Raw genomic sequence first — 72089 nt, 5'->3', positions numbered from 1 at the left:
GGGCGAAGCTCCTGTGCACTGTGGTGAACTACGTATACCCGTCTGGACACGCCCCCCCCCCCCCCCCACCGCTGACTGCTCCTGTGGCTCCTCCCGCAGACCCCTGTATAAAGGCGATTGGAGGCACTGCTCCTCCCTCAGTCTCCAGGATGTTGTGTGGTGGTCTCTTGCTGCTAATCGTAGTCTCTTGCAGCTAATATAAGCCTATCGTTCGCCTCCCGTCTCCGAGAGTTATTGATGGTGCATCACGCACACAACAAGATATTACAAACTGCCTAGAGATGAGTGAATAGTTTACCTGAGTTTTAGTGCCTTCTGTTCGGAATATTTATCCCAGAAAACACATGGATGTCATTTCTACTTCATTTTGAAAGAACTGAATTCACTCAACTGAAAGCAGCCACCTTCCGTCAGGATCAATATCTGTGGCTGTGATTTCAACTTGGTTACACTTGGAGACTTAAGTTATTTTTTAAGTAACTGAAGCTGAACGAGTTTGCCAAGTGAAAACAGAACCTGAAAAATCCAAAGACAAAAGCCAATAATCTCTAAAGTCCACGAATAATTAGTTTGGGTTGATGCCCTGAATGAGTGGACTGCACCCAGGCAACACATACAAAATGCCGGAGGAACTCAGCAGGCAAGGCAGCATCTATGGAAAAGAGTAAACAGTCGACGTTTCGGGCCAAGACCCTTCAGCAGAACAGGCCCTGTATTGGAGACAGATGAAATGACAGTGGAGTTATGTAACAACATTATGGCCACGAGCACCATTACCCTGTGCAGAGTCACAGTGCGAGTCTGACCTTTTATCGTGAGTTGTTTGACTTATCCACAATTCAGGGGCTCATTAAATTATCTCCAATGAAAGCTCTCTTTATGACTGTTCTCAGCCCTTTCAGATATTTCTCCTTCCACCAGGAACCCCAACCCTTCCATTCTTCCCCCTTACAGCTTAAACATCACCTATCATCATCCAATTCAAAAAACAGGCAACATATACCATCTATGCATGGCTTGTAATAAGACCATGAGACATAGGAGCAGAATTAGGCCATTCAGCCCATTGAGTCTGCTCCACCATTCCATCATGGCTGATTTATTATCCCTCTCAACCACATTCGCTAGCCTTGTCCCATAACCTTTGTCGCTCTTACTAATCAAGAACCTACCAACCTCTGCTTTAACTAGAGGTAATCTCTTCCTAAGTAGCTGAGACATGCAGTGGGTCTCTATAACTGACATAAAATCCTGTTCTCCATTTTAGATCAGAACTAGAGGTGGAGTCGACTCAAGCCCATTGCTTCTGACTGGGTGGCCTGGAGGGAGCCTGTCCTAGGCCTGGAGGCCCAGCTGGGTTGGCAGGGGTGGGAATGGGGCTTGTTTTGCTGCTGTCGTTTTGTTTTGTTGTTGCTTGCTGAGCGTCAGCTGCATGTTGTTCCGCTGAATATTGTGGGCGTGCCCTGTTGGCGCCACAATGTGTGGCAACAATTGCAGGCTGCCCCCGGCACATTCTTACGTTGTTTTGTCCGTTAACACAAATGGCACATTTCACCGTGCACCTGACAAGTAAATGAATCTGAATCAGATTTTACCGATCCTCTTGTCTAACGCAGGAAGCTGTTGCTTTTCTGTAGACTCGTCACATAACGCAAAGACTTGCCTTGTTCATGTTGTGGTGTGTGGCACACCCCGGCCACAGTGCTCAAAGACAGACTCTCAAAGTGGTACAACACAAATTCCATCTCCCCTCCTACCCTTTTGACCATCTCTCATAATCTTCTCTACCTCGATCAGGTCACCCCTCAACCTCTCCTGCCCCAGGGAAAACAGTCACCGTCTATCCAATCTCTCTGGAGCCCTCCAATCCCCGCTGAGCCCCCAGAGATGGTATGCCGTCGTTGTCTCGTCTTGTTTTGTTGTTGCTGGTTGTGTTGTTCTCAAACATGGTGGGCATGCTATGCTGATGGGGTCTTTGGTTAAGCTGACTGCTTTTCTGAAGCATTGAGAACTGTACAGGGGAAGCTGGTTCCTGTGATGTGCTGAGCTGTGTCTACAACTCTCTGCTGTCATGTATAGAGAAGATGCCATACCAAGCCATTATACTATCCCACTGTTTTCACACTTCTACAGTAAGGTGGATGCTTGGCCTCACAATCTACCTCATTATGATCTTAGAAAGTCTTAAGTCTCTTTCATAAGTCTTATGAAATGTCAACTGTTTACTCCTGTCCATAGATGCTGCCTGAACTGCTGAGTTCCTCCAGCATTTGTGTGTGTCACTGTAAAGCTTACAAGTTTGGGAGTCGCAGTCAGACTAGTCTGGGTGAGTAACCCCGGTGTGGTTTGTATTTGGTGCCCGCTGTGGCAACAATGTGTTGGTGCTAGAGGGCGTTAATATGAGGTCAAGAAGCCAAATGCCAGTAGGTATCAGCTCAGTGTAGGGCAAACACTTCACAGACAGATTCCCAACGCACTCCTGCCAGCTGCATTCAGAAAGCTAATATCTGCGGTCTGGCTGATGCACACGTTCACTGGGTGAGCTAACCACAGCTTAGACTGGATCAAGTTCAATTAGATTTATTTATTACACGTGCATCAAAACATACAGAGAAATGCGTCATTTCCATCCACAACCAACATAGTCTGAGGATGGGCCGGGAGCAGCCTGTAGGGGTCTTTATCGTGGGATAGAAACTGTCCTTAAACCTCAACTGCTTGGTGCTTTCAGGTTTTTGTATCTTCTGCCCCATTGACTCTTCCCAATTCTTACTGCTGCAGCATAGAAAGCATTCTGTCTGGGCGAATAACGGCTCGGTATGGCAACTGCTCTGTACACGACCACAGGAAACTGCAGAGAGTTGTGGACGGAGCTCAGTGCATTACAGAAACTAGCCCACATCGAAGAAGTATAGAATCTGTCTGTACTTCTCACTGCCTTGGTAAAGCGGTCAAAGAAAACACCCACCCCAGCCCAGACATCCTCTCCCATCGGGTCATAGCTTAAGGTGAAAGATGAAATATTTAAGGGGAAACTTCACTCAGAGGTGGGTGCGTGTGTGAAACAAGCTGCCAGTAGAAGTGGTGGATGCAGGTTCAATTATAAAATTTAAGGGAAGTTTGGATAGGTACAGTGATGGTCCAGGTGCAGGCAGATGGGACTATGTAGAAGACCAGGTCAGCATGGATTAGATGGGCTGAAGGGCCTGTTTCTGTGCTGTAGTTCTCTATTACTCTCTCAGGTTCTTCCCCAAACCATGCTGACTTGGAAATATATCATCAGGACTTCATCATTGCTGGGTCTACACCCTGGAATTCACTCCTCCAACAGCCCAGGCCACACAGACTGTTGCTTTTCAAAGATGGCGACTGAGCATGATCTCCTCAAAAGCAATCTGACAACAAAGAGCCACAAATCTAAAAAGTCGTGGATATAGCCCATTCCATCACAGACACAGCCCTCCCATCCACGTCATTACCCAATTTTTTTTTTTAATGTTACCGTTGAACCCACATCTGCCACTTCAACTGGCAGTTTGTTCCACACACTCACCAACCTCCGAGTGAGGAAGCTCTCGATCGTATTCATTCCCTTAAACATTTCACCTTTCAGTCTTAACCTATGACCTCAAGTTTATTTTCGAGATACAGCGTGGAACAGGACCTTCCAGCACACCAAGCTGTTCTGCCCAGCGACCCACTAATGCAATCGATTTGACCCTAGCCTAATCACAGGATCATAAGATACAGGAGGAAAATTAGGCCATTCAATCCTTTGAGTCTGGTCCATCATTCCATCATGACTGCTTTATTATCCCTCTCAACCCCATTCTCCTGCCTTCTCCCTGTAACCTTTGACACCCTGACTAACCAAGAACCTATCAACCTCCACTTCAAGTATACACAATGCCTTGTCCTCCACAGATGTCTGTGGCAATGAATTCTACAGATTCACCACCCTCTGGATAAAGAAATTCCTCCTCATCCCTGTTCTAAAGGGACATCCTTGTGTTCTGAGGCTGTGTCCTCCGGTCTAAGACTCCCCCACCATGGAAAACATCATCTCCACATCCACCCTATCTAGGCCTCTCAATATAACCATATAACAATTACAGCACAGAAACAGGCCATCTCAGCCCTTCTAGTCTGTGCCGAACACTTACTCTCACCTAGTCCCACCGACCTGCACTCAGCATTTGGGAACATTCGGTAAGTTTCAATGAGATCTCCCCTCATTTTCCTAAATTCTAGTGAGTAACAGTCCCAGAGGTACCAAACATTAACCCTTTCATTACTGTGATAATTCTGATGAACCTTCTCTGGACCTTCTCCAATGGCAGCACATCCTTATTTAGATAAGGGGAACCAAACTCTTCACAATACTCCAAGTGCAGTCTGACCAATGCCTTATAGAACCTTAGCACTACATCTTTGCTTTTATATTTTAGTCCTCTTGAAATGAATGTTAACATTGCATTTGCCTTCCTTATCACCAACTCAACTTGAAGTTAACCTTTAGGGAATCCTGCACAAGGACTCTGTTGGAAACCACGGTTTTAAAAAAAATGATACCTTTGATAAGATTTGTATTTTTTTTAAACAAACTCATGTATTTTTCATACTCACTGGCAGAAAGTGGTATAGCAACTAAACTAACGGTTTATCACCTTTCTCATTTTTCATTGGCACATTACCCATGTGATGTGATTGTTTTAATTTTGTAGCTTATTAACTAATTTATCTTTATCTGAGGTGTTTCTTATCTCATCTATAAAAGTGATAGATTTTTCAGAAGTGCCACGCTTATTCTTTTGTCTTACACCTCTAGGCATTGTTACACAGCTCTACATTTGGTTTGCTTACTATTTGTATGTTTGTATTCTAAAATAAACTGAAATCTTGGAATTAAGACTGCTCACCATTCCTGACTCCTGGAAGAACCACAAGGATCAGAAATTGAACAGAGATCCAACAACTCCCAAGCCTCTTTGCAACCTCTGATTTCTGAATTTTTTCCCCGTTTCAAAAGTAGTCCATGCCTTTATTCCTTCTACCAAAGTGCATGACCGTACGCTTCCTGACACTGCATTCCATCTGCCACTTCTTCATGTATTCTCTTTGCCTTGTTGTGTATTTAATATTTAATATTGCATATTTAATGTTTGAGTAATCTTGTGTATACATTAGTTGATTAAGCTTTCTTCTTCCTTTAAATAATTCACTATGGGTTACATATAAAAATACGTTAATTGCCTACATCATCACGCTGCCACGTGATACGTGCAGGCCTCACTGAAAGTAAAAGTGAAGTTACACTCATATTTCGGGCTCCCTATGTCTTCCTTTTTATTAATGTTCTGAAGTTACAAAACATAACACTCCCAATCTGACTAAGTCCTTCTGCAGACTCCCATCTTTCTCAATGCTACCCGCCCCTCCACCTACTTTCACATCGTCCTCAAACTTGGCCCCGAAGCCATCAATCCTGTCATCCAAATCATTGACATATAACATGAAATGAAGTGGTCCCAACACCGATCCTTGCAGAACACAGCTAGGCACCGGTAGCCCCTTATATCAGCTATTTGCCCCTTTTCATTACAACTCATCGCTTCTCTGCTGTGAATACTTAGAGAATAAATCAAATAAAATGGTTTTTCCTTGATTGAATTGGAAGGTAAATGCATCCTCATTAAGCCAAGGTCACTGATACCAGCAGAGTGATTATTATTATGAATCACATCACCATGTAATCACATTAACATACATATTTTATAAAGGGCCACCCTTCAACATCTATTACCCTGACTCATAGCTTTCAGGCCATTATATTTAGGTGAATTTTAACATAGATGATTTCAGGACCATTTGGCGGACAGAAACAGAAAGCATAAATCAATTGCAGCGCATTAGGCACGGCTAAGGCTTGTCCCTTGTGTGATCTCTCCTCAGAACTAACAAATCAAAAACACAGCCACATCATACATTATTGGAAGTTTCTGCTGAGTGTTTCAAAAGGCAGGCTCAATCCTTCCAAATGGAGATGGTCAGAGAGGAAAGTGAGGAAAGGAAGGTGACCGGAAGGGTAGAGGTGACGGAGGAAGGTGCACTGCGTCAAAAGATTGCACTGAGTTGAAAGCTAAACAATCAGCACGTCGGTACACAACCCACTAGTGAAGGGCAGCCACATCTGCAACTTCAATTGTGTTAACTGTAGCTTGTGCTCTGGTTAAAGAATTGTCCTAGGCAAATGGTTAAGCAACTGGCTCAAACAATTCAGTAACCAACCTGCTCTGACAATTCATTAAACAACTCAGCTTGGGACAATTTGTTAACTGACCTGGTCCAGACAATTCATTAATCACCTCAGCTTAGACAATTTGTTAACCAGCCTGGCTCTCAAAGTTCGTTAACCAAACCAGCCCAGACAATTTGTAAATCATCACAGCTCTAACAATTCATGAACCAAACCGGTTCTGACAATCCGTAAACCAGCCCGGCTCTAACTGTTCTGGCTCAGACAATTCTGTAACATTTTTCTTCTATCCATTTAACAATATCTGTTACTTTAAAACACTGTTCAGATCAATTATGCATAATATCTCCCATTTCTACACTGTCAATTGCCTTCCAAGCACATTTAAAATGAACAAATTATTGACTATTAAGATCAATTTAGGCCAAAGGCAGGTTCATTTGTCATTTGCACAAGTACTTGTACGTACAGGTGCGATGAAAAAGTTACCTACGGCCAACATCACAAGAACATAGCATCAGAGAGGCATTGTTCACATTAAATATAAATTATACACAATATTTACAAGAAAGAACACAATTAGTACAAGAAAGGTCAATTTTAATCCAAAGTAGTCAAAATGGTCATAGTGCTGTTAAGCTGTAGTTAGTCTAGTTGTTACTTTATTTGTTGTTTGACTTTTCCTATGTTTGTTTGCCATTTTTATATAATTATATTATACGTGTAATTGTTCAGTGAAATATACAATAATTGTAGCATAGCTGATTCTGTATTTTTCTCAATGTTTCTCTGTAGTACATTGTAGTTCTCGGTTGTCATAGCTGGGGGTGGGGGGGGGGGGTAATGGGGATAAGCTCCCACTACCTATCAAATTCCCTCAATGGCATTCATCTCAAATAGCCTCTGACAATCAATTCTAGCTTCTATTCTTTTTGTGTTGTAAAGCTACAAAGCCCAGCAGAACCATTTCTACTGACAGGACAGGGGGCAAAGGTGGGCTACTGGCACCTTAAAACTAAATTGCTTGGGGCAAATGGGCTCGTTAGCCGTGGATGGCAGTTCACCTTGGAGAAGGAAGAGTCTGATCTCAAACCTCCACTGCCATGCAGCCCTACCCACTCATGGGGAAGGTTCAGAAGTGAATCCGGAGCTGGAGTCCCCGAGGCAGTCCTACATTAAACTCAATGCTGACTGGCAACTCCAGTAACGCTGCAGGTACCAAACTGTATCAGTCTCTGCCGTTCCTTTGGATTCATCAGCTGCGTGGAGAGGACGAGCCAGCTGCACAGGCAACAGCTCGTTCTCTATCTTGTACTGCCCTGGTCTGCGCATCACATAGACAGCTAGGACACAACATCCATGGTCAACCTCAACCGACAGAGGGCCTCTCTGCAGTAGTGTCACGCCACTGAATATGGCTCTTTCAGAGGTTATTCTTATCACTGGAATGTCTTGTTTTTGTCTCATCTGAGCTAGCACAGATTGACCACGACCTCATAGTTCTTTCTTCTTCACTCTTATAACACAATAAACAACCATAACCAAGAATTTTATGCCTTATTCTTGACTACCGAAGAACCTCTGGATTGCAAAATCACATGCCCATGGTGTTCTGAAGTGGGTGATCAGCCTGTGATCACATTAGAGTAGAACCAACTCTCCCAGTTTCTATATTCCGACAAAACAAGGTCATGGTTCGTTCATATCTTTTAAATGGTTTAAAACCTTGCTAAAAGGCAATACTGCACATAGAACGTAGAACTTCACAGCGCAGTACAGGCCCTTAGGCCCATGATGTTGTGCCAATCTTTTTAACTTACTTTAAGATTAATCTCACCCTTTCCCCCTTCATAACCCTGCATTTTTCTATCATCCAAACAACTATCTAAAATGCCCCTAGTGTATCTGCCTCTGCCACCAGCCCTGGCAGGATGTTCCACGTGCCCACCACTGTGTAAAAAAACTTGCCTCTGATACCCCACCTATACCTTCCTCCAATCTCCTTAAAATTATGCCCCTTTGTATTCCATCCTGGGAAAAAGTATCTGGCTATACACCTGATCGGTGCCTCTTAGCATCTTGTCTGACTTTATCAGGTCACCATCATCCTCCTTCGCTCCAGACAGAAAAGCTCCAACTCGCTCAACCTAACCTCACATGCTCTCTAATCCAGGCAGCATCCTGGTAAATCTCCTCTGCACCCTCTCTAAAGCTTCTCCATCCTCCCTATCACGAGGCAACCAAAACTGAAAACAATATTCCAGGTGTGGTCTAACCAGGGTTTTATAGAGCCACATTACCTCGCGGCTCCTGAATGCATTCCCCCAAGTAATGAAGGCCAACACATGTTATGCCTTCTTAACCACCCGACCAACTTTGAGGGGTTTAGGGGCATGGAGCCCAAGACCCCTCTGTGCCTCCACACTGCTCAGAATCCTGTCACTCACCCTGTACTCGGCCTTCGAGTGCAACTTTCCAAAGTGAATCATTTCACACTCGTTTGGGTCGAACTCCATCTGCCTCTTCTTAGCCCAGCTCTGCATCCTGTCAATGTCCCACTGCATTGTTTATCATGAATTATAACCAATAACAGCAGAATCAGATTTATTTTTACCCAACATGAAATGTGCTGCTTTGCAGCGACAGTACTGTGAAAAAAGATAAAATTGTTATAAATAAGCTGCAGATGCATGGATTGTAACATTGACACTTGTGTTCTGTTTGGAGTATCTCTGACGTCTCATGAGGACTGTTTAAAGTAGATGATCTTATCCATTGACATGGTGAGAACATCCTCTTCCTCCGATGGGTTTAGTGTCCACCTGGGCAAAGCATGCCCCTGACAGGGAGTAGAATCTCCTTTTTAATCTCCGAGCTGCTGCAGCAATGAGGAGCTCTCAACTGAGTTCATTTAATGTTGGCATGTGAAAAACGTTTCACAGATCCCCTAATCTGACTAGCTAAAAAAAAACATATGTCTTGCAAAACAATCAGGCTACTCCATTCCAGAGTGTGATGCTTAACCATCAGTGGGCAGACCATTCCCGCGCATCGACAGATGGTATTTTTCAGTTAACCAGATGGCTGTACCTTCAAGGAATCAATCAATGGTGTGCACAGCCACAGCCACTCTCAGTCACATACTTGGCCCCATCTTAAAGGGAGGATGTCCCCCAATTCCCAGCAGAGCAGGTCGTCTACTTAAAGTGGCAGAATGGGGCTGTTGTAGTCACTCGTCTCAGCCCCAGTGACTCAGGTTCAATCCTGACCTTTGGTGCTGACTGTGTGGAGTTTGCACGGTCTCCCTGTGTGCACATAGGTTGCCCAAGCTTTCTACCGTACTTTAAAGACTGATTTATACTTCCGTGTAGGCTCTACGCCGTAGCCTACTCAAGTGGCCTATGCTGTTGTGAGCATTTATACTTGTGCGTTGGTGTGTCTGCATCGCTCTGCAATTCACCACCAATACGCTAGTAGGTGGTGGGGTTTCTATGCCACTGTGTAGAGTTTCTTCGTGCTCATATATACATAATTTTGGACTTCCTCAATTAACGTCTCCTCGATTTGGTCCATTTTCCAACTCACGTTCTTCTTCTCTCTTCTCTCTCAATTTGAAAATGGCGGAGAAGAAGCAGCAACTGGAAATGCGTAGGAGGAAATGCGATGCTAACAAGCGGACCAATCACAGTTGTTGCGGTCTGCATCGCCGCGACGCGTAGTTACATTTTTGGGGGAGGTGTGCGTCAGGATACGGTATAGCGTACGCGGCTACGGCATAGATTCAACACAGAAGTATAAATTGGCCTTTAGCGTGTTCTGGTTTCCTCGCACACCACAAAGATTTTTTTTAAATTACCTTTATTTGTCACATGTATGTCAAAAAATACAGAGAAATGCATCGCTTGCGTCAACAACCAACACAGTCCAGGGATGTGCTGAGCACAGCAGCAACACAGCATGCCCACAGCTTACTAACTCCAATCTGTACGTCTTTGGAAACCAAAGCACCCAGAGGAAACCCACATGGTCACAGAGGGAATGTACAAACTCCTTACAAACAGCGCCGGGAATCCAACCCCAATCTCTGGCGCTGCAAAGCGTCCCACTAACCTCCACGCTACGTGCTGGTAGTGGGTGAGTTGCTAGTGATCTACAGTTCGCCGGTGGACTAGTTGGCCAGAGAATATTGGTCCCAATGCAGAGAAATGTCAATGAACCAAAGGGGATCTGGTGGACGAGAGAGAAACAGAAAAAAAAATGCAGGGCCAAAGCGTCACAAGAGGGAGAATGAGATGATGGGATTACTCTGTTGGGAGCCAACATGAGCTGTGTAATTGTTTGACCATTTACATTCTCACACACTAAGGCCAAAGCAGCAACTCAGAGCACCTTTCCGTGGAACACAGCGCAAACATCAGCAAACGAAGCAGAGACCACCTGATATTGTTCAAACCAGACTTGTAAGTAGGGATGACCAAAAGGTAAATTAGGGTGCAGAGAAGATAATTAAGGCTTTTGAATGGAAGAAAGAACGAGTGGGTTCATCAAACAAGGAAACCTACCTCAATACAAGAGTTCTCTTTCTCTATTTTTACTCTTCCCAACACCTCCAAACATTCTCAGAGGAACAAAATTATCAAAAAAGGAAACATACCTCAATACAAGAGTTCTTTCTCTCTTCTCTTTCCTCCCAACACCTCCAAACTTCTACACAGGAACAAAGTTAAACTGGTCATTGGTACCTCAGCATCATGTGACTGGATTTTGTGGTGCACTCTGGGAGTTGTAGTCTCTCAGCTGCAGATGAAACCATTTCCTTGGTGCGATGAAATGCAAGAAAATCTGCAGATGCCAGAACTCTGCAATAAAAATGGTAAAAGTGCTTGAGTTGATGTAATTCCTTTCACAAGCCCAGGATATCCAAGAGCTAGTGTTGAAATGTAATAAAGATATAAGAAATGGGAGCAGTAGGTCATATGAGCCCGCTTACCCATTCAACAAGACTATGACTGATCTCCCTCTAATGGCCCAATTTCCCCATAATCTGCAATTTCTCTAATATCCAAAGAAAAATGCTTACTCTTTATTTGGAGGCTGTGTTATAGTTCGGGTCTCCATAACTAGGTTTACATCCTTCCCACCTCCACCCTGTTCAAGAAAATTTCATATGTGTCAGTCCCCATTGTTATGTAGGTAAAATCAACAGTCAACATAAGACCATAAGACATAAGAGCAGAATTAGGCCACTTGGCCCATTGGGTCTGCTACTTCATTCCATTATAGCTAATTTATTATCCCTCACAAACCCAATTTTCTGCCCTCTCCCTGTAACCTATAACTCCCTTACTAATCAAGAACTAGCAATCTCTGCTGACGAAGTGCTGGAGGAAGTCAGCAGGTCAGACAACATTTACCAAGAGGACTAAACGGTCAATGCTTCGGACTGAGACCTTTCATCAGGACAGTGCAATGCAAAATCTCATGAACAGACTGAATAATCTTTCCAGGAAGATGGCACTGCTGAAACACGATGAAGTTTTGTGGGCAGCTGACAATATTTCTAAATACGCTTCTTCTGAACTATTATCATTGCAATCCACAGCCTGTAATTCCTCTTTAAGTAACTTACTAGTGATTTCACAATCTTCCAAAGGACTCAGCAGATTTAACTCTCAGAAACGCAGGTGCGGCACCTTTCAGTGGATGAAGGTTGACCGAGAGAGAAGAGGGGAGGACCCTGAGCCAGACTAAAACGGCGGGGTGTAACACTTCCTCTACCCTGTATCTATTAGCAAATGTACACATTACTAATGGATTTACTTTTAAGGACTCCACCACTCATGTGTTGATATTTCTTGCTTATTTATTTATTATTTTTTTCTTTTCTTTTTGTATTTGCACGGTTTACTGTCTTTTGCACATTGATTGTTTGTCCGTCTCTGTCGTGTCTGGTTTTTCATTGGCTCTCTTTTGTTTCTTTCTATTTACTGTGAACGCCCATGAGAATTTGAATCTCTGGGTTGTATAAGGTGACAATATGTACTTTGATAATACATTTACTTTGAACTTTAAATTTTTGGACTTTGAAAATATAAACAAGAACTTTCTTTTTCAATAAATCATCAGGGAAGCCATTTAATCCACTGGATGGACTTGTGTAAATTCTCGTCTGGCACTTGATCACTGCACGACTCTGTTTGTATTCATATTTCTTCACAACACAGAAGCAGGCTCCACCACTCATCCCATCAAGTCTATGCTGACTCACATTTACCCACTCTAAGGGCATAGAGTAGAGAACATAGAACAAGCCCTTCAGCCCACAAAGGGCTAGCCTTTCAAACCACTTCAAGCTCAACATAACCCTTCTCTTCCACATAGCTCAAAAGAAGCTGCAGAGGGTCGTACATTTAGTCAGCTCCATCTTGGGTACTAGCCTACAAGGTACCCAGGACATTTTCAAGGAACGGTGTCTCAGAAAGGCAGCGTCTATTATTAGGGCCCTCTAGCACCCAGGGCATACCCTTTTCTCACTGTTACCATCAGGTAGGAGGTACAGAAGCCTGAAGGCCCACACTCAGTGATTCAGGAACAGCTTCTTCCCCTCTGCTGTCCGATTCCTAAATGGACTTTGAACCCATGAACACTGCCTCACATTTTAAAAATATAATATTTCTGTTATTGCACAATTTAAAATGTATTCACTATGCATACACTGTGATTGATTTGCTAATTTATTTATTTATTACTCTTTTTCTTCCATATTCTGTATTGCATTGAACTGGGGCTGGTAAGTTAGCAAATTTCACAACACATGCCGGTGAAAACAACCCTGATTCTGATTCTGAATTTCATTCATATGCCCAAGATGCCCAAGATTCTGTTAAATGACTCTAATGTACAATATCTGCCTCTACCACCACCTCTATCAGTGCATTACATGCACCTACCACTCTCTGTGTAAATAACATCCCCCCCTATACTTGCTTCCAAATTAAATCACCTTAAAATTATGCTCCCTCATACAAACCATTTCCGCTCAAATATCTCTGGCAGTCCACTCTATCGATACCTCTTATTATCTTGTAGACCTCTATCAAGTCACCTCTCATGTTCCCTATAACCCCTTCTCCCCACAAATACAAGTTAGAAAGTGATAGGTGAAGCCAGGTGGGCGGGGAAGAGGAGGGGTGAAGTAAGAAGCTGGGAGGTGATAAGTGCAGAAGGCGAAGGGCTGGAGAAGAAGGAATCTGATAGGAGAGGAGTGTGGACCATGGGAGAAAGAGCACCAGGAAGAGCAGATAAGCAGGTGAGGAGGTGAGGTGTGAAGAGATCCAGAGTGGGGAAATGAAGAAGAGGGAAGGGGCAAAGAAGCTGGAGAAATCAATGTTCATGCCATCAGGTTAGAGGCTATCTAGATTGATCATAAGGTGTTGGTCCTCCAAGCAAAGAGTGGCCTCTTCATGGCAGCAGAGGCCATGGACCAATATGTCGAAGTGGGAATAGGGACTGGAATTGAAACGGTTGGCTGCCAGGAAATCCTGCTTTTTTTCAGGTGGAGAGATGGTGCTCGACAACAAAGTCCCCCGATTTATATCAGGTTTCACCAACGAAGAGGAGGCAACATCAGGAGCGCTGGATACAGTAGATGACCGCAACAGGTTCGCAGGTGAAGTGTCGCCTCACCTGGAAGGACTGTTTCAGGTTCTGAATGGAAGTGAGGGAGGAGGCGAATGGGCAGGTGTAGCACTTCTTCCACATGCAGAGGTAAGTGCCAGGAGGGATGAGTGGACAAGTGAATCACGGAGGGAAGAAGAGAGTTGGAGAGGAGGAGGTAAAGGGATGGGTCCCGTTGTAGATAGTGGAATTTGTGGAGAATGATGTGTTGGATGTGGAGGCTCATGAGGTGATAGGTGAGGACAAGAGGAACCCTACCCCTGTTAAGTCAATGGGATAATGGTATGAGAACAGCTGAAATGAAGGAGATGCAGGTGAGGGCAGCATCAGTAGTGGAGGAAGGGAAACACCGCTTCTTTGAAGAGGAGGGCATCTCTGATGTCATGGAAAGGAAAGCAGCATCGTGGATTTAGATGCGGCAGAGATGAAGGAACTAAGAAAAGGGAATGGCATTTTTATGGGAGACAGGGTGGGAAGAGGAATGGTCAAGGTAGCTATGGGAATCAGTAGGGTTATAAAAGATATTAGTAGATAGTTTGGCCCCAGAGATGGAGAAAGGGGAGAGAGTTATTAGAAATGGACCATGTGAATTTAAGGGCAGGGTGAAAGTTGGAGGCAAAGTCGATGAAATTGACAAGTTCAGCATGGGTACACGAAACAGCACTAATATAGTCATCAACAAAGCACAGAAAGAGTTGGGGAGCATTACCAGGGAAGGATTGGAACATGGACTGTACCAGGTAGTCACCAAAAAGGCAGGCATAGCTGGGGCCCATGCAGGTGGCTGTAGCTACACCTTGAGTTTGGAGAAGGAGGGAGGTTTCCAGCATCTGCAGTATTGTGACTGTGAACAGAGTCACCAGAGAGACACTGAAGCAGGTGGATATAGAAGTCTTTATTCAACAGTGCAATCAGGCATCATACTGAAGACACTCTCAGAAGAAGACTCTCATAGACTCAAAATGTCAGTCCTGCCGAAGGGTCTCGGCCTGAAACGTCAACTGTACTCTTCTCCATAGATGCTGCCTGGCCTGCTGAGTTCTTCCAGCATTTTGTGCTGAAAATACATTTTATACCATTAAGTTCAATGGTAACTCAAAGCAGTTTCAATGGTTACAATGACATTGTTTACTTCAATACTTTGGGTTGACAATGCTTCCTTTGAGTTATATATAACTTTCAAACACCTAGATCTTCACAGTAACACACCAGATAAAATGTTAACCACCACTGTCTCTGAGCTGCATTCACGCAAACGGAGACATCTCAATGGGGTAATACCTGGTTTGAAATCGACCCCAATCTGCAGCTCCAAGAAGACCATTGTTCTGAGTTGCATTTTAAGTTCAATCTGTAATGTGCATTCAGTTCTGAAGACTGGTTGCTGTGGAGGTTAATATTTGCTCTATACCCCAGAATATGCTTTAACATGCAGAATCTCTTGTGTTTATTATCGCTGATTTAGATAACATGAAATTTGTTAGCTGGCAGCAGCTCTACAGTGCAGAGACATAAAATTACTATCAATTACAAAAATAAATGGAATTATCAATAAGGCAGCCTACAGAGAGAAGTCATCACCCGGACACAATCATGTCAAGAAAACAACTTCTCCGTCAACGTCGCAAAAACAAGGGAGTGGGTTGGGGACTACAGGAGGAATGGAGACAGGCTAATCCCTATTGACATCAATAGATCTGGGGTTGAGAGGTTAAACAGCTTTAAGGTCCTCGGCATAACATCACCGAGGATCTCATGTGGTCTGTACATACCGGCTGTGTGGTGGAAAAGTCACAACAGCGCCTCTTTCACCTCAGATGGTTGAAGAGGTTTGGTATGGGCCCTCAAATCCTAAGAACTTTCTATAGGAGAACAATTGAGAGCATACTGACTGGCTTCATCACTGCCTGGTATGGGAACTGTACTTCCCTCAATCTACAGAGAGAGGTGTGGACAGGCCAGTGCATCTGTGGATGAGAACTTCCCACTGTTCAGGACATTTACAAAGACAGGTGCATAAAAAGGGCCCAAAGGATCATTGGAGACCAGAGTCACCCCAACCACAAACTGTTCCAGCTGCTACCATCCGGGAAACGGTACCGCAGCATAAAAGCCAGGACTAACAGGCTCCGGGACAGCTTCTTCCACCAGGCCATCAGACTGATGAACTCACCTTGATGCAACTGTATTTCTAAGTTATATTGACTGTCCTGTTGTACATAATATTTATAATAAATTAGTATAATTGTACATTTCACATTTGAACAGAGATGTAATGTAAAGATTTTTACTCCTTATGTATATGAAGAATGTAAGTAATAAAGTCAATTCAATTCAATTCAATATTGAAAAATAAAAAGGAAAATGCAGCAAATCACAAACAAGAGCAAATCCCTTGTCTGTGATTTGATTACCACACTGCAAAGTCTCTTCCAGGGATGCTGGTCCTGCCAAAGAGTCTCGGCCCAAAGCGTTGACTAATTTTTTCCACAGATGCTGCCTGGCCTGCTGTGTCTTTCCAGCATTTTGTGCTTGTTGCAAAGGAATAAGGAGCTCGTGTTCACAGGTTCACTGACCATTTAAAAATCTGATGGCAGAGATGAAGAAGCTGTTCCTGAATTATTGAGTTTGGGTCTTCAGAATCAGAATTGGGTTTATAATCACTGAGATACGTTGTGAGTTTTTTTTTTGTTTTGTAGCAGCAGTACAGTGGCATATATACAGTTGCAAGAAAAAGTTTGTGAACCCTTTGCAATACCTGGATTTCTGCATTAATTACTCATAAAATCTGGTCTGATCTTCATCTAAGTCATAATAATATACAAACACAGTCTGCCTAAACTAATAACACACAAACAATTGTACTTCTTCTCATCATTACTGAGTACACTATTCAAACAATCACAGTCTAGGTTCAAAAAATAATGAGAACCTCTGGGGTAATGCCTTCTACAAAAGCCATTTAGAGTCAGGTGTTCCAGTCAATGAGATGAGATTGGAGGTGTGGGTTGTAGAGGTGCTCTGTCCTTTAAAAAAGACTCACAAAGTCAGGTTACTGACAGAGCCTGCTCTTCTCAAGAAAGATCTGTTTATGTGCACCATGCCTCAATCAAAACAACTTTCAGAGGACCTTAGAAGAAGAACTGTAGAGATGCATGAAGCTGGAAAGGCTTCAAGAGCATTTCTAAAGACCTGAGTGTTCATCAGTCCATGTTAGGAGAAATTATCTCCAAATGGAGGAGACTCAGTACTGTTGCTACTCTCCCTAGGAGTGGGCATCCTGCAAAGATCACACCAAGAGCACACCTTGCAATGCTGAAGGAGGTGAAATGGAACAGAAGGGTAACAACAAAAGACCTGCAGAAATCTCTAGAACTTGCTGAAGTCTCTGTTCATTATGTCCACTTTGAGAAAAGTTCTGAACAAGAATGGTGTTCATGGACAGTCACCATGGAGGAAGCCACTGCTTTCCAAAAAAAATATTGCTGCACATCTCAAGTTTGCAAAGACCACCCGGATGTTCTACAGTGCGTCTGGGACAATGTTCTGTGGGCAGATGAGAAAACAATTGAACTTTTTTGGCAGAAATGCACACTGTTGTGTTTGGAGGGAAAAGGGCACTGCACACCAACACCAAAACCTCATCCCAACTGTGAAGTATGGTGGAAAGAGCATCATCGTTTGAGGCTGCTTTGCTGCCTCTGGGCCTGGACAGCTTGCAATCATTGAGGGAACAATGAATTCAAAATTGTATCTAGACATTTTTCAGGAGAACGTCAGGGTAGCGGTCCATCACCTGAAGCTTAATAGAAGTTGGATAATGCAACAAGACAATGATCTGAAAGACAAGAGTAAATCAACAACAGAATGGTTTAAAAAGGAGAAAATTTGTGTTTTGAAATGGCCAAGTCAGAGTCCAGATCTTAACCCAATTAATTTGCTGTGGCATGACCAGAAGAGGGTTGTTCATGCAAGATATCCCAGAAGTATTGATGAACTGAAACCATTTTGTATAAGGATGGTCTAAAATTCCTCCAGGCCGATGTGCAGGACTCATTAACAGTTACTGGAAGCATTTGCTTGAAGTTATTGCTGTGCAAAGGGTCACACCACTTACTGAAGGCAAAGGTTTATGTACTTTTTCCAACAAATACGTGCAATATTAGAGAATTTTTCTCAATAAATAAATGAACAAGTATAACGTTTTGTGTTATATATTTAATTGGGTTCTGTTTATTAAGTTTTAGGAGTTACATGATCTGATCACATTTTAGGTGATATTTATGAAGAAATAGAGAGAATTCCAAAGTGTTCACAAACTTTCTAGCACCACTGTAAGCAAAATACTGTGAGTTTCAGCAATAAATATGTGTAGTCCAAATGAGGAACAGTGAGATGGTGTTCATGACCATTCAGAAATCTGACAGCAGAGGAGAAGAAGTTGTTCCTGAAATGTTGAGTGTGAGCCTCAGGCTCCTGTACCTCCTCCCTGATGGTAGTAAAGAGAAGAAGGTGTGTACCAAATAGTGAGAGTCTTTAATGATGGATACCACCTTCTCAAGTCGTCTCCTCTTGAAGATGTCCTCGCGGTTGTGCCTGTGACGGGTCTGCCAAGCGTACAGCCCCCTTCAGCTTCTGTATGTTGGAGCCTCCGTCCTGCAATCAGTCAGAATGGTCTCCATAGTGCATTTGTAGAAATTTGCTTATCTTTGTTGGCAGACCAAATCTTCCTCGAACTCCTAATGAAATATAGCTCCTGTGATGCCTAGTTGCATTATTATGTTGGACCCAAGATACCGTAGATCTTCAAAGACATTGACACTCAGGAACTTGAAAGCACTCACCCTTTCCACTGCAGATCCCTCAACAAGGACAAGTTTGTGTTCCCTCAGTTTCACCTTTCTGAAGTCTACAATTAATTATTTGGTCTTACTAGCATTGTGACACCACTCAACCAGCTGATCTAGCTCACTCCTGTATGCCTCTTCATCACCATCAGAGGTTTGCCCAATAACAGTCGCTCATCAGTTTTCTTGAGGTCTGCACTGAATGTGGTGTCTGGATGAGAAAATCAAGGATCGCGTTACAGGAGCTTCCTGTATCTCCTCTCCAATGGTAGTAACACAAAGAGGGCAAGTTGCAGGTGGTGAGGGTCCTTAGTGATAAATGTCCATAGTATCCAGGACATCTAGAGGTATAGAATATAAGAGCAGGGATGTGATGTTGAGTCTCTATAAGGCACTTGTGAGAACACACTTGGAGTATTGTGTGCAGTTTTGGGCTCCTTATTTTAGAAAGGATATACTGACATTGGAGAGCGTTCAGAGAAGATTCATGAAAATGATTCCAGGAATGAAAGGGTTGCCATATGAGGAACATTTAGCATTTCTTGGGCTGTCTTCCCTGGAGTTCAGGAGAATGGGGGGGGGGGGGGATTTCATTCCAAATTCATTTAACATTCCAAATGTTAAAAGGCCTGAACAGATTAGATATGGCAAAGTTATTTTCCATGGTAGGGGAGTCTAGGACAAGAAGGCATGACTTCAGGATTGAAGATCTTCCACTTAGAACAGAGTTGTGGAGAAGTTGCTTTAGTCAGAGGGTGGTAAATCTGTGGAATTTGTTGCCACGAGCGGCTGTGGAGGCCAAGTCATTGGGTGTCTTTAAAGCAGAGCTAGACTGGTTCTTGATTAGCCAGGGCATCAAAGGGTATGGGGTGAAAGCAGGGGAGTGGGGATGACTGGATGAAGTGGATCGGCCCATGATTGGATGGTGGAGTAGACTTGATAGGCCGAATGGCCTACTTCTGGTCCTATATCTTATGGTCTTATGTTCAAGAAGCGATGCCTCAAAAATGCATCCATCAAAAATCCATCATTAAGGACCCCATCACCCATGTCATGTCCTGTTCTCATTGCTACCATCGGCAAGGAGGTTTAGAAGCCTGGCGACACACACTTAATGATTTGGAAACAGCTTCTTCCCCTTCCCCAATGAATGGACATTGAACCTATGAACACTACCTCTCTATTTATTTATTAATATTTTTGCACTATTTATTTAATTTAATTAAATATATATATTTAAATTAAATATATATATCTATATCTATATTGAGAATAGGGGAGATTCAAACAAGAGGACATGATTTGAGACTTAGGGGGCAAAAGTTTAATGGTAACATGAGGGGGAATTTCTTTATTCAGAGAGCGGTAGCTGTGTGGAACGAGCTTCCAGTAGAAGTGGTGGAGGCAGGTTTGGTATTGTCATTTAAAGTAAATTTGGATAGGTATATGGACAGGAAAGGAATGGAGGTTTATGGGCTGAGTGAGGGTCAGTGGGACTAGGTGAGAGTAAGCGTTCGGCACAGACTAGAAGGGCCGAAATGGCCTGTTTCCGTGCTGTAATTGTTATATGGTTATATGGTGTATATATATAATTTATATATATAGATATAGATACTTATTGTAAGTGTAACACCTGTGCAGTACTTGTCTTATCCCACCTGACTGGTTGCCGCACTCTTTACGAGAAAATCAAGTTACGTAGTTCTACACTAGGTTCTAGTAGGCCATCAAAAGCTCAAGGTATTGGAAGGAGGCAGTGAATAGAAAGCATGCACTTCTAGAGTTAAGTTTTGTTTATAAAAAATATCAATATATACAAAATATTTAGATGAGTAAGAACAATTCAAGATTGCAACACCCTGTCTCAGGTTCCAAGTCTCAGATATCAATGAAAACCAAATTCTTTTTAAGTTAGAATCAGTAAGATTCATTAGAATAACCTTTATCACTCCAATTTCTGTAACTAATTAGATCTAATGTTATTCCCTGTTTAAAGGATTACAGACTAACCTTCCCTTTTCATTTATCCCTAGTTGGTTAGAAAACTAATTGAATTCCTATTCTTAAGTATTATGGTTAACTTCAGTTTCAGTTTTAGGTCAGTACATCTACAAGTTCAAATTCAACACCAAAAGAAAAAAAATACCCTTTCACAACAGATCTCCAACATCTCAACTTTTAAATAAAGTAAATCTCATTCAGTCACTTATCAAAGTTCTTGAAAAATAATCAGTTCTTCCAGAAAATCAAATTCAGACCCTTAGAATGGGAAGTAAACTTATACATCCAACCATATTAAATCCTCTACATCTTAAAGCATTTTGTTTCCATGCTGGTTCTTCGATATTGGGTGACTCACCATCTTAGATCACAAGATCACAAGACAAAGGAGCAGAATTAGGCCATTTGGCCCATCGAGTCTGCTCCGCTACTCCACCATGAGCTAAACTATTCTCCCGTCTAGTTCCAATTTCCGGCTTTTTCCCCATATCCTTTGATACCCTGACTAATCAGATACCTGTCAATCTCCTCCTTAAAAGCCCTCATTGATTGGGCCTCCACAGCTGTATGTGGCAACGAATTCCATAAATCCATGACCCTCTGGCTAAAAAAATTTCTCCTCATCTCTGTTTTAAATGGGTACCCTCTAATTCTAAGACTGTGACCTCTTGTCCTGGACTCACCCACCAAGGGAAACAGCCTTTCTACATCTACTCTTTCAACCCTTTCAACATTCGAAATGTTTCTATGAGATCCCCTCTCATTCTTCTATACTCTAATGAATACAATCCAAGAGCCAATAAACACTCCTCATATGTTAGTCCCTGCATTCCAGGAATCATCCTAGTGAATCTTCTCTGAACTTTCTCCAACATCAGCACATCCTTTCTAAGATAGGGGGCCCAAAACTGCATACAGTATTCCAAATGAGGTCTCACCAGTGCCCCATAGAGCCACATCAACACCTCCTTACTCTTATACACTATTCCTCTTGAAATGAATGCCAACATAGCATTCGTTTTCCTTACTGCCGATCCAACCTGGTGGTTAACCTTTAGGGTATCCTGCATGAGGACCCCAAGTCCCTTTGCACTTCTGATTTTTGAATTTTCTCCTCATCTAAATAATAATCTGCCCAATTGTTTCTTCTTCCAAAATGTACAACCATACATTTCTCAACATTGTATCTCATCTGCCATTTCTTTGCCCACTCTCCTAAACTGACCAAGTCTCTCTGGAACCTTTCCGTTTCTTCAACACTTCCTGCTCCTCCACCTATATTGGTGTCCTCCGCAAACTTAGCCACAAAACCTTTTAATCCATAATCTAAATTATATATATACTTCCTGGTTCATTGGATGAAATAGTGGGTCATCCATAGAAAGTCGAATCACAATACTTGCAAAAAAAAGCCTGACCAAATCCCTTGATATGATTTAACAAAACTAATTCCCAGTTACACTGTAGAGATCTTGGACACTTTCTCTGCCGAAGTTGGTGTTCTTTACAGTCATAGCTTCAACAAATCGTATATCGATATCATCTCTTCTCCAGGGGTTTTACCCTGAGGATTTCCAGTAAGTTGGGTAGTGATACTAACTACTAACTCCACTTCTAAAAGTTTTTATCTTTAGTTAGTTTCTATAGTTTGCTGCATTTCTGTCACTTGTCCACACCTCATTCTCGCATAGTTATCTTTTTTTCCAAGTTCTCATTTTTTAAAAATTTGGTAAACCTCATTTTCATCCCTCCACAGGTGGCGCTTTCTAACATTACATCTTTGGGTTTAATTAACCTGGGTTACGCAAATCACATTTTTTGTCTATTATTATGCTGCAAAGAGAACAAATTTCATGGCAGACGCCAGTGATATTAAACCTGATTCTGATTCTGATGTTGCCTTCTTGAGGCATTGCCTCTTGAAGATGTCCTTGGTGGTGGGGAGGGTTGTGCCTGTGATGGAGCTGGCTGAGTCTACAACCCTTCGCAACCTCTGCTCTTCCTGCACATTGCAGCCTCGACACACACAAAGAATAAAACTGTCACCTGGCCTGATTCATGCTCCAGCGTCGATGTGTTCTGTTTTATAATCAGCACCATTAACATGTTGGCAAGTTTAATATTTGAAAACTGTTGAAAGTCAGAAATTTGCCAAGGGCATATGATCCACAGGGTTTTGATCGAGTCACACTGAGGCAGTCTGTCACATTTGGGACAAATATTGCCTCCACAATATTAGGGCTCCTGCACCAGCAATGGGTCTTTGAAGAAAAGCACCACTGCTGAGAGAAGATAAAGATTAGCTTTAGATTTTTACATATACGTCAAAAAGTCAAAAAGTACAGTGAAATCGATGATGGAGACAGCCCACAATTGTCACCGCGTCTCCGGCACCAACACTGCATGCCCACAATTCAGTGACCCTAACTGTGCATCTTTCGAATGTGGGGGGAAACTGAAGACCCAGAGGAAAGACATGCATTCACAGGAAGAACGTACAAACCCCATTTCCAGAAAAGTTGGGATATTTTCCAAAATGCAATAAAAACAAAAATCTGTGATATGTTAATTCACGTGAACCTTTATTTAACTGACAAAAGTACAAAGAAAAGATTTTCAATAGTTCTACTGATCAACTTAATTGTATTTTGTAAATATACACAAATTTAGAATTTGATGGCTGCAACACACTCAACAAAAGTTGGGACAGAGTCAAAATAAGATTGAAAAGTGCACAGAATATTCAAGTAACACCGGTTTGGAAGACTCCACATTAAGCAGGCTAATTGGTAGCAGGTGAGGTATCATGACTGGGTATAAAAGTAGCGTCCATCAAAGGCTCAGTCTTTGCAAGCAAGGATGGGTCGTGGCTCACCCCTTTGTGCCAAAATTCGTGAGAGAATTGTTAGTCAGTTCAAAAGGAACATTTCTCAATGCAAGATTGCAGAGAATTTAGGTCTTTCAACATCTACAGTACATAATATTGTGAAAAGATTCAGAGAATTCAGAAACATCTCAGTGCGTAAAGGGCAAGGTCGGAAACCACTGTTGAATGCGCGTGATCTTTGAGCCCTTAGGCGGCACTGCCTAAGAAACCGTCATGCTACTGTGACAATTATAGCCACCTGGGCTCGGGAGTACTTCGGAAAACCATTGTCACTTAACACAGTCCGTCGCTACATCCAGAAATGCAACTTGAAACTGTATTACGCAAGGAGGAAGCCATACATCAACTCTATGCAGAAACGCCAGTGAGTTCTCTGGGCCCGAGCTCATCTCAGATGGACCGAAAGACTGTGGAACCGTGTGCTGTGGTCAGATGAGTCCACATTTCAGCTAGTTTTCGGAAAAAACGGACGTCGAGTTCTCTGTGCCAAAGATGAAAACGACCATCCTGATTGTTATCAGCGAAAGGTGCAAAAGCCAGCATCTGTGATGGTACGGGGGTGCATCAGTGCCCACGGTATGGGTGAGTTGCATGTAAGTGAAGGTACCATTGACTCTGATGCGTATATTAGGATTTTAGAGAGACATATGTTGCCATCAAGGCGACGTCTCTTCCCGGGACATCCATGCTTATTTCAGCAGGACAATGCCAGACCACATTCTGCACGGGCTACAACAGCGTGGCTTTGTAGACACAGAGTGCGAGTGCTTGACTGGCCTGCTGCCAGTCCAGATCTATCTCCTATTGAAAATGTATGGCGCATCATGAAGAGGAGAATCAGATAATGGAGACCACGGACTGTTGAGCAGCTGAAGTCTTATATCAAGCAAGAATGGACAAAATTTCCAATTGCAAATCTACTACAATTAGTATCCTCAGTTCCAAAATGATTAAAAAGTGTTATTAAAAGGAAAGGTGATGTAACACAATGGTAAACATGCCTCTATCCCAACTTTTGTTGAGTGTGTTGCAGCCATCAAATTCTAAATTCGTGTATATTTACAAAATACAATTAAGTTGGTCAGTAAAACTATTGAAAATCTTTTCTTTGTACTTTTGTCAGTTAAATAAAGGTTCACGTGAATTAACATATCACAGAGTTTTGTTTTTATTGCATTTTGGAAAATGTCCCAACTTTTCTGGAAATGGGGTTTGTACAAACATCTTACCAACAGCGACGGGAATCAAAGACCGATCGCTGATCATTGACATTGTAAAGTGATTGTGCTAACCGCTACCCTACTGTGTCACATTCTACAGTGTACTCACCCCTGGCCTCATTTGAGAGTGTCAACTATTCGAGCTATGGCGTTGAGCCTTTCCCAACATCCCGTGCTCCAGGAATGTCCTTTGTAAAAATGCTTCCATGTCATTCAGCTAGACAAGATGTGGGTCAACTTTTTAAAAAGCTGCATACGTCACAGGTAGAGTAAATCTGTGTGATATAAATTCCACACCCCTTGTTTATAAACTGACACAGCTGGCAGAGACACTGTCTCATGTATATCTTGAGGTCTGCATTGTCGGCGTAGAGTTTGCACGTTTCCCCTGTAACCAAGTGGTTTTCTCCGAGTGCTCTGGTTTCCCAACCTCCCGTGCAGGCCAGAGGGTTAAAAGGCCACTGTAAGTTGTTTCCAGTGTGTGGGTAAGTGGTAGAACTTGAAGGGAGTTGGTAGGAACGTGGGACAGATAAAATGCATCAGGCTGTGATTAGAGAAAATGGGAGGCTGATATTCAGTATGGACTGATGCTGAATCGTGCTGTCTGATTCTACAATTCTGAAAATCAGTGTGTCCAAAAAAGTAAATCTTGCAGATTTTGGAACGCTGAAATGAAACAGAAAATGCTGGAAGTACTCAGTAGTACACACAGCAGCTGTGCAGGAACCATCCATCCAATGGGAAACATTAGCTCTGTCTCTCTGTCCCCACGTAACCTGCCTGAGCAGTTCAAGTTCAATGTTACGTTTTGTCATCCAACCATTATACCAACAAGTAAAACAACGTTCCTCTGGGCCAAGGTGAACCACACAGTACATATAACTCACACACACAACACTTAAGGTAATACTACCACAAATAAATTAACAGACAATAATGCTGCCGGAGAAATTCAGCAGGCCAGTCAGCATCAATGAAGAGGAGTAAACAGCCGATGTGTTGGGCCGAGCCCCTTAATCAGGACGGGATTATCTGCTCAATATTGAAGATTCTATGCATAAATCGGCTGCTAAATTCAATTTAGCAAAAAAGCAATGACACAACAAAAAATACTTCATTGGCTGTAAAGAGCTTTGGGGACATTTTAAAAGGTTTGCATAAAAATTTTATTTTCTTTTTGTGTTTACAGAGTCTAGAATATACAGACACGTTTAACACTATTATTATTCTGTCCTTGTTATTCAACTGTGGTGTGCATCACATTTCACTTATCTAACAGGGCACATGGGGATAAAAACAAACCCTTGCAATGCTATGTATAAACTCACCATGTATTAGACACCACCTCCCTTCCTAACCTACCCTCTGTTAGGGGCTCAGTGGAAAGCATGTAGTGAGAACAATGTGACTCATGTTCCACTTCGGGGGTGGCAGTAGTGCAGGTCAAGACTGGCGCATTCGTGCACTGCAGAGTGGGGCTATTAAAAGAGCCATTCCCCAGCAAATCAGAGGATCTTGCTCAGATGGGTGTACGGGATTCCACTGTGCTAGACAACGTCCAAAAGATAGGCAACACGTTGCAACATTCCTTCTTCAAACAGCATCATTAAAAATAGATTAACTGGTTATTATCAAATTTGTGGATGCTTGCTGTGTGTAAAATTGGCTCCCCTATTGCCTCCATTATAACTGCTGCATGTTCAAAGCAAATTGCTTCTGAGTGATCTAAGATAGACTTAGGCTCTTAAAATCCAAGCTTGGCAGCTTTAATCACTTCTAATTTACTTTTATTTCTCCTACCCCGTTCAGCCTGGATCATCAACAGAAAAAAAAAACTCTTGGATTTAAAGTATTAAACACTGTCCCTGAGAAAACATTGGATCATTATCCTGTGAATAAATTATCAACTCCTTTGGGATCCCACCCACCCTGCTCATGGGCTGTTTGTACCACTTCCATCAGTGTAGCATCCGCGCCAGGACCACCAGACTCAAAAACAGTTACTTTCCCCAAGCAGCACGGCTGATCAACACCTCCACCCACTAACTCCGCCCCTAATTTATACTTCCCTGTCGCTCACCTTATGTACGGCCTGACGTCACTTTATGGACATACACTCAATCTGTGTGTTTAAGCTATTTTACGAATTTATATTTATTGTGTTTTGTTATTGTGTTCTTTATCTTTTGTTGGTTGTCTTTGTGGTGCATCAGATCCAGGGTAACAATTACTTAACTCTCCTTTCCCCTTGCGTACAGTAAATGGCACTAAACAGTCTCGGATCTTGAATCCTGAATTTTTCACTAGTTGAATCCTTGTGAACCTGCCAGGAATCTCTCTGCTTTTAAGGTGGAATAGTTTGGGGTGACAGTAGTAGCAGGAGTGCCATCACTCGTGTTGAGTCTGATGTTCCCCATGACTTGTCTATTGCTGGGTCCTCACTCAGCGGGCTGATCTCGGATCCACATATTCTGGAGCAGTGCGGGTGACTGTAAGTGGTGGCCGTGGTTCATGCTTGGGTGTTTTGGTCGTTCCGTCTCTCCTTTCACAGCTGCTGCTTGTTCTCTGTGCCACAGCGGAGGGTGCTCTCATAGCTCCCTCTCAAACAGATTTGCTCCAGGTGTAACTATCGATTCATACAGCAATACTGCACAGAAACAGGTCCTTCAACCCACCTACTCCATGCCAAACTGTTTCTCTGCCTAATCCCATCAACCTGCACCTGGACCATAGCCCCCCATACCCCTCCTAGTAGCGTACTTATCTAGACTTTTCATAAATGTTGCTATTAAACCTGCATCCACCACTTCCACCGGCAGCTCATTCCACACTCTCACCACCTTCTGAGTGACGAAATTCCCCCCAGGTTCACATTGAACATCTCACCTTTCACCCTTAACCTATGACCTCTAGTTCAAGTCTCACCCAACCTTGGTGGAAAAAGCCCAAATGCATTTACCCTATCTATACCCCTCATTATGTAAGCCAAAATATCCTAATTATTCTAAATATCACTGCCTCAAAACTAATCTCATATTCTATGTCCGGTCATATTTCCTGTCAATCTTTGCTATCACAAATCTTTTGCCTGGATTTATAATTAAATCTCCCTGTGTAGAACACAGATGAAGAGGAATTTCTTTATCTGGAGGGTGGTGAATCTGTGGAATTCATTGCCACAGGCAGCCGTGGAGGCCAAATCATTGGATATGCTTAAAGTAGAGATCGATAGATTCTCAATTAGCAAGTGTGACAAAGGTTACAGGGAAATGGCAGGAGAATGGTGTTGAGATGATGAACCAGCCATGATGGAATAGTGGAGAAGACTTGATGGGCTGAATGGTCTTAGACCATAAGATATAGGAGCAGAATTAGGTCATTTGGTCATTGAGTTTGCTCCACCTTTTCATCATGGCTGATCTATTTTCCTCTCAGCCCCAATCTCCTGCATTCTCCCCATAACCCTTCATGCCCGGAATAATCTAGAATCTATCAACCTCTGCCATCAAAGACTTCAAAAGGAGATGCAGCAGTACAGCCAACATTGCCGCCTCGCTCCCAGACAAGCTAAATGTTTTTTACGCTCGACTCGAGGTTGATAGGACTGAACCCCCGAGGAGAGCCACCGACGAGTCCTGCAGGTTGGCCATCTCCGAGGCTGAGCTACAAAGAACATGTCAACAGCCGTGAGGCAGCGAGGCCGGAAGGCATCCCAGGGCACGTCCTCAAATCGTGTGCTGAAAGCTGGCTGGTGTGTTTACGGAAATTTTTAATCTCTCCCTCTCCCAGTGTGTAGTGCTCTCCTGTTTCAAATCGTCCATCATTTTCCCTCTACCTAAGAAAACCAAAATAGCATGCCTGAACGATTGGCACCCTGTCACACTCACCTTAAATATAAGCAAATGCTTTGAGAGGCTGTTTAAAGACTATATCTGCAAGATGCCACCACCCATACTGGACCCTCTACAATTTGTCTACTGATGAAACAGGTCTACCGATGACACTACTGCATCACTGTCTGGTATGGAGGGGCTTCTACACAAGACCGAAAGAAGCTGCAGAAGGTTGTAAACCTAGTCGGCTCCATTTTGGGCACTAGCCTACAAAGTACCCAGGACATCTTTAGGGAGTGGTGTCTCAGAAAGGCAGTGTCCTTTACTAAGAACCTCCAGCACCCAGGGCATGCCCTTTTCTCACTGTTACCATCAGGTAGGAGGTACAGAAGCCTGAAGGCACACACTCAGCGATTCAGGAACAGCTCCTTCCCCTCTGTCATCCGATTCCTAAATGGACATTGAAGTTTTGGACACTATCTCACTTTAAAAAAAAAAAGTATTTCTGTTTTTGCACATCCTTTTAAATCTATTCATTATACATAACTGATTTACTTGTTTATTTATTATTATGTTTTATTTTATTTATTATTTTTTCTCTCTCTCACTCTCTGCTAGATTATGTACTGTATTGAACTGCAGCTGCTAAGTTAACAAATTTCACATCACATGCTGGTGATAATAAACCTGATTCTGATTCTGATTCTGATACCAACCAGATGGAGCCAATCGGAGTGAGTTTTGGATTTTGATTCCTCTAATAAAAGAGTCAAGAACAGCTTAGCTTAAGAAAGACTGACAATCATTGTGCAAAAAACAAATTATTCAAATACAAATAAATAAGTGAATAAATCGATAGATAGACACAAAGCAACACACACAAAATGCTGGAGGAACTCAGCAGATCAGGCAACTTCTATGGAAAAGAGTAAGCAGTCGACGTTTTGGGCCAAGACCCTTGGGCAGGACTGACTTCTCATTTTTTTTCTCCCCAGTCCTGCTGAAAGCTTTCGGACTAAAACGTCAGCTGTACTTTTTTCCATAGGTGCTGCCTGGCCTGCTGAGTTCCTCCAGTATTTTGTGTGTGTCGCTTGGATTTCCAGCATCTGTAGATTTTCACTTGTTTTAGATAAGAGCATACATACGTACTGAGAACATGAGTTATAGAGTCTATAGGTTGTGGAATCAGTTCAATGTTGAGATGAGGGAAGTTATCCAGGCCTGCTCAGGAGCCTGATGACTGATGGGTAATAACTGTTCCTAATCCTGTGGTCAACGTTACACTCAAACGACTCGAGTGGGACTTCATCCCAGAAGTTTTGATGTGAATGTATCACCCGCTGAGATCCAACAGATACTCCACTATCACACACAATATATCAACAAAATATTATCTGAAAATTACAGGCTTAGCTGGTTTGGAAGGCTAATGTCATCATATGCAGCAATGATGGCCTTTTAATCAAAATTTATGAATATGTTTTGAGTTGAGATGCATGCGCTGTGTCTCTTTATTTGGAATAATCTCTTTAATGCAGGGAAAGTAATGCCAGAGGCAGAATTAGAGCTGGTGAAAGGATGCAAAGTGGAGACAATCTCAGTCATGGCAGTCAGAAGCCGGTGTCCAAACTGTACAATAAACAGATGCTCATACAATCCAATCAGCTGGAATATAAATGAGGATTACAACCTCCTCTGAGTGCCAGTAGGCTGGTAACTCAATAACATCAGCAGCAGGATAATGATCAAGACATTCATTAATAACTCGCACCGTAACATTCCCTGCACCAGTGAGAGACAGACCAGGAGGAAAAGTGTATCCAAATTAATGAGGAGTAAAATGCCTTGCTGGAGGCTTCACTGAAGGTCAGATTTAATGCAGCATTAAAATCAGGCACCTGCCTTAATCCCCAGGCATGTTCTCAATTTGCTTCCTCAGCTGGAGACGGACTGTGGCTATCTCAATTTCTATTCATCTGAGACGACACAAAATCCAGGAAAGATTTTGCTTTCATTTAGTACAGTTCTGAGCTCCAAAACACTTTTCAGCCAATTATGTGATACAATGGTGCTGAGGGATGAGTATGGACCAAGCTACCGGGGTAGAACCCCATTGCTCTTCTTCAAATCGATCCTCATGGGTTTCCACATACAGCTGAAATCACAAACAAGAGACTATCTGCAGATGCTGGAAATCCGAGCAACATACACAAAACGCTGGAGGAACTCAGCTGGCCAGGCAGCATCAATGGAAAAAAGCAGTCGACGTTTCAGGCCAAAACCCTTCAGCAGAACTGGAGAAAAAAAGCTGAGGAGTAGATTTGAATGGTGGAGGAGGAGAGAGAGAAACACCAGGTGATAGGTGAAACTGGGAGGGGGAGGGATGAAGTAAAGAGCCGGGAAGTTGATTGGTGAAAGAGACAGAAGGCCATAGAAGAAAGAAAAAGGGGGAGAGGCACCAGTGGGAGGCAATGGGCAGCAAGGAGATAAGGTGAGAAAGGGAAAAGGGGATGGAAAATGTTGAAGGGGGGGTGCGGTTGGATACATTACTGGAAGCTCAAGAAATCAATGATCGTGCCATCAGGTTGGAGGCTACCCAGACGGAATATCAGGTGTTGTTCCTCCAACCTAAGTTTGGCCTCATCACCGCAGTGGAGGAGGCCATGGATGGACATATCAGAATGGGAATGGGAAGTGGAATTAAAATGGGAGATCCTGCTTCTTTCTGGCAGATGGAGCGTAGATGTTTGGCGGTCTCCCAATATACGTCAGGTCTCACCGATATACAGGAGGCCACACCGGGAGCACCGGATACAGTAGATGACCCCAACAGACTCACAGGTAAGTGTCGCCTCACCTGGAAGGACTGCTTAGGGCCCTGAGTGGTAGTGAGGGAGGAGGTATAGGGGCAGGTGCAGCACTTGTTCCACTTGCAAGGATAAGTGCCAGGAGGGAGATCAGCTGAAATCAGACAGTTTAAAGACCTGACAATGGGATGCAGAGATCTTTAATTGATATTGTGCATAGGTTTATGAGATAAGACATATCAGAATCAGGTTTATTATCACTGACATATGTCATGAAATGTGTTACTTTGTGGCAGCAGTACAGTACAATATATACAAATTATTATAAATTACAGTAAATAGACAGATAGATAGACGTGCACAGATTTGGCATGTCATTTAAAAATTTGACAGATTTCTGTATGTAGGTGCACAGTGGAGAGCATCTTAACTGGTTGCATCACAGCCAGGTATGGAAACACCAATGCCTAAGAATGGAAAAGCCTACCAAAGTTAGTGGATACAGCCTTGTCCATCACAGGCAAAGCCCTCCCCACCATTGAACATACTTACAAGAAGCATTGCCACAAGAAAGCAGTATTAACCTTCAACGACCACCACCCATCCAGGCCATGCTTCCTTGATGCCACTGCCATCGGGAAGGAGGTACAGGAGCCTCAGGACCCACAACTCCAGCTTCAGGAATAGTTAATACTTTCAACCATCAGGTTCCTGAACCAGCATGGATAACTTCAGTCACCTCAACTATGAACAGATCCTACAACCTATGGATTCACTCTCAATGACTCTATAACTCATATTTTCAATATAGTGTATTTACCTTTTTTTTGTATTTCTACAGTCTGTCTTCTTTTGCACATTGGTTGTTTGTCAGTCTTTCTGTGTAGTTTTTCATTGATTCTAGTGTATGTCTTTGTTCTACAGTGAATGCCTGCAAGAAAGTGAATCTCGGGGTAGTATATGGTGACATATACAGTATATACTTTGATGATAAATTTACTTTGATAGATAGGTAGTGTGAAAGATGAATAGCGAGGTAGTATTCATGGACTGTTCAGAAATTTGATGGTGGATGAGCTGTTCTTAAAACATTGAGTGTGAGTCTTCAAGCTCCTGTACCTCCTCCCTGATGGTAGTAATAAGAAGAGGGCATGTCCTGGATGGTGAAGGTCCTTAATGACAGATGTCTCCTTGAGGCGTTGCCTCTTAAAGATGTTCTTGATGGTGGCAAGTGTGGTCCCATGTTGGAACTGGCTGAGTCTAAAACCCTCTGCAGCCTCTTGTGATCCTGTGCATTGATACCAGCTGGTGGTGCCACCAGTCAGAATCCTGTCTATAGTCCATCTGTAGAAATTTGTTAGAGTCTTTGGTGAAGTAACAAATCTCCTCAAGTGCATAATGAAGTGTAGTCACTGGCATGCCTTCTTCATGATTGCATGAACGTGTTGGATTCAGGATAGACACTCTGAGATGTTGATGCCCAGGAACTTGAAGCTGCTCACCCTTTCCACTGCTGACCCCTCATTCAACTCAACTTCCTTCCTGACGTCCACAATTAAATCTCCTAGTCTTGCTGATGCAATGTGCAAGGATGATGTTGTGACACCACTCAACCAACTGATCTTTCTCACTCCTGTATGCCTCCTCAATACCATCTGAGATTCTACTAACTTAACCTTCTGAGTGTAACAAACGCATGAGCCACAGCCGACATCCATTCATGGTCATTTTCCAGTGATTCCTTAATTAAACCAACACTACTATAGGGAGGAAGGTGGGTGTTGATGACACACCTACCAACAGCCAAATCTCAAGTCAAATCATCCTCTGCCTTTTATCAACTTCAAAGTCAAAATAAATTTATTATCAAAGTACTTATACTGCACGTCACTGTATACAACACTGAGATTTGTTTTATTACAGGCATTCACAGGAAAATAAAGAAATGCAATAGAATTTATGAAAAACTATACGTCAACAAAAACTGGCAATGTGCAAAAGACAAATTGTGCAGATACAAAATGTTAATACTGAGAACATGAATTGTAGAGTCTTTGGAAATGAGTCCATAGGTTGTGGAATCAGTTCAGAATACTGGTGAATGAAGTTATCCACACTGGTTGAGCAGTCTGATGGTTGTAGGGTAGTAACTGTTTCTGAACTTGGTGGTGTGGGACCTAAGGCTCTTGAACCTCCTGCCTGATGGCAGCACCGAGGCGAAAGCATGGTGGACACCCTTGATGATGGATGCTGCTTTTCTGTGGCAGTGCTCCATGTAAATGTGCTCTATGGTGGGGAGGGCTTTGCCTGTGATGCACTGGTCGGTATCTACCACTTTCTGGAGACTTTTCCATTGCTGGGCATTGGTGTTTCCATACCTGCCCATGATGCAAACAGTTAGAATACACTCCACTATGCATCTATAGAAGTTTATCAAAGTTTCAGATGACAAGCCGAACCTTTGCAAATTTCTAAGAAAGTAGAGGTGCCATTATGTCTTTTTGTAATGGTGCTTACAGTACTTGCTATTGTACTTGTACAATAGTTTGATCTTAACACTTTGTGAGCAGAGGTTCTCTATCAAGTCAGTGTGACTGCCTCTCAAGAAACAGCATATTTATTTTCATCTCTTTCTTGGTTTAATTCAGTGAAAGGCTCCCCATAGTCATGGAGTATCACGGTACTGTAGCAATTAGTGTAATGCTTTATAGTGACAACAACCTGAGTCCAATTCCACTGCTGTCTGTAAGGAGTTTGTACGTTCTCCCCATAACCCTCATGGGTTTCCTCTGGATGCGCTAGTTGTGGGCATGCAATGTTGGTGCCAGAAGCATTGTGACACTTGCAAGTTGCCTGCAGCACATGCTCAGACTGCCAATTATGCAAATGAAGCACTTTACTCTATGTTTCAATGATCAGAATCAGAATCAGACATACTTTATTGATCCCGAGGAAAATTGGGTTTTGTTACAGTCGCACCAACCAAGAATAGTGTAGAAATATAGCAATATAAAACCATAAATAATTAATTAATAATCAGTAAATTATTCCAAGCAGAAATAAGTCCAGGACCAGACTATTGGCTCAGGGTGTCTGACACTCCAAGGGAGGAATTGTAAAGTTTGATGGCCACAGGCAGGAATGACTTCCTATGACGCTCAGTGTTGCATCTCGGTGGAATGAGTCTCTGGCTGAATGTACTCCTGTGCCTAGCCAGTACATTATGGAGTGGATGGGAGTCATTGTCCAAGATGGCATGCAACTTGGACAGCATCCTCTTTTCAGACACCACCGTCAGAGAGTCCATGTACATGTGACAAAAAAAGCTGATCTCTTTAATCAAAGAAAAATAGTATGTTGTTGTACTAACTAGGTGTGAGTATCCCACTCTAGGACATCACTTATTGATCAGCTCTAGCCATCCTCCAGAAGACAGTGGTGAGCCATCTTCCTGAACCACCTCAGTGCTCCTGGTGAAGGTGCTGTCGGGAACAAGTTCCAGGACTTGGACCCAGTAATTGCTGATTTGATTAGACTTTATCTTAATCTATCATTTGATCAGAGTGTTGGTGCGTGGCCTAGTGGGCAAGGCATCAGACTAGTAACCTGAAGGTCACTGGTTCGAGCCTCAGCTGAGGCAGCGTGTTTGTGTCCTTGAACAAGGCACTTAACCACACGTTGCTCTGCGACGTCACCGGTGCCAAGCTGTACGGGTCCTAGTGCCCTTCCCTTGGACAACATCGGTGGCGTGGAGAGGGGAAGGCCTGCAGCTTGGGCAACTGCCGGTCTCCCATACAACCCTGCCCAGGCCTGCGCCCTGGAAACTCCAGGCGCAGATCCATGGTCTCTCGAGACTGACGGAAGCCACCACAGATTTGATCAGAATGTTCTTTTCTGTCCTGAATTACAAACTGATATTTTCTGCTAGAATTATTGAATCACTAAAGAAGCCATTCTGTTATCAAATCTGTGCAGCTCTTTGAAGAGCAATTGAGCCAATAACGTTCCCCCAATTTTACCCCACAGCTCAATTTCTGTACTGTACTATGTTCTGTAATGTTCTATTCAAATTCAAAATTAATACAACTACCCTAAGCCTGTATGAAAATACTCGAAGCTAACACTGTTTATAAATCTCTTGTGTAGCACGGTGGTGAAGCTGGTAGACACACCGCTTCACTGCTCTGATGACCCGGATTAACTCCTGACTATCAACAATGTCTGTGTGGAGTTTGCATGCTCCCCCTATAACTGCTGGTTCCCGCAAGTCCTCCTATTTCTCCCATATCCCAAAGATGTGTGTGTGTGTGTGTGTGTGTGTGTGTGTGTGTGTGTGTGTGTGTGTGTGTGTGTGTGTATGTGTGTGTGTGTGTGTGTGTGTGGGGGGGGGGTGGTTACCTATTCCGCCAATCACCTCTTAACTTCTCACTTCATCACCACTCCCCCGGCTTCACCTTTCACCACCTGCTTGTACTCTTTCCCCCCCAGTCTTATTCTGGCGTCTTCCCCCCTGCTTTCCAGTACTGTTGAAGGATCTCGTCCAGGAACGTGGAATGGTTATTCCTTTCTGTAGGTACTGCCTGACCTGTTGAGCTCTTCTAGCATTTTGTGTGCTGCTCTGGGTTAGTGGGTTAACTGGTCACTGGTGCATAGATGATGGATAGAAATGGGGCAGAATTTGATGGCAATGTGAGAAGAAAGAAATGGCTTAGTACAGAACTGGTGTGAAATATATCGATAATCTGCATGTATTCAATGGGGCAAAGGGCCCGATCCTTTGCTGTATTTCTCTATTACCATGAGAAATGAAGAAGATAATTCTAGAAAATGATCAAATATTTATGAACTATAAGATATTTCCAGAGCATGGGATAGCTCTTTCAATCAGCTAGCAAGCGTTGGAAGGGCTGAATATCTCCCGCCGGCGATGGGAGACTCGAGTCCACTCTGTATGGATACCACACACTTTGGCGCCGGCTACTGTAGAACAATAGCCGAAAGGGTTTGAGCCATTGCTCTGGCCAAGCATGGGATAGCTTCCGAGGTAGGTTGTAGCTGAAGTCCCCTCCAGTGACGCTGGAACGAGGAGCTGTCCGGTGCATTCCCGCCTCACTGTTATGCCCAGTACTGCAGGCTGCGGTTGAGTGGCGCTTTCTTCTCACAGCCTCTCTCTTCAGCACCGCGGAGAGCTCCCAACCACAGGCGCTGCGCCTCCACTCCGGAATCTGCTCGGTAACATCCCCAGTTCTGTGAAGTACCCGGTCCGGGTGCAGGCTGGTGTGGAGCAACACTTCAGCGGAGATGGCTTCAGTGCTCTATCTCTGCCTGCTAACTATTGTACCAAGTAAGTACTCCATTTACATCTTCTATTAGCAGGTTAAATTTAGCCGGAGGGCATGTATGCATCAGATCCGCCGCTGCATATTAAAGAGTTTTGAAAGACTGGATCTAATTTATATCAAAGTGCATATCGTCTGAGTTGCATTCTCAAGTTGTATTGCAACGGGGGACATTGTGCACCTCTTTTTTGGGGCGTTATAGTCGAGGGTCAATATCGAAAGGTTTTTTATTGCAATGTGCGGGCAATTTGTTAAGAGGGTGAAGGAGGGGAACAACTGTCCGTGGTCAGCACTTGGATGTATAACTTACCGAGAGAATTGGTGTAGGCAGTTCAGAGTCCAGCGGCGACTCAAAAACCAGTTTGAAACGCGAACTATTTTACACACTAGTGATTCTGCAGATGCTGGAAATCCGGAACAACACAATGCTGGAGGAACTTAGCAGGCCAGGCAGCATATACGGAGAGAAATAAAGAGTCGACGTTTAGGGCCGAGACCCTTCATCAAGAATATTTACCCCTGCATTTAACTTGAGATTAACATTAACTTAAAAAGTCAGTGGCAATGCCTGGACAGCCGACCGAGTTGTGTGTTGCATTTACCCGGAGTGGTGGAAGATGGCTACGTATTTGCCTCTTCCCCAATGCTGTTGCATTAGGGCGAATATATCACTCTCTATGAATGAGGCGGCTACATAAATGCTTGATATCAAGTCCCTTACTCGAAATTGACTCTTGGCTTTGGCCAGAGTTGATCTGAGTGATTCAGAGCGCTGTTCCCGCATGTGTGTGTGAGACAGTTATAAAGATTGTTTAATGTCATTCCCTGTACACAAGTATAAAGGAGAACGAAATAATTGTTACTCCGGATCCAATCCAGCACTAAAAAATACCACAAAAGATAAAGAGCACATAAATAATAAAAAGACACAATAAGTATAAATGCATAAGATAGCTTATATACATAGATTGATTGTATGTCCATAAAGAGACGTTAGGCACAGGAGTGTCTGCACATAAGGTGACTGATAAATGATAAAGTAATGGTGGTTAGCGGGGGTAGAGTTGTTGATCAGCCTTGCTGCTTGGGGAAAATAACTGATTTTTGAGGCTGGTGGTCTTGGTGTGAATGCTACATAATGTCCTCCCTGATGAGAGTGGGACAAATAGTTCATGAGCGTAGGGTGGGTGGGATCCTTCGTGATGTTACTGGCCCTTTTCCAATACCTTTCTGCATACGTGTAGAGAGAGATGATTTCATTTCTCCATCCCTGGGGATTAAGCCAATATGATATTGCGCATTTCAAACTCTGCTCTCACATCACTCACACCCTTGGAACTGCTTACACTGACATTTACAGCTCATAACATCAAAAAACCTCCAGATTACTTACACTGCTGGCTACTGGCTGCTCACATCTGCCCAAGATGATACCAGAATCATACCCATTGCTTTGAGATGTGATTAAGAAAGCAATTGTTCTGCTTCTCAGTTTTAAAAAGCCACACAATCTTTTAACATATTTTTAATCAGCCTTTACTGTTTTTTTGTTGTTATGAAGTGGCATGCCATACCTCACATCCTGGTTTTACAAGTCTCCAGGGACAGTTCTGTGTTTCCTACTGTGTGAACAGCTGGTATTCCATTCCCTTCACACTCCACCCTAAGGAGCAGCTCATAAGAGAGAAAAAAAACTCTGTATGTCCCTCCAGCAAAGAGTTGTGTAGGGGTTAGAGACTCTCCTGAAGCCTGGAGATGGGTGTGTCATTGACAGTGTGTACTTATCACCACTGTCAAGGTGAGGGAACGTCCTGGGGGCTTCCAAACATTGTAACAGGACAAAAAGCTGATGCTGAACTGAAGAAGGAGATTGCTTTCTGGAGCTTGCTCACAAGGAATGACTTCTCAGCTCTTGGGTTCTCTTGACCCAAGGCTTGGAATTGAGGGTCACAGCTGCCACAGATGGGTGAAGCAAGTAGAGGATGGACAAGAAGTAGGGACAGAGGAAAAGCAGTGTTGTAGGATAGCAAGGGATGGAGGGAGGGGTTGGTGGTTGGATGGGGCACTAGTGCTGATGAGTGAGAACAAGTTGTGAGGGGTTATCAGTACTCATTCCCAGCTAGGACAGAATCAGCACTGCTTGACTTCATGGAGATTGTTTTCTGGCCAGGTGAACAATGTAGTGATTGAACCCAAAGGAAACATACCCAGAAATAAGAGTTTCAGTTGAACGAGTTCAAAGATTAGCACTCCCGTAAAGGTGGGAATTAGTGACCTTTGTGACACGGTGGATATGGGAGTGAGAATCTTGGTATTACAGAGGACATATAGATGCAGAAACAATTAATGACTTCAAAAGGGAATGAACTGGCTGATCTATGGGCAATGGGACTGATGGAGGGTCTCAACCAAAATGTGGACTGTCCATTTCTCTCCATAGATGCTGCCTGGCCTGCTAATTTCCTCCAGCTCCCTTATGTGTTGTTGGAAATTTCCAGCATCTGCAGTCTCTTATGTTACTATTCTCTGTAATCTCTAGACTGTTGCACCAGAAAATCCCAGGAGATCAGTAGTTTCAGAAGTACCATTTAGAAAATAATCAACCCTTTTATTTCTTCTACCAAAGTGCATGACCATACACTTCCCAACACTATATTCCATCTGCCATTTCTTTGCCCATTCTCCTAATCTAATTCCATCTGTAGCCTCTCTGCTTCCTCAAAACTACCTGCCCCTCCACCTATCTTCATATCGTCTGTAAACTTTGCAACAAAACCATCAATCCCATCATCCAAATCATTGACCTATGATGTAAAAAGAGTCGGACCCAACACAGAACCTATGGAACCTAGTCATTGGCAGCCAGTCAGAAAAGGCTCCCTTTATTCCCACTCTTTTCTTCCTGTCTTGCAATGAGCAAATGAAGCAAACCCAAGTGCAGGACACAGACACGGAGATTGAGTTAGGATGCTTACGTGGATGTGAACGTTGAACAGCAAACAGGAGGGATCTTGACACAGAGCCTTGATACAGAGAGATGGAGTTTCATAGATAAACCTTGGAACTGAAGCAAAATTTAGAACACACCGTCCTAAGCGGCCGGGAAAGGTTAATTACCACACAGGCAAAACCAACGATCTGGTGCCTAGTGGTTGTAACACCAGGGTTCTTATGCTGCAGGTCTTGATGGAAACCAGATGTGCCATCATCAAAGAGGATTAGAAGCAAATGGGAAATTAGCGGTCAGAACCATGGCACAATCAAAGGAAATTAGGAGAAAGATAGGGAATTAACGATAGGGACTGTGACATCCTGCCAATCAGCCACTGCTTTATCCATGCTAGAATCTTTCCTGTAATACTATGGGTTCATATCTTGTTAAACAGCTTCATGTGTGGCACCTTGTCAAAGGACCTCTGAAAATCCAAGTACACAACATCAACTGATTCTCCTTTTGTTACACGGGGGCAACAGAGGAGAACCCAAGTGCAGGACACTGGCACGCCAACTCAGTTGGAGAGGCTGGCGTAGACCGGAATGTAGAGCAGGAAACTGGAGGGATCTTGACAAGGAGACAGGATTCACAGGGACTCTCTAGAAACTAGAACAGAACTTAGAACTACCGGTTCCAATCGGAACAGGGAACAAAGTATCACACAAGAATTGACCAACGAACAGGCAACCTGTGATTGAGTCACCATCGTATTTATTTCCCAGTCTCTGATGAGAGCCAGGTGTACGGTAATTGGATAACTAGCAGCAATTGACTGAAATTGGGGCATAATCGGGGAGAAGGAAGTATTAAAGGGGAACGGCCAACCGAAACCGTGAGATCTTTGTCTACCCTGCTTGTTATTTCTTCAAAGAATTTCAGCAGATTGGTCAGGCAAGATTTTCCCTTGAGGAATTCGTGCTGACTATGGCCTATCTTATCACATGCCTCCAAGTACCCTGAGATCACATCCTTAATAATCGACAACATCATCTTTGCAACCACTGAGGTCAGACTAACTGGCCTATAGTTTCCCTTCTTCTACCTCTCTCCCTCCTTGGAGACTGGAGTGATAGTTGCAATTTTCCAGTCTTCCAGGACCATTCCAGAATCTAGTAATTCTTGAAAGATCATTATTAATGCTTCCATGATCTTTTCAGCCATCTCTTTCAGAACTCCAGAGTGTACGCCATCTGCTCCAGGTGACTTATCTACCTTCAGACCTTTCAGTTTCCCAAAAACCTTTTCTCTATTCATGGTAACTTCACACACTTCATGCTCCCCGACACCTGGAATTTCCACAATACTGCTAATATATTCCACAGTGAAGACTGATGCAAAATACTTATTCAGTTCATCCACTATTTCATTGTCCCCCATTACTACTTCTCCAGCATCGTTTTCCACTCACACCTTTCTTTTACACCTTATGTACCTGAAGAAACTTTTGGTATCCTCTTTAATATTATTGGCTGGCTTACTTTTGTATTCCATCTTTCCTTTCTTAATGACTTTTTTAGTTGCCTTCTGTTGGTTTTTAAAAACTTCCTAATCCTCTAACTTCCCACTAATTTTTGCTCTATTATATACCTTCGCTGTGGTTTTCATGTTGGCTTTGACTTCTGTTGTTAGCCACAGCTGTGTCATCTTTCCTTTAGAATATTGCTTCCTCTTTGGAATGTGTATATCTTGTGTCTTCTGAATTGCTTCCAGAAATTTCAGCCATTGCTGTTCTGCTGTCATCCCTGAAAGTGTTCTTTTCCAATCAATTCTGGCCAACTCCCCTCTCATGCCTCTGTAATTCCCTTTACTCCACTGTAATACTGACACATCTGACTTTAGCTTCACCTTCTCAAATCGCAGGGTGAATTCGATCATATTATGATCACTTAACCCTAAGGGTCCTTTTACCTTAAGCTCTCGAATCAACTCTGGTTCACTGCACAACATTCAATCCAAAATAGCTGAGCCTTTAGTGGGCTCAATCTGCTCTAAAAAGCCATCTTGAAGACACTTTAGAAATCACTCCTCCTGTAATCCAGCACCAACCTGATTTTCCAAATCTACATGCATATTGAAGTCCCCCATGGCTATTGTAACATTGTCCTTTTGGCATGCATTTTCTAGCTCCCAGTGTAATTTGTACAGCACATCCTTACTACTGTTTTGGGGTCTGTATACAACTCCCATCAGGGTCTTTTTACCCTTGCAGTTCCTTAGCTCAATCCACAATAATTCAACACCTTCTGACCCTATATCACCTCTTTCTAATGATTTGATTTCATTTTTTTACCAACAGAGCAATGCCCCTCCCTCTGCCTTTTATATATATTTATTAATATAAAAGGTGTCCTAATAAAGTGTATATTTCAGTGTTTTTCCCTGATTTTCTTCTTCAACCAGAAATGGAACCTCTGACTTTCAGGATCTTTTGAAATTAATGAATGAAAATTTACTGGGAACATTCACCTATGATGAGATGTGTCCACTGAATGGTTGTGAATCAACATAGAGATTGGTGAAGGAGCCTTTCATCTAAATGGACAAGAAGGTTCCCCACGCAAGGCTGCTTCAGAAACTAAGGAGGCATGGGATCCAAGGAGACCTTGCTTTGTGGATCCAGAATTGGCTTGCCTACAGAAGGCAAAGGGTGGTGCAGATGGTTCGTATTCTGCATGGAGGAAGGTGACCAGTGGTGTTCCACAGGGATCTGTTCTGGGACCCCTCCTCTTGGTGATTTTTGTAAATGACCTGGATGAAGAAGTAGAAGGGTGGGTTAGTAAGTTTGCTGAATACACAAAGATTGGGGGTGTTGTGGATAGCCTGGAGGGTTGTCAGAGCTTACAGTGGGACATCGATAGGATGCAGAACTGGGCTGAGAAGTGGCAGATGGACTTCAACCCAGATAAGTATGAAGTGGTTAATTTTGGTAGGTCCAATTTGAACACAGAATATAATAGAAATGGTATGACTCTTGGCAGTGTGGAGGATCTGAGAGATCTTGGGGTCCATGTCAATAGGACACTCAAAGCTGCGGCACAGGTTGACAGTGTTGTTCAGAAGGTGTATGGTGTGTTAACATTTATCAACCGTGGGACTGAGTTCAAGAGCCATGAGGTAGTGCTACAGCTTAGTCAAACCCCACTTGGAGTTCTGTGTTCAGTCTGGTCACCTCATTACAGGAATGATGTGGATACTACAGAGAGAGAGAAGAGGAGGTTTACAAGGATGCTGCCTGGGTTGGAGGGCGTATCTTATGAGAATAGGTTGAGTGTACTTGGCCTTTTCTCCTTGGAGTGATGGAGGATGAGAGGTGACCTGATAGAGGTGTACAAGATGATGAGTGGCATTGATTGTGTGGATAGTCAGAGGCTTTTTCCCAGGGCTGAAATGGATAACATGAGGGGACATAGTTTTAAGGTGCTTGTAAATAGGTACCGAGGGGATTTCAGAGATAAGTTCTTCACACAGAGAGTGGTGGATGTGTGGAATGCACTGCCAGCGGCAGTGGTGGAAGCAGATACAACAGGGTCTTTTAAGAGCCTTTTAGATAGGTACATGGAGCTTAGAAAAATAGAGGGCTTTGCAGTAGGAAAATTCAAGGCAGTCTCTAGAGTAGGTTACATTGAGGGCCAAAGGGCCTGTAATATGCTGTAAACTTCTATGTTCTAAGTACAATGTTCTAAGAATAGTCCACTGGCAGCGCTAATGTGAAAAAAATCCAACTGAAAATAATAAGCACCTTTTCATCGGAGGGGCGCAGCTGCATGGCCGTGCAATAACTGAAATGCTCCTTCGCACATAGCCTTTGTTACTGCACAGCTGGAATAAAGAGAGATGAGAAAAAGTTTATATTTCATTATACTCCTCAATTAATAAATAAAATCAAAAGTATGTGATTTTTCAAATTTTATACTAGGTATTCATAGTATGCTGCAGAGTTTTCAGGCTGTGTAAAACTTTCCAGCTCGGAGCAATGGTTGATCCGTGCAATTGTAAAAACAATGAGAGGAAACCTTGATCATAATGAATAATAATATTGGGACATCCAAGTAACAGCATGATCTGAAAGGGGAGGGGAAGCAGGGATTTTGTTAAATTTGTGTGACATTATCTTTGGAATTAACAGGCCAACAAAGAGTACATCTGCTCTAACATATTTAAAAATATGATACAGCGCCTATAAAAAGTATTCACCCCCCCCCCACCCAGAAGTTTTCATGTTTTTTTGTTTTACAACATTGAATCACAATGGATTTAATTTGGCTGTTTTTGACACTGATCAACAGAAAAAGACTCTTTTGTGGCAAAGTGAAAACAGATCTCTACAAAGTGATTTAAATTAATTACAAATATAAAACAAAATAATTGATTGCATAGGTATTCACCCCCTTTAATATGAGACACCAAATCATCACCGGGAGAGCCAATTGGTTTTAGAAGTCACATAATTAAATGGAGATCACCTGTGTGCCAGCAGGATGTTTCGATTGATTGTAGTAAAAATACACCTGTATCTGGAAGGTCCAACTGCTGGTGAGAAGGTATCCTGGCAAAAACTACACCATGAAGTCAAAAGAACACTAGAACAAGTTGTCCTCAAAAACTGAGTGACCGTGCAGGAAGGGGACTAGTGAGGGAGGCCACCAAGTGACCTATGTCAACTCTGGAGGAGTTACAAGCTTCAGTGGCTGGGATGGGAGAGACTGTGCATACAACAACTGTTGTCTGGGTGTTTCATCAGTCGCAGCTTAGAAACATACAAAACCTACAGCACAATACAGGCCCTTCGGCCCACAAAGCTGTGCCAAACATGTCCTTACCTTAGAAATTACCTAGGGTTACCCATAGCCCTCTATTTTTCTGAGCTCCATATACCTGTCCAGGAATCTCTTAAGAGACCCTATTATATCTGCCTCCACCACCATCACCGGCAGCCCATTCCACACACTCATCACTCTCTGCGTAAAAAACTTACCCCTGACATTTCCTCTGTACCTACTTCCAAGCACCTTAAAACCGTGCCCTCTTGTTCTAGTTATTTCAGCCCTGGGAAAAAGCCTCTGACTATCCACATGAGCAATGCCTTTCATCATCTTATACACCTCTATCAAGTCACCTCTCATTCTCCATCGCTCCAAGGAGAAAAGGCCAAGTTCAGTCAACCTGTTCTCATAAGGCATGCTCCCCAATCCAGGCAGCATCCTTGTAAATCTCCTCTGCACCCTTTCTATGGTTTCCATATCCTTCCTGTAGTGAGGAATGGACTTGGACCCCATCTGCTTTATGGGAGATTGGCAAAGAGACCCACTGTTGAAAAAAACTCACATGAAATCTCAGCTAGAGTTTGCCAGAAGGCATGTGGGAGACTCTGAAGTCAGATGGAAGAAGGTTCTATGGTCTGATGAAACCAAAATTGAGCTTTCTGGCTGTAAGACTGAACACTATTTGGCATAAGTCAAACACCACACATCATCAAAAACGCACCATCTCTACTGTGAAGCATGGTGGTGCCTGCATTATGCTGTGGGGATACTTCACGATAGCAGTCCCTGGAAGGCTTGTGAAGGCAGAGAGTGAAATGAATGCAGCAAACTAGAGGGAAATCCTGCAGGGAAGCCTGATACCATCTGCAAGAGAACTGCAACTGGGGAGATATATTTTCCAGCAAGACAATGACCTCAAGCATAACCATATAACCATATAACAATTACAGCACGGAAACAGGCCATCTCGGCCCTTTTAGTCTGTGTCAAAAAAATGTTGCACAGGAATGGCTTAAAAACAATGAAGTTAATGTCCTTGGGTGGTCAAGTCAGAGTCCCGACTTTAATCCAATTGAGAACTTGTGGCTGGATTTGAAAAGGGCTGTTCACTCATGATCCCCATGCAATCTGACAGAACTTGAGCAGTTTTGCCCATCTAACCTACTGCCTACATATTCCACATCTGACACATATCCCATCTGATCTGGTCATTTGGCACCCTATTGTTAGACCCTCAGCTTTTGCATGTCCAGGGTTAGGGTCCAGATGCAGGATTTAGCACTAAAAGTGTCTTTCTTTTGCTTCATCCACCCTACACTCCCTTCACCCTCAGGACAATCACCTGGATTAGATAAAGTGAAATAAATATTTCTGGTTATCCCTAGAGTTTGTATTTCCAAGACGCAGGCAAATCCAATCAAATCAAATCAAGTCAAATCAAATTTAATTATCATTCAAGCCAGACATAGATACAGCTGAACGAGACAGCGTTCCTCTGGGACAAGGTGCAAAACATTCAAAACAGCAAGTAACGAATTCAAAGAAACATATCCGCTGTTACAAAAATAAAATATACACAGTCCAGGACCCTGGGGGACAACATCTGGCAATGGATGGTACAGTCTCCCAGCAGCGTACAGCTGCACGCTATCCAGCCTGTCATTCCACCACTCGAACACGGGAGGGCAGCACTGACAGATGAGGCCAGGCCCCAGCTGAGTTTAACCATGGTGTGGTCCTTCTGTGTTGTTCACCTGGTCTGCAGCAGCAGGCAAGCCCAAGGCTTGTGGCCTAGTTCTCACTACAACTGAGGCTACACAGCACCCATGTCAACTGTCCCTCCGCCAGACAAGGGTAACAGGCCTGCGGTAACTTACATTATCACTGTCCAACAGAGTCTTGCACTTGCAAGCGAAGTGTCTGAGGCAAACTTCCACAGATATACTTGCTTCTGAGTAGCGGACAGCAACACGGTCTGCCGCCAGGTCAGCTCTTCCGTACCCAAACCGGCTCCTCCGACACATCGGCGGACTCCTCAGATATCCCCACCAGCTCCTCCGACATCCCGACAGGCTTCTTTGCCACCTTGGCCAACCCCTTTGACATTTCATCCGACCTCTTCCACACCTTGGCCGGCTCCACTGCCGACACCAGTCCAGCTACTCTGCTCAACAAGCCGCTGACTGATGGAGTAGCCTGATCTTCTTGGAGTAGAATTGTCTTTGAATCATAAAAAAAAAACAAATTTTATAAAGGAAAAGCACCTTTGGTTGACCCCCAAGAGGCTGCTGCATTTGCATGCACCACCAACTTACCGGAAGAAGATAAACATTTCTTTCCACTCTCTGGACCACGGATCATATTGGGGCATTTCAGAAGACAATTCCAAGTCAACTACATCTCCTAGATAGAGAGAACAACAGTAAACGAGATGGGTCTGTACAAGGAGCTACTCATTTCATGGTTACAACTTTTGAGACTAACTTTTAATTAAATTTAATTTAATTTCCCCAGCTGCATGGTGGGACTTGTTGTAATGTTGGGCATGATTAATTAGGTCTCTGGTTCACTGACCACCACGTTGTCACATTGTCATGTGATGAAACCTCAGGCAACATATCCAACCAGAGTTGGCAGCCCGGGTGACTCACCAACTAGCTCGAGTCACCCTGAGACTATGAATTGTAAATTGTCCATCTTGATTTTTGAGCCTAAAGCAACATAGAGCAGGATCTTAGGAAGCAGAGGAGATAAGATGTTTGACCTCATAACCTACAGTACCTTGTTATGATCTCACTTCTTATTGTCTACCTGTACATTTCCTCTGTAGCAGTTTCACCTTATTCTGAATTCTGTTATTGTTTACTTTTTATTCCTCAATACACTGTGTAATGATCTGATCTCTATGAACAGTATGCAAGACAAGCTTTTCACTTTATCTCAGTACATGTGGCAAAAATAAATCAATTTCAATTCCAATTCCAAGAGTTTAGAAAGACTTCCAGCTGTGCACTGTCACACTTAGCATAATGCCTTACAGATGTTCAACTCTCACCGCTGTCTGTAAGGAGTTTGCATGTTCTCTCCAAGACCACGTGGGTTTCCTCCGGGTGCTCTGGTTCCCCCCACATTACAAAGATGTACTGGTTAGAGTTAGTAGGCCATGGCCACACTATGTTGGCAGCAGAAGCGTGGCAACACTTGCGGGCTGCCCCCGCCACATCCTCGGTCACTATTGGTCATTGATACAAATTATGTTTTTCACTGTATGTTTTGATGTACAAGTGATAAATAAAGCTAATTTTAACTTAACCAGGGAATAATCTGTGCTTTGGAATTGATGCAGAACTATCAGTCTGAAACTAATTTTGCGCTTCCTAAAGCAGTGTTTCCTATTCCACAGGGATCTACGGCGCAGAGGTTGAAGAGAAACTAATGAACCACCTCCTGAACCCTGAGAGATATAATAAGCTGATCCGACCAGCGAAGAACAACTCTGAGCTTGTCGCTATTGTCTTCCAGCTCTCACTGGCACAGCTCATCAATGTGGTAAGTCAACCCGACCTTAATTCTGCACAGATCAACGTTGACGTAGCATTTGTGGGACGTTTATTTATTTGTTTTAAGAATTTATTTATTGAAATACAGTGTGGAATAGGCCCTAGCAGCCATTTGTGCCACACTGCCCGGCAATCCCCCGGTTTAATCCCAGCCTAAACACAGGATAATTTATGATGCCAATTACCTTACTAATTGGTACACCTTTGGTCTGTGGGTGGAAACTGGAGCATCCGGAGAAAATCCCTGTGGTCACGGGGAGAATGTCCAAACTCCTTACAGGTAGTGGCGAGAATTGAACACAGGTTGCCTGTACTGTAAAGCATGTGCTGCCCTACAGTGACATCTGAAGGAATATTATCAAATAAAATATATTATGTGCATGAGGAGATAGTACAATGGGCCAGTTTGAACCAGATCATGAAGGATCTCACCCGTCCTGCTAATGGACTGTTTACCCCACTCCCGGCCAGGAAGTATCCACGCTGGGACAGGTAGACTCAAAGACAGTTACTGACCCAAAGTCGTCAGGCTGATCAACACCCCCACCCATTAACTCACCCCACCAGCCCCACCACCACTACATCCACATCAGCCACTCCTCCCTACAGCCCCTCAGTACCCTTCCCCCCCCCATGAATTGCCACTTCACACTTACACTCCATACTGCTCACCTACAGACACAGTCACTGTCCTGTTGTGTTTTCATAGGCCCTGCTGCTACCGAGAAGAGTTTCTGTTGCCAGGAGTCTCTTTATCACTTTATCATTTCCTGTCAGAGCCACCTTCTGTTCAGATATTCCTGCACCCAGCATCACCTTATGTGCATACAATCAGCCTTTGTATCTCAGCTAATCTTATATATATATATATATATATACGGCCACACTCCAACAATTATTTATACAGTTTGCTTTATAGGATTGAGTTTATATTTATGTTGTGTTTCTGTTTGCATTTTTATGATGTTCTTTATGTTTATTGTGATTTTTTTAATGCTGCATCAGGTTCAGATGAACGATCATTTCATTCTCCTTTACACTTGTATACCAAAGAATGACAATAAACAATCTTGGATCTTAAATCTCGAAAGCTCAGTCAAAGAAATAAGTTTCACAGCAGAAAGGGAGGGCGGAGGTTTGAGGAGCCAAGGTCCTGGGAGTGGGACCCAGTGGAAAGGGGCGGAGGACAGAGGAGCCAAGGTCCTGGGAGTGGGACCCAGCGGAAAGGGAGGGCGGAGGAGCCAAGGTCCTGGGAGTGGGACCCAGCGGAAAGGGGCGGAGGGCGGAGGAGCCAAGGTCCTGGGAGTGGGACCCAGCGGAAAGGGGTGGAGGGCGGAGGAGCCAAGGCCCTGGGAGTGGGACCCAGCGGAAAGGGGCGGAGGGCGGAGGAGCCAAGGTCCTGGGAGTGGAACCCAGCAGAAAGGGGCGGAGGGCGGAGGAGCCAAGGTCCTGGGAGTGGGACCCAGCGGAAAGGGGCGGAGGGCGGAGGAGCCAAGGTCCTGGGAGTGGGAGACATGGCCACCAGTGTTAGAACAAAGAAGACTGGCGAAGGTTAGAAATTTAGGGGATTAATGAAGAGCACACACAAAATGCTGGAGGCACCCAGCAAGTCACGCAGCAGAAATGGATAGGAATAACAGTCAATGTTTCAGGCTGAGACCCTCCATCAGGACCGGAAAGGAAGGGGCTGGAGCTTCAGGGGATTATTGAATCTAGTTTGAGCACAGGACCAGCCCTATCTAGGAGATGTGCCTCTTCTACACTGATTAGGATTAGTTTACTTGCATAAACACTCATGTGCAATGCTTATTTGCAGTTCACAGAGGAAACAGAGTACATGGTTATAATAAACACAACCACAAATCCAGCAATGATGGCAAAACAGAGCAGTGCATTGACCGTAGTGCAATCAGGGGAGTGCAAAATGAAATGGTGAAGTGACGGTAATGGGAAAGGTAGAGCAAGGAGTCCGAGAACGTGGCAGCACCACTGGGAAGGGGACGGGAAAGAGGGGATCTGTCCCGGAGTCGGAGAGCAGTGGGGAAGAAGCTGTTCCTGAGTCTGGTTGTCTGGGTTTCCAGACGCCCATTTCTTCTTCCTGATAGAAGAAGAGGGAAGAGGAACTGGCCTGGGTGGTGGGAGTCCTTGACGGTACTGCTAGTCTTCCTGAAGCAATGCACGGTGAAGATGAAGAGGATGGGAGGAAGTGATGAGCTGGGCAGAGTTTACCACTCTCTGCAGGTTCTGTAGTCCCAGAGCTGAGTAGTTTATGAACAGGCTGAGATGCCTGGCTTTGCCAAGGCAAACACAGAAGGGCAACAGCCCATATGTTGGGTGTATTTACCCTGTAGAAGTTATTCCCGAGGTTGTAATGGTACAGACTGTGTGAACTATAATAAACGGTTCAGCATAATTAAACCAATTCCCAGGGTTTAGTCTCAAGGTGTTGTAGACTCAGCCAATTCCATCATGGGCACAGCCCTTCCCACCAAGGACATCTTCAAAAGGTGGTGCATCAAGAAGCCGCCATCTATCATTAATGACCCTCACCATCTGGGACATGCCCTCTTCTCACTACCGTCACCAGGGAGCCTAGAGACATGTATTCAACACAGCCTCTTTGCATTGACGATCAGACATTCAAACAGTTTATAAACCCATGAACCTCTTTTGCACTATTTATTATTACATACTGTGGAACACCGAACACCACAGCAAAGTACTGGCCCCTCAGCCCACAATGTTATACTGACCATTTAACCCAGTCAAAAATCAATTTAACCTTTTCTTCCTACATAATGCTCCAGTTTTCTATCACCCATGTGCCTACCTAAGAATTTCTTGAATGTTCCTACCGTTTCTGCCTCTACCACCACCCCTGGCAGAGTGTTCCACACACTCACCACTCTCTGTGTAAAAATATACCCTCTGACATCCTCCCTGTACTCTCCTCCAATCACCTTAACATTTTTCGCCCTCATATTAACCATTTCCACCCTAGGGAAAATGTCCCTGGCCGTCCGCTCGATCTATGCCTCTTATCATCTTATACGCATCGATCAAGTCACCTCCAATCCTCCTTCGCTCCAAAGAGAAAGGGATTGGGCCAATCAGCCCATCAAATCTACACTGCATTCCTCATGGGTTTACTATCCCCCTCAACCCCATCCTCCTGCCTTCTCACCATAACATTTGATGCCCTTTCTAATCAAGAACCTATCAATCTCCACTTTAAAATATCCAATGACCTGGCCCCCACAGCCGTCTGTGGCAATGAACTTCATAGATTCAGCACCCTCTGGATAAACATCTCTTTACACTGCACTGTGCTATTGTAGGGAGCACAGTGCTTGAGAACTTCCTGTCCTGTATCTCAGAGGACTTAGGACAAGGGCCGGTGGGAGAGTCTGTTCCAGCCATCGGCTCTGGACAAGGGCCGGTGGGACAGTCTGTTCCAGCCGTTGGCTCTGGACAAGCTGCTCCACACAGACACCAGCAGCACAGCCAAGGTAACAGAGAGCCAAAATGTGAGGAGAGATTCCTCCTTGGTGTGGGCTAAAATAAAATGGAGGTCTCCGAGACAAAATAGTGTTAGCCTAGTAATGGGGTTATTTTGAGAAAGTAAAGAGACCACAAGTCTACAGCATTGAGAGTAGATCATGATCAAAACATGGTTGTCCGGGAAGGTGAGGTCATTGCGCAGGTGTAGGTACAAAGGGTGCTTTATCGTGGGGAAGTACAGTACTGCAGTAAGATGTTTTGAAGGGTAAAAATGGGGGCATTTTCTTTGTGCAGGGTGGAAACTAGTCTCCTATGGTCCACTCTCATCTCCTGTCTGATTCTGTCCACTTTACCTTTCGTGCCCACCTGGCTTCACCTGCCACCTTCTAGCTATCCTCCTTCCCCCTTCCCCACATTTTTATTCTGGCATCTTCCCCATTCCTTTTTTAGACCCGAAGAAAGGTCTCAACCTGAAACATTCATCTCCATAGATACTGCCTGACCTGTTGAGTCCCTCCAGCATTTTGTGTGTGTTGCTATGAGGGGTGATTGATAAGTTCGTGGCCTAAGGGAAAAGGAGTCAATTTTAGAAAACCTAGCACATTTATTTTTCAACATAGTCCCCTCCTACATTTACACACTCAGTCCAGCGGTCGTGGAGCATACGGATCTTGGACCTCCAGAAAGTGTCCACAGCAGGGGTGAGTGATAAGTTCATGGCCTAAGGTAGAAGGAGATGAGTTATACAGCTCTCGTTACATGCACGTGCAGGTCAACTCTTTGAGTGATTACGCAGAAAGTTTGAAGTTAATAACTCATCTCCTTCTACCTTAGGCCATGAACTTATCAATCACCCTGATGAGTTATTAACTTCAAACTTTCTGCACAATCACTCAAAGAGTTGAACTGCACGTGCATGTAACGAGAGCTGTATAACTCATCTCCTTCTACCCTAGGCCACAAACTTATCAATCACCCCAATGCATTATTAACTGATGAGTTATTAACTTCAAACTTTCTGCATTATTAGTTTGTATTAGTTTGTTCTCTGTACTGCTATCTCATTAACCATTTGTTGTTCTTTCCATATTGCATGTTTCATATAACTCTAATAAAGTGATTTCTTGTGCACTGTGACTCTGTTTTTTGCCAGTACATTTGAGAATACTTGCTGAATCAGAAAAGAACAAGGAACGAGTTTTAAAATGTTGTCTTTACACATGGGAAGCTTCCTGAACCCATCTGGAGTCAGATGGGGCTGCACCCCCTTTCCCTGCCCTGCTGGTGTTAAGCAAGATTGTCTTGTTTCATGTATAAACCCTCATGCTAGTTCTCTGATCTCTCCCTTCTGTCTTTAGAACGAACGCGAACAGGTAATGACGACGAATGTTTGGTTAAAACAGGTGAGTGACCCTCCACGTTTTCCGGAATTTGGGAATGGCCGTGCTGAGCAAGCCAAGGTGGTCACTTCCGCTCGTGTGCTTTGTTACAGGAGTGGGTGGACTACCGGCTCAGGTGGAACCCGGATGAGTTTGAAGGGATCAGCAAGCTAAGGATCAATTCCAAGCTTATCTGGCTCCCGGACATCGTGCTGTACAACAAGTAAGCTCAACGCCCGGCACCTCCACGAATACAGTGCTTCCAGGGTCCTGTGGGGAGGTGGTTGGGGTCTAAATCTCCGAGGATAGCAGAGGCTGAGCGTAGACCTGAGAACATTATAAGATTGTGAGAGGCATGGATAAGGTAGGAAATCTACCTTTCCAGGGTGGAAATGTCAGAAGACATGCATTTAAGATGGGTGGGGGCAAGTTTAAAGGAGAAGTTGGGGCACCACGCTAGCGTAGCAGTTATCATGATGCTGTTACAGCTTAGAGTTTCGGAGTTCAGAGTTCGATTCTGGCGCCGTCTGTTAGGAGTTTGTACGTTCTCCCCGCCACCACGTGGGTTTCCTCGCACTGTCCAAAGACATACAGGTTAGTAAGTTAGTAAGTCATTGTAAATTGTCCTGTGGTTAGGCTAGGGTTAAATAGGTGGGTTGCCGGGTGGGATGGCTCGTTAGGCCAGAGGGTCCTGTTCCTTGTTGTATCTCCAAGCAAAATTAGAATAAATGTGCAGGACAATTTCTTTTTACAAAGTGCCTGCAGCTGGTTTCCAGGGAGAGTGGTTTTTGATGTGATAACGGCGTTTAAGAGGCTGTTCGAAAGGCACATGGTTCGGGTTCAAATTCAGATTTGAAATGTGTCATTTGCATTAGCAACCAAGGATGTGCTGGGGGCAGGGATTGGAGGGATATGGATCATGTATAGGCAGAAGAGAATTAATTGTTTTAATTCAGCATCGATTCAGCGCAGACATTGTGGGCAGAATGGCCCATTTCTCTACTGTACTATTCTATGTCCAAAGAGATTTGAATGCTGAGGCTTTATCAGGCATTTGTCAGACCCCACTTGGAGTAATTTGAACTGTTTTGGGATCCCTGTCTCAGAAAGGGTTTGCTGGCATTGGGAGGGGTCTGGAGAAGATTCACAATAATGATCCCGGGAATTAAAGCGTTAATGTATGAGGAGAATTTGATGGTTCTAGGCCTGTACTCATGGAGGTTTCGACGAATCAGGATGGATCTCAGTGAAACCTATTGAATATTGAAAATCCCAGAGTGAGTGAATGTGAAGATTTCCTATGGTGGGGGATTGTAGGACCAGAGGACACAGCCTCGGAATGGAGAGACGTCCCTTTAGAACTGGGATGAGGAGGAACTTCTTGTTAGCCAGAGAGTGGTGAACCTGTGGAATTCATTGCCACAGATGGCCATGGAGGCCAAGTCACTGGGTAAATTTACAGTGGAAGTTGTCAACTTTTTGATGAAGAGTGTGTCATAGGTTTCAGGGAGAAAGCAGGAGAATAGGGTTGAGTGGGGAAATAAATCGGCCATGATGGAAAGGTGGAGCAGACACGACAAGCTGAATGGCCTAATTATGCTCCTATCTCTTATGGTCTTACAGTCTTATGGATTCAATACAAATACTGTGGGCAAAATGGCCAGTGCCTGTACTGTACTGTCCTGTGTTCAAAGAGATCAAAAGAGATGTGACAGAGTAGGTTCCAGTGGGGGAATGATCAGAATCAGGTCTATTATCACCAGCATGTGACATGAAATTTGTTAACTTAGCAGCAGCAGTTCAATGCCATACATAGTCCAGAAGAGAAAAAAATTTAAAATAGAAAATAATAATAAATAAAATTAAAAAAATAATAATATAACTGAACAAGTAAATCAATTACACATATATTGAATAGATTAAAAAATGCAAAAAACAGAAAAACTGTATATTAAAAAAAGTGAGGTGGCGTCCAAGGGTTCAATGTCCATTTAGGAAGTGGATGGCAGACGGGAAGAAGCTGTTCCTGAATCGCTGAGTGTGTGCCTTCAGGCTTCTGTACCTCCTACCTGATGGTAACAGCGAGAAAAGGGCATGCCTTGGGTGCTGGAGGTCCTTAATAATGGACACTGCCTTTCTGAGACACTGCTCCCTGAAGATTTCCTGGGTACTTTGTAGGCTAGTACCCAAGTTGGAGCTGACTAGACTTACAACCTTCTGCAGCTTCTTTTGGTCCTTTGCAGTAGCCAACCCATGCCAGACAGTGATGCAGCCTGTCAGAATGTTCTCCATGGTACATCTATAGAAGTTTTTGAGTGTATTTGTTAACATGCCAAATCTCTTTAAACTCCTAATGAAGTATAGCCTCTGTCTTGCCTTCTTTATAATTACATCGATATGTTGGGACCAGGTTAGATCCTCAGAGATATTGACACCCAGAAACTTAAAGCTGCTCACTCTCTCTACTTTTGATCCCTCTATGAGGATTGGTACGTGTTCCTTCATCTTATCCTTCCTGAAGTCCACAATCAGCTCTTTCGTCTTACTGACTTTGAGTGCCAGGTTGTTGCTGAAGCACTACTCCACTAGTTGGCATACGTCACTCCTGTATGCCCTCCCGTCACCACCTGAGATTCTGGTGGTGTAGCAATGGCCCTCTGGTATTGCAAATTATTTAGGACAAAGGGGTGTAACTGCACGATTTAGCGTAAAAGCCTTCGAGGTGAGTGAACTATTAGGGTTTGGCAATGCTGCAGAATTGGATATTGACAATAACCTGCAATGGGAGCAGGCTGGGTGAATGAGATTTGAATGATTGCAGATGTGAAGCCTAGGGTACAGCAGGAGGAGGAGAGATGTCCATTATTGTAACCACATCATATTAAGTTTAATTACTCCTTGGGTAATGTGGTGAATGTAGAATTTTGCACAAATTGTACTGTGATTAGCATCTAGCACACTGATGCAAAATCCTCAATTCTGATGTTTTAAAAAGGCTCCGAACTAGTTAAAGTAAACCTGGTTTCTGTTGGAAAATCACTAGAGCAGGGGGTTCCCAACCTGGGGACCATGGACCCTTTGGTTAACAGTAGGGGTCCATGGCATAAAAAAGGTTGGGAACCCCTGCACTAGAGGAACATTTATTACCATACACTTTTTTAGACCATAAGACATAGGAGCAGAATTAGGCCATTCCATCCATCGAGTCTGCTGTACCATTCCATCATGGCTGATTTATTATCCCTCTCAAGCCCATTCTCCTGCCTTCTCCCCGTAAACTTTGACACTCTTAATAAATAAGAACCCATCAATTTCCACTTTAACTATACCTGATGACTTGGCCTCCACAGTTTTCTGTAGCAATGAATTCTACAGATTCACCACTCTCTGCTTAAAGAAATTCTTCCACATCTCTGTTCTAAATGAATGTCCCTCTGTTTTGAGGCTGTGCCCTCTGGTCTTAGACTCCCCCACTATAGGAAACATCCTTAATGTGTTATATACCTACATCAAGTAAATATCCACCCCCCCAACTCCATTATGTCCCATTCCTTCTTTTTTCATTTCTGCAAATCTTTCTCTCATTACAGTGCAGATGGAACCTACGAGATCTCCCTGTACACCAACGCCATTATTTGGAGCAACGGGAGCATCTACTGGCTGCCACCGGCCATCTACAAGAGCGCGTGCAAGATCGAAGTGAAACATTTCCCCTTCGACCAGCAGAACTGCACCATGAAATTCAGGTCCTGGACCTACGACCACACAGAAATAGACCTCATCGCCAAAACCGACAGTGCAAGCATGGACGATTTCACGCCCAGCGGGGAGTGGGACATCGTGTCACTTCCAGGTAGAAGGAACACAAACCCAATGGACCCAGCGTATGTTGACGTGACGTACGATTTCATCATTAAGAGGAAACCCCTCTTTTACACCATCAACCTGATAATACCCTGTATACTGATAACCTCGTTAGCTATTCTGGTGTTTTACCTGCCGTCAGACTGCGGTGAGAAAATGACTTTGTGTATTTCAGTGTTACTGGCTCTCACTGTGTTTCTGTTGTTGATCTCTAAGATTGTCCCGCCAACCTCCTTAGATGTTCCACTAATCGGGAAGTACCTCATGTTCACTATGGTCCTGGTGACATTTTCTATAGTGACCAGTGTCTGCGTGCTGAACATTCACCACCGCTCCCCCAGCACGCACACCATGCCCCAGTGGGTGAAGATCATGTTCCTGGAGAGGCTTCCGACCCTGCTGTTTATTAAAAGGCCTCAGAATAACTGTAATAAACAAAAGTCGACCCAGCACAGGAAGAACAATCTCTCCACTGCTCACACAAATCCAGAAGAGAATGCCAAACACTCGGCCTTCTTTATCAACCCAACGCCTTCCAAAGTCTATGACCTGAATGTGATAGAGGCACCCGACGGATTTAGTTGCCGTCAAGACTTGAGACTAAGAACTTCTGCAAAACTTTCCCTGGAGCTGCAGGAAGCCATCGACGGGGTGAAATTCATTGCAGACCATGTGAAAACTGACGACGAGAATCAGAGCGTAAGTGTGGCTTTATTAGAACTGAAGTGGACATATTGCTTTTAACGTCATCTCAATTAGCCCAGTCTCCTTCTGGAGTCACACAGTTGGGTAGAAAGTCCAGCTTAGTGCTTCTCTTCTACATAACGCTGAGGTCACACCTGCCCCATTGAGGGGGCAAAAGATCCCTCAGCAAGGGAGCACCCCTAATCTGCAGGAAGGATGTGGCAACACTAGAGAGTGGGCAGAAGAATACTTCATTTTCACTGAAATGTAGAAGACTGAGGGAGAGAGATAGAGAAATAGAGAGATAAACAGAAAGGAAGAGATACTCTGAAATCGGAAAGAATATTTTTGGACCCCTTATCTGAGGAAAGATGTGCTGGCATTGGAGAGGTCCATGAGAAACCTCTCCAGTAATGAAAGGGTTAATGCAGGAAGAGCATTTGATGGCTCTCCGCTTGTAGTCGCTGGAATTTAGAAGAATGAGAGAGAATCTCATTTAAACCTATTGAAATATTGAAAACCTTAGATAAGGTAATGTGGAGAGGATGTTTCTTATAGTGAGGAGTCTAGAATCAGAGGGCACTGCCTCAGAATAGAGGGGATTCCCAACCTTTTTAAAGCCATGGACCAGTACCGTTAGCAAAGGGTCTATGGACCCCAGGTTAGGAACCCCTGGAATAGTGGTACATCCATTTAAAACAGAGATGAGGAGGATTCCTTTAGCCAGAAGGTGGAGAATCTGTAGAATTCATTGCCAGATCATTGGGTATATTTTTTAGCAGGAGTTGATAGATTCTTGATTAGTCACGGTGTTAAAAGTTACAGGAGAAGGCAGGAGTATGAGATAATAAATCAGGTATGATGAAATAATGGATCAGACTCGATGGGCCAAATGGCTTAATTCTGTTCCTCTGTCTTATCGTCTTATGGTGTTAATGTTGTAATGAACATACAGGGTGCCTTAGCAATGCGCTAGTTCCAGAAGTTTCTGTGGATGATACCAACACAGACAGTTCAGGTAATATAATTGTTGAATCACAGCTCCTCTGACCTGAGTTCATTCCCGAACTCTGCCACTCTCTCTGAGGAGTCTGCACGTTCTCTCTGTGGCCTTGTGAGTTTCCCCTGGGTGCTCCAGTTTCCTGCTAAAATATCCAGGTTGGTGGCCACAGTATATTATTGCTACAGCGTGAGTGAGGTCTGGGGACAAGGGCTGATGGGAGACCAATGCTGAATTAGACCATAAGGTATAGAAGCAATATTGGGCCATTCAGCCCATCAAGCCTGCTCTACCTTTCTATCATGGCTGATTTATTATCCCTCTCAACCCTGTTCTCCCCACAATCTTTGGCGTCTCTACTAATCAAGAACCTATCAACCTCCACTTTAAATATACTTAATGACTTGGTCTCCACAGCCATATATTACAATGAATTCCGCAGATTCACCCTCCTCATCTCTGTTCTAAAGGGGAATCCTTCTCTTCTGAGTTGAGCCCGCTGATCACCGAGTCCCCCACTTTTCAAAGTGGGATTAATATGAGCAGATAATTGGTAATTGGTATGAACTCGATGGGCTGAAGGACTTGTTTCTGTGCTGCATGTCTCTCTATGATACACCAGGAGGTTTTGGCTTCAGTCCCAGGCTGACTGCAGACAATTGCAGCACGACAATTAACTTCCATCTCCTTCCACCGCCAGGAGGGTCAGCAGCAGACGCTGCTGATTTAAGATAATTGGCTGATGGAACACACAATCTATCAGAGTGCAGGATGCAGATTCAGCACCAGATTTAGTAAGGAATTGGATAAATATGACAATTGAAGCGCACACCGGGAGCCAACAGTTGATGAGTAGAACCGAATGGTTTTCTCAAAGTTCAAAGTAAATTTATTATCAAAGTAGATATATGAATCAGATATATTATCACTGACATGTTGCTCCACAACAATACAGTGCAATAAATTATTATAAGTTACAACAGGAAATATATATCAAAATAAATAAGAGAGTAAAAAGGGTGCAAAAAATGAGGCAATGTTCATGTGTATTGGGCCATTCAGAAATCTGATGGTGGAGGGGAAAGAGCTATTCCTGAAACATCGAGTGTGGGTCCTCTGCGGCCCATTACATGAAGGATGTGGACCAGGTTCATGGCCCATTCAAAAATCTGATGGTGGAGGGGAAGAAGCTGTTCCAAAAACATTGGGTGTGATTCTTCAATGCCCCATTGCAGGGAATCTGTGGAGGTTAGAAGCGGGTGCAGAAGAAGTTTACCAGGGTGCTGCCTGGATTCGGGGCTATGGGAGGATTGGACAAATTTGGATTTCTTTCCTCTGGAGCTTCAAAGGCTGAAGGGAGACCTGGTAGAAATGTATCTTTCTCCCAGGGCTGTTGAACAGCTCGAACGTGAGAGAGGGGAAAGTTTAAAGGAGATGAGTGGAGCGAGGTTTATACATAAAGAGTGTTAGGTGCTTAGAACAGTGTTGCCAGGGATAGTAGTGGAATCAGGTAGCAAGGATCAACTTTATTCAACATATACATTTACATGTATTAGGGATTTGCTATGGTGATCAGGACACGACATGCAACAAATATACAACAACAGTCAACAATTAGAAAGAGTAAAGAAATATATAAAATATAAAGTTAGAGTTTAAAGTGCAGGTATAGAGTCAAATGTGAATAAATTCATAAATACCAGCATGTGTCTACATTATTAAAAAGTAGTTTGAAGTGTTAACAGTGCAGTGATAGATGGGGGGGGGGGGAATGGGGCTAACTGGAATGGTTAATCGTGGTAATTAAATATCATGATTGTGGTTCTCAAGAGGCAGCAGATATGCAGGGAAAGGAGGGATAGGGACCACGTGCAGGCGGAAGGGATGAGTTTAATTTGACGTTGCTCCTGTCCTATACTATATTCCATATTCACTGAGCTGGCAAAGATTCTATGGGCCAAATGGCTTCATTTCTTACTATAACAATGCAACAATCCTCTAAATAGAATGGAGGTCAGTTTTTCCAGTGGATCTGACCAACCCAGGCATCAACGATTTCTTCTCGTGCTGCACACATGGTCATAGTCAGGAGTGGGGCTCAGCTACACATTGCAAGCTCCTCCACAAGACCCCTACCCAGCTCCGAGCCTGAGATTGGTCACCGAGTGTTGGACCAGAGCGCAGGTGAAGATAAGGACATGATGAAACTGAAATAAAATGCTGGAAACTCTCAAGAGTCAGGCAGTATCTGAGGGGAGCCAAGGAATGGGGGGTGCTGAGGTCGAGGTTGGATCAGCCCATCACTGAGGGGTAGAGCAGGCTCAAGAACACACTAGGCCACTCGGCCCCTCAAGCCTACCCTGACTTTCAATGTGATCACCACTTACCTATGTTGGCCTCAACTCCTCTTCTTCGCTAGTTCCCATAATCCTCAGTCCTCGGTAGAGATCGTAAACAGCACCAAATTTCTTGGTGTTCACCTGACGGAGAATCTCACCTGGTCCCTCAACACCAGCTCCATATCAAAGAAAGCCCAGCAGCGTCTCTACTTTTTGTGAAGGCTGAGGAAAGTCCATCTCCTACCCCCCATCCTCATCACATTCTACAGGGGTTGTATTGAGAGCATCCTGAGCAACTGCATCACTGCCTGGTTCAGAAATTGCACCATCTCGGATCGCAAGACCCTGCAGCGGATAGTGAGGTCAGCTGAGAAGATCATCGGGGTCTCTCTTCCCGCCATCACGGACATTTACACTACACGCTGCATCCGCAAAGGAAACAGCATTATGAAGGACCCCATGCACCCCTCATACAATCTCTTCTCCCTCCTGCCGTCTGGGAAAGGTCTCTGAAGCATTCGGGCTCTCACGACCAGACTATGTAACAGTTTCTTCCCCCAAGCTATCAGACTCCTCAATACCTGAAGCCTGGACTGACACCTTGCCCTACTGTCCTGTTTATTATTTATTGTAATGCCTGCACTGTTTTTTTGTGCACTTTATGCAGTCCAGTGTAGGTCTGTAGTCTAGTGTAGCTTTCTCTGGGTTTTTTTTATTATGTAGTTCAGTCTAGTTTTTTGTACTGTGTCATGTAACACCATGGTCCTGAAAAACGATGTCTCATTTTTACTATGCACTGTACCAGCAGTTATGGTTGAAATGACAATAAAAGTTGACTTGACTTGACAAACAGCCAGTTGGCTTCTCCTGCTCCCGTTTGGTATGATCTGGTTTTCTATTTAAGTCAAGGTCACCTGTCACCGTATAGGTACTTTCATTAGGGCGGTAAGTAACTGTAAACACAAGAACGTCTGAAGGTGCTGGAAATCCAAAGCAATACACACAAAATGCTGGAGAAACTCAGCAGGCCAGGCTATGGAAATGAAGAAGGGTCTCGGCCTGAAACTCGACTGTTTATTCATTTTCATAGCTGCTGCTTGACCTGCTGAGTAAAGATCAGAAAGCCTTCAGACATGGAGCAGAATTAAGCTATTCGGCCCATAGAGTCTGCTCTGCCATTCCATCATGGCTGAGTTATTACCCCTCTCATTGTTCTGTGATGTTCCTGGAACTTGTGATGACTTTACTAATCAAGAACCTAACAACTCCACTTTAAATATTGACTTGGCCTCCACAGCAGAAAGATTGGGATAGTTTCTGACCTCAGCCGATTTATAAAGAAGTATATTAAACTCTCAAGGCCAGAGAAATACATTTGTTATACGTCTATAATACAAGTTAAAATTAACATCAACCTGAAACTTCCCTTCCCTTCCAGGTAAATGAAGACTGGAAGTACGTAGCGATGGTGGTGGACCGGCTGTTCCTCTGGATTTTCATTGTGGTTTGCATTTTGGGGACAGTTGGATTATTTCTGCAACCGTTCTGCCAACCACACCACCACTGAGAACAGGTGCATCCTCCCTCTGCACGTGGACTTTCCTGTTCACCGAATTTTTAATCCACTGACTGTTTTTCACAAGGAAGGCAGAACATTCAATAATTGCCCAGCTGCCCCAAAGATCCATAAAACCATAAAACATAGAAGCTGAACTAGGCTATTTGGTCCATTGAGTCTGCTCCGCAAAGTCCTTCTGAATGTCTTCGTTACATACCTACCCTTATAAAGCTGCGTTATATTGAGGCATTATGTATGACTTGTAACATTAGCTTTAATAGCTGGCTTCTATTAATCAAGTATGACTTTGGTTTGATACAAAGTATTTTTGATTATTTGACTTTATAATATCCTTTCAATTTTTGAAAGTTGCACTGTTCTAAATAAACGGAAAGACTGCAGCATGTTTGCTGCGCATCTCCTTTACTGACCAATTGTACTGGAAAGGAAGTGTATAAAGGAAGGATCCCGAGATTCATAAATACAGTCATACAACACAAAAACATGGAGGTTATGTAACATCTCCATGATCTGGATGACAGAATTTAAAGCTTCCTGGCCAAATTTGAGACCAATACGAAGAGAGGTGGAGGGGTAGGTAGAGTTGAGGAGTCTGCCAAAGCACTTAAACAGAATAGTAGAATGAGCAAAGAAGTGGCAGATGGAAAACAGTGTAGGAACATATACTTTGGTAGAAGCAATAAAGCTATGGTCTATTTTCTAAACGGGGAGCAAATTCAGAAATCAGAGGTGCAAAGGGACTTGGGGGTCCTCATGTGGGATTTGCAGTTTAAGTTGGTAGTACGGAAGACAAATGCAATGATTGCATTCATTTTGAGATGGCTGGAAGGATCTAATGCTGAGGCTTTATGAGGCACTGGATCGAATGCACGTGGAATACCCTGAGCAGTTTTGGGCCCCATATCTAAGAAAAGATGTGCTGGCATTGCAGAGGGTCCAAAGGAGTTTCCTGAGAATGATCCCAGAAATGAAAGGGTTAACGTATGAGAGCTGTTTCATGGGTCTGGGTCTGTACTCAATGGAGTTTAGAAGAATGAGGGGAGATCTCACTGAAACTTATCAAATACTGAAGTGCTTAGGCAGAGTGGATGTGGAGAGGATGTTTCCAATAGTGGGGAGTCTAGAACCTGAGGACACAGCCTCAGAATACAAGGATGTCTCTTTAGAACAGAGATGAGGAGGAATTTCTTTAGCTAAAGGGTGGTGAATTGGTGGAATTTGTTGTCACATACAGCTGTGGAGGCCAAGTCATTGAGTATATTTAAAGTAGAAGTTGATAGGTTCTTAATTATTAAGAATAGCAAAAATTACAGGGAGAAGGCAAGAGAATGGTGTTGAGTGGAATCATAAATCAGCCATGATGGAATGGTGGGATTCAATGTGGCAAATGGACTGGAAGACCTAATTCTGCTCCTATGTCTTATGGTCATATAGTCCTATGTTTAACCAGGGTAGAACTCCAACTGTGGACAATTCACTTCAGCAAAGGCCCAATGCATGCAGCCTGAAACCTTTTTTACTGGGGTGGTTCTAGAGCCGAGGGAGGTTAGAGTGGAGAATCCAGGCATGGTCTCCCTGGAGCTCTGAAGGATGGGAGGAGTTAGATGGAAGTAGACAATGTAGAGTTGCCCAATCAGAAACAAGAGAAAATCTGCAGGTGCTGGAACTCCAAGCAACACACACAAAATTCTGGAGGAATTCAGCAGGCCAAGCAGCATCTATGGGAAAAAGTACAGTCGATGTTTCAGGTTGAGACCATTCAGCAGGACTGGAGAAAAAAAAGATGAGCAGATTTAAAAGGTTGTGGGAGGGGAGAAGGAAACTCTCTCACCGTATCTCCTTACCTACCCATCTCCTCCCTCTGGTGCTCCTCCTCCATTTTTTTTCTTCCTTGGCCTTCTGTTCTCTCCTATCAGATTCCCCTTCTCCTGCCCCGTATGTCTTTTACCAATCAACTTCCCAACTCTTTACTTCATCCCTCCCCCTCCTGGTTTCACCCATCACCTGGTGTTCTCCCTCCCCTCCCCCCACCTTTTAACTCCACTCCTCATCTTTTTTCTCCAGACCTGCTGTAGGGTCTCGACCCGACATGTCGACTGTGCTCTTTTCTGCCTGGCCTGCTGAGTTCCTCCACATTTTGCATGTGTTGAGTGGTAGTGTTGCAGCTGGCTCATCGGTGTTACAGCTCAGAGTTTGGAGTTTGGAGTTGAATTACAACATCCTCTGTAAGCAATTTCTACATTCCTCCCTGTGAACGTGTGGATGCTCCAGTTTCCTTACACATTCCAAAGACGTACTGGTTAGTAGATTAATTGGTCATTGTAAATTTTTGGGTGATTAGGCTAGGGTTAAATAGGTGGGTTGTTGGGTGGTGTGGCTCGTTGGGCTGGAAGGGCCTGTTCTATACTCTAAATAAATAATAAGATCACAAATTGTTAATTTTGGGTAAACAAAGAAACAGATGGACGAAGCCGATCAGCATGAAAGGAGGTGTAAACAGAGGGAGATGCACGAGGCCATAAGACATAGGAGCAGAATTCGGCCCATCTAGTTTGCTCTTCCACACCTCTCCGAAGACAGAGAAGAGTGGCAAATCTAGCACTGGCAGACAGAGCTGTCCAAATGCTGAAAATAGTCAGCAGGTAAGACAGCATCTGGAGAGAGAGAAGCACGGAGCTAACATTATGGATTCATGGACCTTTCATCAGAACAGGACACAGATTGGGAAGAAATCAGTATTGGTTTATTATTTTTTATTTTTATTTAGAGATGCAATATGGTAACAGGTCCTTTCAGCCCAATGTGTCCACGTCACCCAATTGCACACATGAGAGCATCTAACCTACTAACCCATACGTCTCTGGAATGTGGGTAGAAACTGGAGCACACAGAAGAACCCACATAGTCAGGGGAGAACGTGCAAACTCCTTATGGACAGCGGCAGGAACTGAACCCAGATCGTTGGTGCTGTAAAGGATTAGGCTAACCGCTACACTACCGCACCACACCCTGAAATGGGAATCTCACACCTCCTATCCAACTTGTCACTGCAGCACCCCTCATCTGCTCCCACCCTGAATACTCATCATCCCTACCAACTCCTCCTCTTAGAGGAGAGATTTTGTCCCATACCCTCAAAGGGGATTTGAACTCTTAAACTTCTGGCTCAGGAGCAGATGTGCTACCCACTAGACTACTGCTGGAACTTCAATTACTGTGAGAAATATACAAAATACTGGAGGAACTCAGCAGGTCAGTCAGCATCTATGGAGGGAAATAAACAGTCGACGTTTCATGCTGCAGCCTTCCATTGGTAACTTACTGTATTCAAGATTGCTTATTGTCATTCTTCAGTACGTGAAGTTAAAGGAGAATGAAATGATTTTAATCCAGATTTGATGCAGCAGAATTAGAACACAATAAACATAATTATTTTTTAAAAAACAATAAAAATAAAAGCAATCCTTTAAAATATGGTGGTTGTAATTGTATCTGATGATGACAGGAAACCTGTGCAGGAGAGTTCTTGAAGTGGAAAAGCTGTTTCACTGGAATAGTTCCACTCTCTGGACCTCAGAAGTCTGGGTCCAGTGTACGAACGAACGTCACAAACTAGGGTCTTCCTTGGTTTCAGTGGATGACCATGTTGTCTTCTGGGCCTTGTCGTGCCCTTTGCTCTCCATGGAGCTTTGCAGCACCACCTCCCTCACCATGGGATCTCACTGGGGTATGAGACCCGCCAGCTACCCTCACCTGGTTTAGGCCGCCCCTCGAAGGGGTGTACCAGGGTATGGCTGTGCCGCATGCAAACAGCTACTTGGAGCCACAGGTGAGAGCTGAATGTCTGGTGGGGACCAAAGGTGAGTGAGCTGCCCCAGAATGGACGCCCGAGACACCCCAATGTAGGAGTAACTGTTATATACATAGACTGGTCTAATGCACAGAATGTGACTCTAGATGATGCAGTGTAGTACTGTGATCACTCGAGTCGAGTGTGATGTTCTCCTAAGGGGTTATTCCCTTAATGGAGAACACTTGTTTAACATGGGGAGGATGATGCACGGGCAGCTTCCACACAGACCAGGACAGATCTGGGTCAGGGTCCAGTGGCATGGAATGTAAGACAGCTGGGGAACCTTCACCACTGTTCTGGTGTGTTATCATTCTCCACCAGTTCCACCACTGAGCTTCTGGTTGGATCGCTCTTGGCCTGGAACCTCTCCCTTGGCCTTACCGTCATGGGTGACCCTACCAGGAGCAAAGCTGCAGGCGGCATCGCTCTCAGGAGCCCATGTTAAGGTGTCGATCCTCGGAGAAGTAAGCAGATGTTTGTAGTCATAGTGAGGGATGGTGGGGTAGATTAATGGATGGAGGTGCTGCACGCTGCGTTCTAAACATGTGGAAGTGCTGAGATACAGTGTGTGCCATCCAGTCACATCATGCCATACATACGTACATACAATTGAGAGGAAAAGAACGTAGTGTTGTAGCTACAGAGAAGGTGAGGTGCAGGTGGGCTAGTTAACTGGAGTTGCTGAATTCAACATTGAGTGCAAAGAGCTGTGACAAATCCAGTCTAAAGGTGCGATGATATTCCTTAAACTTATTTTGGGCTTTTAGGAATAATGTAGGACGAAGTTAATGTAATCACAGTATTGAGTTATGTAGGGTAACACAATAGGTGGAAATGTGTGTAATTCACAACCACCAACATTGAGTTGGGGTTTTACCTTCAGAGGCTGTCTGACGTGATGACATTATTACATAAAGATTTTTAGTGCGCTTTTGTGTCTGTAGATTTTAGAGTTCAATAAAATGTGCTTTTTTTTGTGTGCATACTCTGCCAGAGCCCCAGCGACCACTTATTTTTTCAAGTGGTTGTCTTGGAGGAAAGATCCTGTGAGTGGTCCCCTTCTCACAACGCAGTATTTTTTTAACAAGGCCAAGTTGCGAACTCGACACTCAACCCGGCACAGATGGAAAGCGTGGCCAGGAGCGGCCCGACTGGATTCAAACTCTGGAAGAGTCCAGCGCTGATGTCACTGCGCCACCAGCCGGGTCCATAAAATGTGCTACAGGTTTCATTAAACATAAAATGCCTCACTTTGTTTTATTTGTGGAAGTGGATGGGATGTTATGTTGTAGTTGTTGGACACATTGGTGGGGTCTAATCTGGAGTACTGTGTGCAGCTTTGTTCCCTGACCTACAAGAAAGATAGTTGAAAGAGAAGAGAGAAAATTTACAAGGATATTGCTGGGTCTGAAGGACATGAACTATAAGGAAAGATTGAATAGGGTAGAACCTTATTCCTTAGAATGTAGAAGATTGAGCAGAATTTGTTTGAGGTATACAATATTAGAGGGGTATAGATAGGGTAAATTCCACTACATTTGGGTGGGACTACAACCAGAGGTCATGGGTTAAGAGTGAAAGGTGAAAAGTTTAAGAGGAACATGAAGGGAAACTTCTTCACTCAGAGGATCGTGAGAGTGTGGAACGAGCTGCCAGAACAAGTGGTGCATGTGAGCTTGATTTCAACATTTAAGCAAAGTTTGGATAGGTACAGGGATGGTAGGGGTATGGAGGGCTATGGTCCTGTGCAGGTCAATGGGAGCAGGCAGTTTAAATGGTTTGGGCATGAACTAGATGGGCCAAAGGGCCCGTTTCTGGGCTGTACTTTTCTATGACTCTGTGACACTAACGTTCCTCATCTCAAAGCCCCTGAGCCCATGTCTTACATATGGCTCCATCATTGTTTATATTGCAAACTACTTTATTTGTCACATCAGAGCTTATCAAAATCCATCTTCTTTATATTTCTCACTGACTACAAGGCATGAGGTACTCCAATAAGCATATTCATTTGTTGTATGATAACAATATTATAGCAAAGCAATTGACATAGAGCAGATAAGGCTTGCACTTCTAAACATGTCTTCCCAATCTTAAATTCTAATACCATTGTTAATTGGAGAGGACAATCAGCTTTTGACCTCTGTGTCATTCAGTGGCTTTTTAACATTCCTTTAAAAAAGTGGTTATCCCATTAATTCATTAGCATCAGGATGTGAGTTAGAGTGAATATTTGGAGGAGAGCATTAGCTTTTAAAGACCTTACTTTAAACAATCATTTTTTCATCTTGTGTACTTAGTTGAATTTAATGAACCAGCAAATTACAAAAAGATAGTCATTTCCTGTTGGATTTCTCTGAGTTGCGACTTCAGACCATTTTTCAAAATTATTGTAAGAGATCTCACATACCCTTATGGTATCTGAAAGACTTGACAGCCAGTTAAGCCCCAGTTGAAATATAGACTCTGTTGAAATGTTACACATCATGTTGTCACAGACAACAACACAATAATCATCAGATTAATATGCACAAAATGCTGGAGGAACTCAGCAGGTCAGGCAGGCTCTACAGAGGAGAATGAACAGTCAACGTTTCAGACCAAGATCATGCATCAAGACTCATAAAGGTCCTGATGAAGGATCTCAGCCTGAAATGTTGACTGTCAGCCCAGTTTGTGTGGTCAAGTTTCCAAAGGTAAGCGAGGCAACCAAAAATGTGACTTGGAAATGTGAATGGCCACCATTGGAGGAAAAATACCAGGAAATCCAATGGGCTAAAGGTCTGCAGATCCCCTGGATCAGAGAGACAAGAGCCTGTGGGTCTTAAGAATAAATAATGGCAAAAACAGTTCATGAATGCATTGGTTAGAATGCACCAAAATTCTCTGGATTGTGGAGAGGTTCAGAGGATCAGAAAACACAAATACAATGGTACCATTGAAGAAAGAAGATAAATACAGAACAAGACCAGTCAGCCTAGGAACTATCTTTGGTAGATCGCTCCAATCCATTATTATTGTCATAATAGGCGGACATTTAGAAAATAGGTTCTAAGAAGGAGGACTCAAGTTAGGCAATTTTCAAGTGTTCTTCGAGGATGTAACAAGCAGAATGGATAGAGGAGTTTCATTGGGTGTATTTAGATTTCCAGAAGGCATTCAATAAATAAAAAGTTACTGCTCAGGAGCCCATGGGGTTGGAGGTAATCTATTAGCACTGAAAGGGAACTGGTTAACTAACATTCAGAAGAAATCCTTAACGTTTCGCAGGGATCAGTTCTGCGACCCCTGCTCTTTGGGATTTATATAAATGAATTGGATGAGGAAGTGGGAAGATGGGTTAGTAAATCTGCAGGCGACACAAAGGTTGGTGATGACGTGATAAGAACATAAGAACATAAGAGATAGGAGCAGGAGTAGGCCAATTGGCCCCTCAAGCCTGCTCCGCCATTCAACAAGATCATGGCTGATCCAATCTTAACTCTAGTTTTCACCGAATCCCACAAGGCAACAGTGCCAACCAACAGGGCACCATGCCGCCCATTTTATTTTATTATTCATCCCGCCCAAACCCATGTGATCACCCGGGGAAAAAAAAAGGAAGTGTAGAAGATTGCCAAAGGAACAATGGAACATTGACGGGATTCAGAGCTGGGCTGAAAAGTAGCAGGTGGATTTCAATCCAAAGAATTATGAAGTCCTTCACTTTGGAAGGTTGAAATTGAAGGGGAATCCGGGTTAATGGCAGCATTCTTAGGCAGAACAGAGGGATCTTGGGATCCACATCCATGGATCTCTCAAGGTTGCCACGTGGATAGGTAGGGTGGTTAAGAAGGTATATGGAGTGCTGGCCTTCCTTAGATGGAAAATTGAGTTCAAGAGCCATGAGGTAATGTTGCAGCTCTATAAAACTCTGATTACACCACACTTGGAGTATTGTGTTCAGTTCTGGTCACCTCATTATAGAAAGAATGTTGAAGCTTTAGAGAGGGCACAGAGGAGATTTACCGGGATGCTGCCTAGATTAGAGAAGATGTCTTATGAGGATAGGTTGAGCGAGCAAGGGCTTTTCTCTTTGAAGCAAAGGAAGATGAGAGATGACTTGACAGAGATGTACAAAATGATAAGAGGCATAGAGAGAGTGGACAACCAGAAAATTTTACCCAGGGTAGAAATGGCGAATACAAGGGAGCATAATTTTAAGGTAATTGAAGCGAAGTATAGGGGGATGTCAGAGATAGTAGAGATAGTTTTATTTACACAGAGAATGGTGTGTGTGTGTGTGTGTGTGTGTGTGTGTGTGTGTGTGTGTGTGTGTGTGTGTGTGTGTGTGTGTGTGTGTGTGTGTGTGTGTGTGTGTGTGTAATGCACTGCCAGGATGGTGGTAGATGGCTTTACATTAGGGACAATTAAAAGACCCTTAGATAGGCACATGGATAAAAGAAAAATGGAGGGCTATGTGGGAGGGAAGGGTTAGTTTGGACTAGGTTAATACAGATGGCACAGCATCATGGGCTGAATGGCCTGTACTGTTCAATGTTCTGTAACTTAGAACCGAGATTTAGGACAACAAGATATTGTGGGACAAAGAGTTGGGGAATGTGGCTCTGGGTACACAAAGCACAAAAAGTCAGCAAGCAGGTAACTAGGAAGGTTGATTGTCTTTGTAAAAGGAATTTGGTTTAAAAGTAGGGAAGGTTTGACCTGGAACATTGTACACAGCTCCGGATCAATATTTACAGAAGGATACACCAGCAATGGAGGCAGTGCAGTAAAGGTTCACGTGTTGATTCCAGGAATGGACAGTTTGATTGGGCTCATACCATGGATTTCAGAAGAATGTGGGATAGTCTTTATCACATACATGGGGTTCTGAGCTGATTTGACTGGGTGAGTTCTCAGGTGATGTTTTCTCTAATGGTATGTAGAACCAGGTCCATACTTCAGAATAAGATCATAAGACTTTAAGAAATATTAGCAGAGTTAAGCCTTCTAAAGAACATCCCTTTAGTACAGAGATGAGGATGAATTTCTTTAGCCAGAGGGTGACAGTAGAGGCCAAGTCATTGGCTGTATTTAATGTGGGGGTTGGTAGGTTCTTGATTAATCTGGGTGTCAAAGGTTACAGGGAGAAGGCAAGAGAATGGTGCTGAGAGGGAAAATAAATCAGCTATGATCAAATGATGGAACAGATTCGATGGGTTGAATGGCTTAATTCTGTTCCTATGTCCTGCTGGTCCTTCATCAGCACTGGTTCTAAATCCTGGGTTTCCCTCCCCAACTGCATTTTTACCCAAAAGATGACAGCAGTTCAAGGAGGCATCTCTTCACCACCACATCGTCAAGGGCAATTTAGGATGGGCAAAATATGCTGACCTTTTTAGCAACATCTGGATCTTAGCATTAAATGTTAAAAAATTGAGAGTTTTGTTTTCAATGAATATTTAAAAACCTAAAAAAAATTGGAAACATTATGAAGAAGCAAAAACCCTTCTTAATCTGAAATCTTGTTCTGTGGTTTGGCATTGGAGACTTTAATCTTTGATAGCCTCCTGTTAATGATTCTAACTCACACAAACTTGATTTAAAACTGCATATTATTTCACTCATCCCTCTGAATATTAAAATGATGATCTCCGCAGGGAAAACTTGTGGTTGAACAAGACGCTTGCTGGTTTAAGACAATAACATCACTCTATCATAAT

At 43.6% G+C, this 72089-nt stretch overlaps 1 protein-coding gene across 1 annotated transcript; it reads left to right on the top strand.

The window, feature by feature from the left end:
• The first annotated feature begins 36650 nt into the window (after positions 1-36650).
• LOC140714358 (neuronal acetylcholine receptor subunit beta-4-like) lies at positions 36651-62901 on the top strand. The gene is made up of 6 exons (XM_073025549.1): positions 36651-36872; positions 48029-48174; positions 53045-53089; positions 53179-53288; positions 56656-57628; positions 62391-62901. Exons 1-6 carry the CDS (start codon positions 36830-36832, stop codon positions 62517-62519), a joined length of 1446 nt encoding a protein of 481 aa, XP_072881650.1. The 5' UTR covers positions 36651-36829; the 3' UTR covers positions 62520-62901.
• The last annotated feature ends 9188 nt before the right edge of the window (positions 62902-72089 follow it).

Source organism: Hemitrygon akajei, chromosome 21 (assembly GCF_048418815.1).
Source record: "Hemitrygon akajei chromosome 21, sHemAka1.3, whole genome shotgun sequence".
NCBI classification, from domain to species: domain Eukaryota; kingdom Metazoa; phylum Chordata; class Chondrichthyes; order Myliobatiformes; family Dasyatidae; genus Hemitrygon; species Hemitrygon akajei.
Note: the sequence above shows the minus strand (reverse complement) of the source record. Positions and strands in the feature narration are given on the sequence as shown.

What these genes read in the sequence shown, in the direction of transcription:
- LOC140714358 (XM_073025549.1), top strand. Translation starts at nt 36,830, where the DNA reads ATGGCTTCAGTGCTCTATCTCTGCCTGCTAACTATTGTACCAA. An exon ending in CGAATGTTTGGTTAAAACAG is followed by an intron (nt 53,090 to 53,178) that starts GTGAGTGACCCT and finishes GCTTTGTTACAG; the next exon opens with GAGTGGGTGGACTACCGGCT. An exon ending in GACATCGTGCTGTACAACAA is followed by an intron (nt 53,289 to 56,655) that starts GTAAGCTCAACG and finishes CTCTCATTACAG; the next exon opens with TGCAGATGGAACCTACGAGA.